General features: G+C 40.5%; 1 protein-coding gene across 7 annotated transcripts; it reads left to right on the top strand.

The window, feature by feature from the left end:
• The first annotated feature begins 22,056 nt into the window (after positions 1-22,056).
• On the top strand, positions 22,057-59,173 carry rxrba (retinoid x receptor, beta a). 7 transcript variants are annotated; one of them, XM_036134372.1, is made up of 14 exons: positions 22,057-22,225; positions 24,259-24,343; positions 29,695-29,843; positions 36,979-37,211; positions 38,329-38,482; positions 38,578-38,757; positions 41,472-41,492; positions 43,316-43,476; positions 43,612-43,741; positions 48,906-49,038; positions 50,793-50,828; positions 53,503-53,594; positions 53,714-53,819; positions 53,908-59,173. In XM_036134372.1, exons 3-14 carry the CDS (start codon positions 29,828-29,830, stop codon positions 54,053-54,055), a joined length of 1,410 nt encoding a protein of 469 aa, XP_035990265.1. In that variant the 5' UTR covers positions 22,057-22,225; positions 24,259-24,343; positions 29,695-29,827; the 3' UTR covers positions 54,056-59,173. The 7 variants fall into 7 exon arrangements, with proteins under 7 accessions (XP_035990265.1, XP_035990266.1, XP_035990267.1 ...); XM_036134373.1 differs by lacking the exon at positions 24,259-24,343; XM_036134374.1 differs by lacking the exons at positions 22,057-22,225; positions 24,259-24,343 and adding an exon at positions 28,627-28,645.
• The last annotated feature ends 1,775 nt before the right edge of the window (positions 59,174-60,948 follow it).

Genomic DNA, 60,948 nt, shown 5'->3' on the forward strand with positions numbered 1-60,948 from the left:
TCAGCAGGTGTTACCAACTGTACTTCAAGCCTCTTCAGCTCCTCCAACCCATTCGTCCACTGATCAGCAGGGAGCACCACCTGGACCCAGTCACTCCCGTATACCACCAACCCAGAGGGTTCCTCTGTCGAGGAATGACCTCATTCCACAGGACGTTCAAAGAGTTGTGGTGGAGCATGTTGTAAAAAATAGTGACTTTTCCACATCTTCACTTAGACTCCGCTCATTTTCAGGAAAAATTCCTAAACCAAGCAATGAAGCGGACTATGACTCATGGCGATCTCAAATTGAATTGTTACTTGCTGATCCCAGCCTTTCCAGATCGCATGTTAATCGGCGAATTGTGGAAAGTTTGTTGTCACCAGCTGCAGATTTAATTAAATGGTTGAGCCCTGGTGCACCACCTTCCACTCTTCTTCAAGTCCTTGATTCAGCTTTTCAGACAGTACAGGATGGAGAGGAGCTTTTCGCTCAGTTTTTAAACATTTTCCAAAATCCTGGAGAGCGGCCATCTTCCTACCTCCAGCGATTGCAGCTTACCCTCAACACAGTAATAAAAAGAGGAGGAATATTATCAAGAGACAAAGACATACAATTACTTAAACAGTTCTGCCGGGGATGCTGGGACAACTCAGTCATCTCCAAGTTGCAACTAGAGGAGAAAAAAAGCAATCCTCCCCCATTTTCTGAACTTTTGTTGTCACTCCGGACAGAGGAGGACAGACAAATTGCTAAAGATTCTCTAATGAGAAAGCACATTCATTCATCTAAACAAAAAGTGACCATTCAGTCTCAGAGTACCTGCTCTTGTGGTCATGACACAGTTAATGAAGAATTGAAAGAATTAAAAAAGCAGATTCAACAACTCCAACGGCAGATGTCTTCCTTCATGTCCAGAAAGACACCTGTTGATGCAAAATCAGAACTGCAACAGACCAAGTTTAAGCCAAGGACCAGCAACACCTCACCTCAGACCGCTGGAAGACCAAAGCCAGGGTACTGTTTTAACTGTGGTGAGGATGGTCATATGTCTTCCCAATGTAGCAACAAAGCAAATCCAAGCCTTGTGGAACAAAAAAAGGAACAGCTTCGTCAGAAACAACAAGCGTGGGATGGACAAAAGTTAAGTCAGCAGTTAAACTAAATGCAGTTCCTGCTGAGGGACAACCAGGAGCTGCCACTATCAGCTGTCCCAAACCCCATTCTGAATCACATTTTGTATTACCTAAGGGTCTCATCGGTACAAAGAGCATGGGCCAAATCCAAATAAAGGGGACAAACTTCAGCTGCCTCCTTGACAGTGGGTCGCAAGTCACTACAGTACCACATTCATTTTATAATACCCACCTCTTTGACCATGAAATTATGTCTCTGAACAATCTGTTGGAAGTTGAGGGTGCCAATGGGCAAAATATACCATATCTTGGGTACATTGAATTAAATTTGACTTTTCCACCTGAATTTTTTGGCTCACCAATTGAAGTGGACACCCTAGCTTTGGTAGTCCCAGACACCAAAACCACACATCCACTTTTACTAGTAGGCACAAATGTACTTGATATTGCCTACAAGAAGCACCTGGAGAGCCAGTTTACTACTTTTAAACCCACTGCTTTTGGGTATCAAGCTGTCTTGAAGATCCTGCAGAACAGGTATGTTCAAAACTCACCTGAACATCCAGTTGTTTTGACTTTGCAGCCTGATCAGCCACAAACCATATTATCTGGCCAAACTGTTGTCCTTGAGGGATGTTTGACCACACGGGTGTTGAGGGAAGAGAAAGTGGTTGTTGTTGAACACCCAGTCTCTTCCTGTCTGCCTGGGGGACTTATGGTTAAAGCCTGTCTCATTAACATACCGCAACATCGGCCTTGTTACCTGCCAGTGGTAGTAACTAATGAGTCAGACCATTCAATTATCATCCCCGCGAGAGCAGCCATTGCAGAGATTACCGCTTTAGAGTCTGTTATCTCCAAAGAGCAAAGTGTCAAAGTCCATGACAAGCCTGCAGAGTCATTAACACCTCAGCTTCAATATAATTTTGGAGAATCGCCTTTAACACCAGAATGGAAAAGTCGGATCATTTCAAAGTTCAACAGCATACCAGAGGTCTTTGCCAAACATGACCTTGATTTTGGTTGTACAGACAAGGTGAAACATCAAATAAAATTGTCTGACCCTACACCGTTTAAACAAAGACCACGCCCTATACATCCACAGGATGTTGATGCTGTGAGAAAACATCTTCAAGAACTGCTTGAGTCTGGAATAATCCGTGAATCAGAATCTCCATTTGCTTCACCCATTGTGGTGGTGCGTAAGAAAAATGGCTCTGTACGCCTCTGTATTGATTATCGGAAACTTAACATACAAACCATTAGAGATGCTTATTCCCTTCCGAAACTAGAAGATGCATTTACTGCACTGGCAGGCTCTAAATGGTTCTCTGTGCTGGACCTAAAATCTGGGTATTACCAGATAGAAATGGAGGAAGCTGACAAGAACAAAACAGCCTTTGTTTGTCCTTTAGGCTTCTGGGAATTTAATCGTATGCCTCAAGGAGTGACCAATGCTCCAAGCACTTTTCAACGACTCATGGAAAAATGCATGGGTGAGCTCCATCTGAAAGAAGTTCTGGTTTTTATTGACGATTTGATCATCTTTGCACCAACTCTTGAAGAACACGAAGAAAGATTGATGAAAGTCCTAAACAAATTACAGGACTTTGGACTAAAACTGTCCATTGAAAAATGTGTGTTCTTTCAAACTTCAGTGAAGTATCTTGGTCATGTTGTGTCCAAGGATGGTGTGGAGACAGATCCCGATAAAATTTCCACCCTTGCATCTTGGCCAGTGCCAAAGAACCTGAAGGAACTGAGATCGTTCCTGGGATTTGCAGGATATTATCGGCGATTTGTGAAAGACTATTCTGCAATCGTCAAACCGTTGCATGACCTTACTGCTGGCTATCCACCTAGCCAAAAGAAACTAAAACCTATGTTGAAACCCCAGAACTACTTTAACCCAAAAGAGCCTTTTGCTGAACGTTGGACTGAATCTTGTCAGCATGCATTTAACACCATTATTGAAAAACTCACTACTTCTCCTGTACTTATATTTGCAGATCCTCGCAAGCCATACACTCTCCATACTGATGCCAGTTCTTCAGGCCTTGGAGCAGTGCTATATCAAGAAAATGATGGCAAAAATCGAGTTGTAGCTTATGCAAGTAGAGGTCTGTCCAGAAGTGAATCAAACTACCCAGCACATAAATTAGAATTTCTGGCACTTAAATGGGCAGTTACTGAGAAGTTTAATGACTACCTATACGGCGCACAATTCACTGTGGTCACAGACAGCAATCCGCTGACCTACCTTCTGACATCAGCTAAGCTTGATGCTACAAGTTATAGATGGCTCTCTGCTCTGTCCACATTTACCTTTAAGATCGTTTACAGAGCAGGAAAACAGAATGCAGATGCTGATGGGCTGTCCCGACGACCACATCCTGAGATGCCGGATGACCTTAAATCCTACAAAGAAAGGGAGAGAGTGTTAAAGTTCGTTCAACATCATCTCGAGGAACCAGGTTGCACCACCATTGACCAGCACATTGTTGAAGCCATCTGTGACCGCCACCTAGTGCTCAGCTCAAGCAACGACCATGCCCTGGTTCTCTCTTTGTCTGGCCATGTGGAAAGCCTACCTGACAGTTACACAGACGATGCCCAATTTGCCACTGCTGTCCTGCCCCGGTTCTCTACTGCTGATCTTGCTGCCAAACAGCGAGCTGATCCCATCATCCAACATGTGATTGCTCAGCTTGAGAGGGGGGAATCTCCACCGCCATTGCTAAGGGATGAACTTCCAGATCTGCCACTCCTGCTGAGAGAAATAAATAAACTGGAGCTCCGTAACAACCTTCTTCTCAGGAGACGGCAAGTGGGAAACAGTGCTGCCTATCAGCTAGTGTTACCAGAGGAGTGTCGGCATATGGTGATGGTTCAGCTTCATGATCGTATGGGCCACCATGGGATCGAGAGGACATTAGACTTGATTCGTTCCCGGTTCTTTTGGCCACGAATGTCCACTGACGTTTACAACAAAATCAAGACCTGTGAACGATGTGTGAAAAGGAAAACTTTACCAGAACGGGCTGCACCTCTCGTTAACATAAAAACTTCAAGACCTCTAGAACTAGTGTGCATGGACTTCCTGTCTCTGGAGCCAGACCGCAGAGTGAAAGATATTCTCGTGATTACAGATCACTTCACAAAATATGCTGTTGCTGTTCCAACACCAAATCAGAAAGCTCGAACTGTTGCTAAATGCTTGTGGGAAAAATTTTTTGTCCACTATGGCATTCCAGAGAGGCTACACAGTGACCAAGGACCGGATTTTGAATCCCGTACCATCAAAGAACTGTGTGATATTGCTGGCATCCATAAAGGAAGGACAACTCCTTATCACCCCAGAGGTAACCCTGTGGAAAGATTCAATCGTACATTGCTTAACATGCTAGGGACATTAAGTGAGCAGAATAAATCTCGATGGAAAGATTTTGTAAAACCCCTTGTTCACGCATACAATTGCACTAAAAATGATGTCACTGGGTTTTCTCCATACGAACTAATGTTTGGTCGCCAACCTCGTCTTCCCATAGATGTGGCTTTTGGGTTACCACTGGAAGAGGACACCTCCACCTCTCACCTGCAGTATGTCCAAAGGCTGAAAATGCATCTGCAAGACAGCCATCAGTTGGCTGCGGAAAACTCAGAAAAGGTGATGTCCCGCAATAAGACCTTTTTTGATCGGCATATTACCACTTCCGAACTTGCCGTAGGCGACAGGGTCCTTGTTAGAAACGTCCGACTGAGAGGAAAGCATAAATTGGCTGACAAATGGGAACCTGACATATATGTAGTGGTAAAGAGGGCTGGCACCCTCCCTGTTTACACTGTAAAACCAGAGAACCAGGATAAACCTCTCAGAACACTCCATCGTGATCTTTTATTGCCTTGTAATTACATAGCTGAACAGAGCCCTGTAAAAAACTTACCTGTGAAGAGGAAAAAGTACCTGCCTGTGAACTTACCTGACCCTGACAATGAAGATTTATCAGAAGAGATCATCTCACCTTTGTGTGATCCGTCTTCCTTCGAACCTGTGAAATTCATCACTGTTGTTGATTCACCAGTACCTCCTGTCCAGCAACCTGTTCCACCTGCAGACCTACCTGAAGTTCCTGATCAACCCCCGTCCTCTGCTGCAGAAGAGGAACAGGAGCTCCCAGTCGTCACAGAGGAACCAAAGGAATTTCAACCTGTGGACAGAGAGGCGGTAAACATCAGTTCAAAAACTAATGATTCTCCAGGAGATGCTGCTGGAGATCCTGCTGCTGAGGGAGGTCCTGTTCCTGAACCTGTCACTCCAGAGCCCTCCACCAATGATATGGAACCAGAAGTGGACTTAATTGTTCAAACAGAATCATCAAGTCCCGAAACAGAATCATCAAGTCCCGAAACAGAACCATCGAGTCCTGAGGGAGAACCATCTTTGCGGAGGTCAACCCGAGCAAGAAGACCACCAGAACGTTTACAGTACTCCCAACTCGGTCACCCGCTGTTGAAGAGTATCCAGTTGTTGTTTCATGGATTGACCACTGCATTTACACATGCTCTTGAAGGGATTGAGGATGATGAACACATGACTGTTCCTGGTATTATCCAGCCAGCCATCCAGACTCAACCTGGTCCATGTACGGGGACGTGCATGGGATCAGGGGGGGAACATGTAACCCACGTGACCGCCACGCCCCAACCACCTTCCCTTTAAGCCGTCCCTTTAACAGCTGGGAACCTCATGTGTATTTCCGGGTTTTCCACTGTGCTGCTGCTCACTGTTGGTTGTGGCGTCGGTTGTTAACAAAACAATCTCAAATCTCCAAATCGACTCATCGCTGAACAAATTCATCCCTAAAATTCGAGGATCTGCGGTTGGGCTTTGTTGATGCCTGATTTACCTTCTGATGAGAACAAGTAACATCCACTTCCTCAGACAATCCGTTACTCGACGGTCAGGGTTTTTTTTCCTCCCCCTTCAACGGAGGATGGCGAGCTACCCACACACCACCTGGTGGTAGGAAAAGAGACACTTTCCACACATGAAACAAAATAAACTCTAAGGGAGTATCTAAAGGGAAAGAACAATTCTCCTGTTGCTCTTGGACTTTTGAACTACATTTAGTTTTGAAGTATTATTATTTTTTCGATTGGGTTGGGTTTTTCCCCCGTCTTTGTTTCTTTTGAACGATTTACTTTTTGTTTAGTTTTTGTTAGTATTATTATTATTATTATTATTATTATTGTCATTATTATTATCATTATTATTTCTACTGCAATAAATAGCAATACAAACAAAGCTCTTTGCATCAGTTGCATCAATTATCCACCCAATCACGACTCCATGCCGTACCTATTTCTGATTTTATAAAGTGGTTAACACTAAGCCCTGCAGTCAGACCTGCGCACTTAATAAGAGCGTTACATATATATATATATGTATATGTGTGTGTGACACATATATATATATATATGTGTGTGTGTGTGTGTGTGTGTGTGTGTGTGTGTGTGTGTGTGTGTGTGTGTGTGTGTGTGTGTGTGTGTGTGTGTGTGTGTGAACTTGGATCTTCTTGCATGGATTTGTTGTGATCTCTACATGATGCAAACAGGACCTCCCAGGACTTTATTTTAATGATGACTTTTTCTTGCTGCTCCTAAAAAGGCCACATTTATCATCAATCATCACAACGAGTTCTGTCCTCAGATTCTTTGACATGAGCGATGGATCTCTGCAGCTCCTCTAGAGTTAACAGAGTGCTTGCTTCTGTGACGCCAAACAGCCATGTCTTGGTAGGCCAGCAGTTGTCCTATACTATTTCCATTTCCATAAGTCAGCCCTGCATTAAACTTCTCAACAGCTTTATTTCTCACCTGTCCGCTGTGTTTCTTGGTCTTAATTTTTCACTAATTATCTTTAAAAAAAAATAACTCTTAGGCCTTAACAGAAAGACTGAATATATACTGAAGTTTAGGGGTATAACAGTAAAAGGGACTGAAGACAAATGAACCTTAAACACGCAGTTTCCAGATTTTTATTTGTAATAAATATTGAAAACCTTGTGTTCTTTCCTCCTTACTTCAAAACTATTCATCACTGTATGTAATTTGAGCAAAAAACCTACATCTTAATAAAATAGGTTTACATTTCTGCTTTATCTAGGTAAAAGAATTGTTAAACTTCATAGACAATGTACTTCGAGCCTTACGTTTATCTATTTTAACAAAAGTGGATTATTTTGCTGTTTTTCTATGATTGCTTTTTACATAAATGTCCTGTTTGATAAAACAGTTTAGCTTAGGCAGAACTTAGTCTGAACTGAAAAGCAATAAATGTTTTATTTTCTGTTATCCACTCAGAAACAACAAGCTCACAGGAAAGACAGATGTCAGACGCACTCCCAGACAGACAGACATTTGAATCAATCAATATCCTTGTCATTAAGTAAAGTCTCTTCAAGTTCACACGTTCTCGGGGGCGTCTGCAGCCGGCTGCTCATTTTGTCCAGGGGAACTCCGCTGACCCCTGAGCCACAGCTCGGGATTGTCCCGATGCAAATCAGGAGGGGGAACCAATTCATCGTCTCACAATTCGATTAGACATCTGCATATTGAGCATCTGCACACAACGAAAATCTGCCAATATCCATCCCTCCATCCCCCCACTGGCCCCCAGTGGGGTAAGCACCCCGTGACCCCGAGGGCAGCCCCCTGTCCCTGCTCCAAACCCACCGCCCCCTGTCTCCCCCTCTCATCTCCTCCTGACCCTGTCAGGTCCGGCTACAATGCCTGACCCCGCCCCAGAGACGAGACGAGTGGAGTTCAAGGTAAATGTCCCTCTGGCTGCAGCCGTCTGCCCGGGACCTGTCCAGCCCACGTCCAGTAATCACATGCACCGCTCTTTTTCCACACTTTTTCACCCAAACAGACAGATGCTCAAAATGTTTTGGGGTTTTTTCCACAACAACCTCTTCTAAAAAGGGCACATCTTAATGGCCTGCCTTGAAAATGAAGGTTTTCCTTTCTTTTAAGAGTCTCCATTGTAAGTAGCTCCCATTCAGAAAGCTTAGCCACTCAGACCATTTCCCTCCTTTTTTCTATCACTCTTATTGATTCATCTGGTTTCTTTTCAGCGTTCGGAAGGGATGCAAACAAGTCAAGAAGTTTAAAAACTATGCAACATAAATATATGCTGAAGGTAACATAAAACAGGCAAATATGGAATAACGAATAATTACACCAAATATCATCCAATTGCAACAGTTAACACATCTGAAGCAGAGCTTATTTATAATAAAAGGCTTGAAGAGGCTTAAAATCACTGGTTTTAGTATGTGTTCTTTGTTTGAATCATAAAAGATTCCTCTTTTGATTCTCTGTTACATGGTTTTCTGAAACATTTTGAGGGATGCATCAGAGTTGTCACATGCAGAAATGGCTGTGCAGCAGAAAACTGAAAACCCTATGCGAAAACCTGTGTGTGACTTCTGATGGAGGAAGTTAACACAGCCAGTGGTGCTTCTCCTAAAAGCTACCTGAGATGATTAAAGTTTTGCAGGTGCTTCAGGAATCTCCCAGCAACCTAAATCCGTCTGTGCTGGTTTCAAAGAAAACTTCTTCATTGCTTCAAATTAGCAGCCAACATGGAGAGAGGGAACTGATGCATTGAGGTCAATGAGCCTTTTGTGTCTGTGAGATAACATCCAGTTGGGTTATTTTGAGCTCGTGTTTTTTTTTTAACCATCACGTTTCAATGTGTGTTCAATCTCTGTTTAAGCAGCATTGAGCCTAAACCAGAGAAAATCAGCATGTTTCCAGCACATCTGCTAGAAAATACATTTAGAAAATATTTTAAACAAAAGTTGCAATATGTTTTAATAACCATGTTATCTTCTGTAGGAGTGAGAAAAACATACTGAAACAGACAAGAATGGATAACAGGGCAAGTTAGATTCCTGATTTTACAGAAGTCAAACTGTGTCAGTTAAGTTTTTCTGCAAACGTCAAGACCAAACATCCATTCAAACATCCATCTGTCCTTCTTTCCATACATCTGTCCATCCATCCATCCATCCATCCATCCATCCATCCAACCAGCCATCCATCCATCCATCCAACCTAGCTGAGAACGGCTTGTGGATGAAAGTCTACCTTTGTCAAAGGCCGAGCTCAGCCGCCCTATAGAGGAAGCTTTAATATTGTATTCATTCCATTTTGATCCCTGTCTCATTGCTAAGGACTATAGATTGGTAAATTGAGAGCTAGTTATAATTTGTGCTTGTTTCCACCAGTGTTGTAGTACTCGAGTCCGAGACTCGAACTCGAGTCCGAGTCATTAGCTAAATTTAGAGACTCGTGACTTGACTTGGACTTGAGCACTGATGACTCAAACTTGGACTCGGACTCCTACATTCAGATCATTCTGACTCGGAAATTGAGAAAAAGATTTTAATATGTCATTAGAATATTATTTGGTGTATGATTTTAATATCTAAATTATTAGTGCAATGGAATGTTACTGCTTCATGTCATACATCACATAGCGGGCGCCATTAGGATGCGCCTATGAGCTGCGACACCACAGCTATGTGGATTTTTTTTTTAGTTGCTTACTTTAGTCCGGAACTTGGACTCGACTTGATCAATAGAGACTCGACTCGGATGAGTAGGGGACTTGACTCGGACTCGACTGAGATTTTTTTTAATGACTTGGACTTGACTCGGACTTGAACATTGGAGACTCGAACCTGGACTCGGACTCGAGGCATAGTGACTTGACTACAACACTGGTTTCCACTCAATCAAACAAATCAATACAACATCGTATTGTGATAAAGCTGGTGATTTATACCCCTATTCCTGATTGCAGATCTTTTCCATGTCTGCTCTTCTCTTTCTGACCTTATTTCTGCCTCTTGGTATTTTCTGCCTCGCGTTGGTCTTGTCTGTCTTCTAGCAAGCTTCTGATTTCTGGACAAACACCTAAATTTTCTGTGCCCTGACCTTCAAAGCTTGCCTAACGTCTGGATTTCTTTTTGCTGACTTCTATCTCAAGGTATATAATCTCAAGTGTCCTTGCATGTCCCTCAGATTCTGAATTGTTCTCCCCCTAACCACTTTACAGCGCTGATTTAAACTAAATAAATAAATAAAACCAAACTTGGCTGGAATTTTGGGTCCTGGCAAAGCTTTGTCATTTTGCTCAGTTCTTGCGTCAATAGGGAGTCTGTGCACCCAGTCCTATAAGCACTCATCAGAAAGACTAAAAGACAGTTTATTCTCCTGTTTGAACCAGAGACTGATCTGAAACAGCTCGAAGACGGTAACAAAACCATAAGCAAAGATGTGACACTGAAGTGCTTTACTCGGTATATAAAATGTGAGACTGAACTGTTACGTTTATGGTTGTATTCAGTGCCTTTTTAAAGGTTCTTGAAACTTTACCTTCTGATCGTAGTCACTGGTTGTTGAGGTGCCGTCTGCACCATCGGTTGTTTTTCACTATTTGCTATAAAATATAATTGATTTGATGAAGAATTTAAGTAAATACCGGATCTGTAAAAATAATACATTAGTTTTGGAGTAAACAAAAGTCCAGCTGCACAGCTAAGTTATGAACATGATACTGAGTTCCTCTGTGGAGGTGGGAGAACTTTAAGGAATAACGACGCAGCACTAAACTGGACCAAACAGAAACCTTTCCTCACCAGAAAAAGTGTGATTTAACATAAATGTTATAAAATATGTGTGGATGACTTTCACACAATGCAAATCTTCCACTCCATCCATCCTTCGTCCTCCACGGGTTGAGGGGGCGATAGATCGAGAAGAGAATCCTAGACATCCCTCTCCCCAACATCATCCAGCTCATTCTGGTGGATCCCAGCAGAGGCAGGACATCTATAGTCCCTCCAAGAGAGTTCTGGGTATTCCTCATGCTCTTCCAGTGACAAATACATTTTCAGCTATTTGACTAACATTCCAAGAGACACAAGGAGAAGACCAGGAACCGAGCATCACCTCTTCACTACCGTCCTGACAGTCAAATCTAGACACATAAAACATATTGAAGCTAGAGTGAGAGATGGATGCCAAAACTTTGGAGTAGCCTTCAAAAAAGACCTTCACACAATCTCTGAACCTGAAGCCAGCTGAACATCTCTGGTCTAAAGTGGAAATGGCAGCACAGTGGTAAAACGCGCTTGCATGGGTGAACTTGACTGATTCTGCCAAGAACATAGTCAGAAACATTCAGTTGAAATGTGCCGTAAGCTTGCAGCATCACCACATCTTATAAATGGGCTTTTTCTTTTTTTGCAAAAGCTAAACAAATACTATGGGAATTTAGGAAAAAAAACTTATCACTTAAGACTGTTTTCATGATAAAGAAACAAAGGATCTCATCAGACTGTTGATCTCATTGTAGGGAATTCTGTGAGGATTGATACTTAAAAGTAGAAACCCAGAGGTGGTGGAAAATATAAAAATGCTCAGCTTGAAAGTAGCAGAACTCTCACTCAATGCCTGACTGTCAGCTTCTGTTGCAGTAATTGGGTGCAGGTCATTTCAACCCCTCACCATTTCTTACTTTTATAGTTTTGTGTTATAGTCATTTTGTGCACACATTTTTTGGGGGGTGTTTCGTTCACGCTGTACATCAATTTGTAGCTGCTGGAGAGTGGATTTATACCTGCTTTGACAGGTATAAGGTAACTTTAAGGTTTAAGGTAACTTTCAATATGCTACTTATAACTTATTGTCAGGAAATATTATTAAATTGACTCAAATGGTTGAAATCATCCTGGAGATCAGCAATAATTATTATGATTTCATCAAATGTTCCTAATCTGTCATAAGATATATAAGAGTCCTCTGTTAAAGGAGGAATGGACATATGTCCAACTATATCCATGTTACACAAAAAGACTTTAAAGAAAAATGAACTGATACTCTGGTTTAAGTACATGGTTCATTCTTTTCTATCCACCATCATCTAACAATCACCTCCACCTACCTATCTGTCGTCCACCAAAGCCCCTTCAAACACCTCAGTTCCTTCTCTGGCATCAGCAACCACCTCAACACAAGTAAAACCACATATCCAAACATAAATACTCACCGTTTATCCACTTTCCTCTGAGCCACACTACCTTTATTTCCCCCTCCTCATATCTGCTCCAGTTCAGCTTTTCAAAGCACCGACAATTACACATTTACCTGCTTTAAGAGGAAAACTTACCTTGACCTTAACTCTCTGTCCTCAGTGTTTTCTGCATTTGGGACAAATTATGATGTCAAATATTAGTTTAAAAATCCTTCAAGGTCATATTGGTATCACCGAGCATCTGTAGAAAAAGAGTATTCAAAAAGAAAAGCTGTAAATAAGAAAAACCTTAAAGGACTTAATGCATACATTCAGATTTCCAGTTCACATTACAGGTTTTAGAAATGTTAGCTCAATTCAGTTCATTTCAGTTCTATTTATATAGTGCCAATTTACAACACAATTTACAACACACTTCATCTCAAAAAATTCTATCAAATCCTCCAGACAGACTGGTCAAAAAGGTTCCTATCTAAGGAAACCCTGCATATTGCATAAAGTCATGACAAGCAGCATTCAGGCATTGTCCATGGCTTTGCAGCAATCCCTCATACTGAGCATGCATGAAGCGACAGTGGAGATTACAAAATCCAATCATCCATCAATGATGGATTTTTAAGAGACATATATGTGATATCAAAACTGTAGATTTGGCAGGAGAAACGTGTTCAGCATCTTTCATAAATCATCATTTCTAACATATTTTCTAAAATCTTCTCTAACGCTCTTCTGTTAATGTGAGCTTTTGATGACTTTGTACCTAGTCTTTCTTATTCCAAGCAGGACATGAGTGTCAGCAGCTCTTGGTCGTAAAACTGGTTTTGGTCGCGCTCCCAGAGTGCCGCTGTCGGGAAGAGGACAGAGAATCTCTGTGTCACTTGGTGATGGCACGGGATGTGAGGCCATCGCTGAGAATGTCAATAATTGCTCAAACTGAGCACGATCTGCCGCCAGTGCAATAGAACATCCTGAATATCAGCACCAGAAACAGAAAATAGAGAACATTTTGATCTTTTTAAAATACTTTTTAAAATACTTTTTTTTAAATAAAGATAATATCTTTACTGGTTTTCCACTTCTAATAGTAGTTGAATTAAATGGCACAGAGGCAGGTCACACAGAATCAAGAACCACCGCTGATTATGGTTATTTTATTTTTTTGGAGTTGAGATATGCAGAGAAGGTAAAAAAAAAAGCACACTGCAAATTTCTACAGCTTTATCATGCTTTTTTCAGGTTCTAAGTTTCTTTAAATGTGGCCTCAAGTACACAAAACATCACAAATTCCACCGTGAATACATCAAAGATGAAGCCAAATGCAAAAAAAGTCTCAGTGACGTACAAAATATGAAAAATGCAAAAGTTTAAAGGGGTGTACTTTCATTTTTATCATGACTGTACTGAAACCAACATTGTACAATTATAGCAATGCATTGAATGTTATTTATTGCTTAATTGATATGTACTCTGTTGCAGTCAGCCCTCAGGAAGATGCAAACTCATCTTGAATTGCATTGAAGTTGTGGTTCTGTGAATTGGGTTTAGAAGAAATGAGAACAAGTCAAGGAAAAAAGAAGAACTATGTCATTCAAAAGTTTACGTTTTTAGAAGCATGAGATATCTATTTTTGAACTGCAAGTTTAAAACGCTGGTGCAAACACTGAATGTTGCTGTTTAACTGAGTACATACAGTAGGAAAGCAACAGGTTACACAACACTCATTGCTCATCATATAATGTGACTGATGCAGCAAAGCAGCCTCATCAATGTTTCATCCTGTCAGGTAAAACTGTAAAAGCTGCTTTGAGCAGGTTTATGATGTGTTTCAGAGTCTACGTGAGCACAAAAGGTGAAATATTGATATTGCTGTATGTGTAGGTATTATAGTGTGATGTAGTAATGGACAGTGGACTGATTTTTGACTAGTGAATAAGAAAGTTCAGATGCATCCTGGAACAGATCCAGAGACAACAATACAATTTCCATCCACCTCCCTGTGTTTCTGTCTAATTAATGTCTGGTAGTGAAACTGGCTTTGCGCTCATAAAGCACAACCAGTTCAGAGAAGTTCTCGGTAAATATTGATCAAACACCTTCTTACCGTTTCCTCTGCTGTAACTCAGAACCTCTATAATCTCTGTTCTGTAAAATTGGATGGGAAATTTTAACAACTTAGTTGCGAGACATTTTACTCCAAGGAGTTTCTCTGGGTTTAGGAGTTTTATACAAGAAATGTAACCAATGTTTTAACCTCATGATGTCTTTATGACTCTCTCTTCAAGTTTAGTCTAGATTTAACCTCATTCATCTGCAGTAAAGGCTTTGAGATCGCATGCGTAAAAATAAAAATCATGTGATACACAGTTTTTTATTTTGTTCAAAGCTGGGATTGCTAACTCGATAATGCCTAAGAAAACAGTGTATTATTAACTAGAGCAGATGATAAGCAACTGATTTATATTACTAGTGAAAATCACATCAATCTCGTTAATTAAATGTATAATAATTAAATATTTAAAATAATATATTAATATAATTACTCGCCCAGTGAACGCTGGAGATAGGCACCAGCAACCCCCGCTGGTGCCTATATTAATTTCCTATCAGTCTCAAACAACAATTTGAAGAAGTATATTTCGTTTTTCAGGGAGCCTAAATTGCATACTTCATGTAAAGAATGAGAAGAATGTATTATGAAAACATTTTCAAACTAATTAAATGACATAAATTATTGACCAAGAAATGTAATTTAAATCTCATATTAAACAGGTTTCCAGAGTTTCCTTTCTTCACCTCCGGAATATTGACAAAATTAGAAACATTCTGTCCAGGAGTGATGTTGAAAAACTAGTCCATGCATTTGTTACTTCAAGGCTGGACTATTGTAATTCTTTACTATCAGGAAGTCCACAAAATGCAGTTCGAAGTCTTCAGCTGATCCAAAATGCTGCAGCAAGAGTTCTGATGAAAATCAACAAGAGGGATCATATTTCTCCTATTTTAGCTTCCCTTCACTGGCTTCCTGTTAAATCAAGAATAGAATTTAAAATTCTTCTTCTAACGTATAAAGCCCTTAATAACCAAGCTCCATCATATATCAGAGCTCTGATTACCCCGTATGTTCCTAACAGAGCACTTCGCTCTGTTCTGCTGAGTTCACCTTCTGCTGAGTTCTCCTACTGCTCTCCAATTTGCATTGTTTGTTGTTATTTAAACTTTTAACTTTTTCGCTCTCTGTCACTTTTTCTCTTCATAGTTCACCTGGTCTGGCGTTCTGTTAGCTGTGACATCATCAGGGGAGACAGATCATCCTCTATTACCATCTAGCATAGAAAGTACTCCTGGGTCAATGTGAGCTTCTGTGCTTTCTGTGTCTCTGCTCTGTCTTCTCTAAGCCCCAGTGGGTCGAGGCAGATGAGCGTTCACACTGAGCCTGGTTCTGATTCTGCTGGAGGTTCTCCTCCCTGTTAAAGAGGAGTTTTCCTCTCCACTGTCACTTCATGCATGCTTAGTATGAGGGATTGCTGCAAAGCCATTAACAATGCAGACGGCTGTCCACTGTGGCTCTACGCTCTTTCTTTCTTTCTTTCCTATGTAAGGAAACCCTGCTGGATTTCCTTACATAACAGTCCTAACAGTCCTAAACATTGCATTTGTGGTAATCTGACTAACAGTCCGGGGAGTAAAAGGTCCTTTTAGTGCAGCGTGATGTCATTATGAAGGCCCTTCCAACAGTCTTGTTCACACTGCATGCATGTGCATCAAGCTCAGATTTTGGAGCATCTTTAATCCGACATATTTCTTCGCTGGTACATGTCAGATGTTTCTTTGCTGATGTGAAAGTTGATTGCAGAGACTTCAACTCTTTTTGTTGAAGAATTTTTCATTCATCCATCTATCTGTTGCCGATCAACTTGCTCCTACTCAGTGCCTTGGTGGGCTGCTGTCTATCTCCAGATTCGTTTTGATTAAAAGCCTTTGTGAAGTTCAGGAAGAAACTCAAACCTAGAAGTTAAAAACTTACTGAAACAGACCCTTGATTTTAAAAGGTTAGATCTACGACATTCTTCTGAGTACCAATTTTTCATATCATGAAAAAAGTGAGGACTTTATCACAGTTAATTTAGTTCTGAAAGTTAAATTGTATGTATTAAGAAGTCAAAAGGCATGTTTGATCTGATTTATCTCGAAAACTGATTGAGTTGTTAAAATAGCTGTCTGTTCGTTTTATCTGCTGGAACTTGAGGTTCGACGTTGCGTTCCCCCATTGGGATATATTTGTAGCTACAACACAATGTTCAAAAGCCTTTGTCCCTCACCCTATTGCTGGGAGCTGCGTCTCAGGGCTCGTTGACAAAAGGTGTCAAACGGAGCGTTGGACTTGGCCGGCCATCCCCTCCTGAGGCCGCTGCTAATCCTATTAATATGGGCTACGGAGGGGTATGGATCCTGCACTCCCTTCATCCCTGAAACTATTAAGGTTTAAGGGGGACCAGCGTGTTTACTCTGTGCAATGTGTGTTCATCTGTGTGTGTGTGTGTGTGTGCGTTTGTAATTGCATTGTAAGCGCCTTCTTATCCACGTTGTCATAATGTGTTATCCACTGATGCGGCCCAAGGTTCGCCGTCTCTTCGTTTCGCCATGGGGCAGGTGGACATTTCAATCGTTCCGCCATTCCCTGCTGCCTGATACGCTATTGCTACGTCCTCTGATAAGTTCTTTCAAAGAGGCTTTTCTCTCAGATCTGTCGGCTCTGAAAATATGGGGCAAAAGTTTTGTTTAAGGCTGTAATTTGTACAGAAACAGATCCCTTATTATCTGTTGAGACTTGTATTGCGGATGAAAGCCGTACTTCCAGTGGTATTCTAACCCATAATGCATTGTGACCTAATTGATGCACATCTAAAACATCTTTGTGAAAACATTTTCCACTATTCTTTTCACAACAACATCTATGAAGTTAACATTTCATCCACTCCCTCATTTTTTATCCTGTATTAACCTGCAGGGCCACAGAGGAGCTAAATCTTGGTCACGAGTCCATCAGAGCCTCTCCTTACAGCCTTTTACTATTTTACTTTGCACATTTTTCATTTGTTTTTATATTATGTCACTTTTTCATCTCTTTTTTCCATAAATTCCAAGATTATTACGTGAAACAAATACTTTGGTTTTGACCGTTTTTCTTTCTAATTTTGAAAAATGTATTAAACGGTAACACCACCTCTATGGCATTGTAACCTGGTCCATAAATAAAACAAAAATTACACAAGAAGTTCCATCACGTGGGACACGTTTGAGAAGATGGAAACAAAACTAAATCATAGAGGTCTGCAGACATCAGACAATCAAATAAGCATTCAGTTTGATATTTTCATGATTATTCTGTCCACACAAATTCAATTCAACTTTGCAAACAGAAGTAGAAAAGTTAAACACAAAAATGAAAACACTGTGAAAACTGACAAAATTGATTCTCCTGGAAAAATACAGATGCAATAAAATAAACTTTTTTCAAAAGTCAATACTTGTTGTTCTTCAGTACTGCACCAAACAATGAGGTTAACAAAGCAGGGTTTATACTGCAGGTATAACAGTTGTCCTAATTGCAGTCAGAGCATAGTTTAGTTAATGCAGATAGTCACTTTAATGTAATATTGATCAATGATTATTAATTTCTTTATATGTGGAATTTGCTCACAGTGACTTTTAAGGTTTGAATCAATGAATTAGCATAAATCATGGTCCGGTTCCAAATTACAATTAAATCCATAACAAAAAAGCAAGAAATTAAAAACATTCAATATTTAGGGATTTTAAAAAAAAAACAATCCTGCCGATGATGAACTTCAGCCTAATTGCACTAGAGAACCAGCTTGGCTTTACTCACCTTTTTCTGCTGAAGGTTTCATACCTGCAACATGTTTTGCAGCCAAATCAGAAAAAAAACATCAACAGTTAAACAAAGTTAATGAAGTTTAAAATGGAAGTTCTGATGTTCTGAAGGACCACATTTAAAAAATAAGAACTAATGACTTTCATGTTGTAGAGGAGGGCATTAGAATAAGCATGTAAAGTATAGATCAGAGGTTTATTTAGACTCATCATCAGCACCAAAGTCATATTAATTAGGGGGCTTTTAACTATACATTCAAGGTCTCATTTGGTGGTGGAATATTCATACAAAATACAACTTCAATTTATTTAAAAAACGTTTGAATTTAATTTGTTTTTTCTCTAATCCAAAACAATGTCAAAATAATACGTAAGCAGGTTCATGTATATACACATACCCCATTGATACTTGATTAATTGTACCTCTTTTATGTGATTTTATGCATTTTTTATACTACTAAGGTCCGGACTTTTGTAACCATCTAACAGTTTATTTGAGGTAAACTTGTAGAATATGACAGTAGTCCTCCTTCTTAGTTATTCCATTCGCTTTGCTCAGTGCACCAATGAAAGAGCGATCAGGAGTTAACACACAGCTTCAGTCGTTTCTGCTATAGGAACCACCGATCAGACCCAAAATCTTGGTTCAGTGATGGACTCAGACCTGAACCTCCAAAAGCATCTAAAGACAATTACAAGTGGGCCTTTTATCACCTGAAAAACATTTACAGGATTAAAGGAATAATGTCTCAGTAGGATCTGGAAAAACTAATCCATGCGTTTATATTTAGTAGAATTCATTACTGCAACGGTGTTTTCACAGGTCTGCCTAAAAAGTGGATCAGGCAGCTGCAGCTGATCCAGAACGCTGCTGCCTGCATCCTCACTAAGACTAAGAAAGCAGAGAACATCACCCCAGTTCTAAAGTCCTTACACTGGCTCCCTGTATCTCAGAGAATAGACTTTAAAATCCTTCTGTTAGTCTGTAAATCCCTGAATGGCTTAGCACCTAAATACATCACAGACTTGTTATCAGTGTATCAACCCTCCAGACCACTCAGGTCTTCTGGCTCCAGCCTGCTCTGCAGAACCAGAACCAGAACCAGAACCAGACATGGAGAAGCAGCATTTAGTTCCTATGCTCCACTGATCTGGAACAAACTTCCAGAAAACTATAAAAATAGTATAACACTGAGTTCCTTCAAATCAAAATTAAAAACCTATTGGTTTAGAGTTGCCTCTTTTTTACATTTACATTTAATGTTGAAGTTCGTAGTCCAACTTGTATCTGACCTGCTGCTACTGTTCCAATGCAATGTTCTCAGTCTCTGTAATACTTTATTTCCTCTGTTTGTTTTTTGCTTTGTTAATGTACAGCACTTTGAATCGTCATATTACTGAAAAGTGCTTTAAAAATAAAATTGCCTTGCCTTACAAATATTGTTTTGTTTTCCTTGCAACTTTCCCAAGTAAAACATGGCGTGTATGGAGTTGGTCCTGTATGTGGAAATTTGAACCTATGTGGATTAGAAAAAAATATTATTATTATTTGTGCACCTCACTCTTGTTTTTTCTTGCTGCATAATTTTTCCAAGCTGAAAAAACCCGATTCAAATAAATGGTTAAAAGCTCAATGAAACATTACCAACACTGTTTCTCCAGCGCCAAACCCATTTTAATGAACATAATAGTGATAATAAACATTACTGCTGGTCTTTATGCAGTTACTTTTGTGTCTACAGCCATAAAATAGGTCCATGTTTGACAATTTTATGAAAATAAGTTGTTTTTTTTTCAATATAGAGAGATTTTGGTAAAGTATAGCTTTGATTCATCACCCGCCTCATATTTTCCCATTGTATATATAAAAAAAGGTTTTGAAAACAAAATGACCGAACTGAAATGCTGTCAAAAAGGCTTTGTTTGGTCTGAGTGTCGAACTCTGTGACCACACAGACAGACATGCACAGCCTTCCTCAGTAGACACATTTGCACGTACATTGACCAGAGTCAATTGCCTGCCTGTCAAATGCTTTGCGCGATTAGACATCAGTAAGGTAGAAGGCCTAATGGAGGGGACCCCCCCCCCCCCTCCAAAGCCTGGACATTGTGGGGGCCCTGCTCTGTGAAACCCATGGACCTTCTTCCACAATTCACCCCCTCTTGTTTTTCATCTCACCGCACCAGTTCAATGTTACTGTCCAGTGGTGTCCACTCTTCGGACGTCTCCCTCCAGAGCAGAAAAACCAGGAGAAGAAAAGGCCCCAAAAAAAAAAAAAAGAGAAAGAGAATAAAACTTTCCCTCCTTCTTTTCTCACCCCGGTCTCCTCTTGTGTGCTGTCCAGCTGGCTGTGACCCCACGACCCCCTGACCCTCACTCCTGACCCCTGGACCCGTTCCCACGCCACGCCTTTTTGTGTCCACCTCGCCATGGCAACACCTTGGTCACCGCTGCTGCCACGGTAACAGATGGACAGGGGCCTGGAAATAACTTCATTCAGCAGAAGGGAGAAAACCACGGACAATCTGCCCTCGCCATCCCCCCCACCTCGGTCCCCAGTTTTAAACACACACACACACACTCACACTCAGAGACCCAACTTTGACACCTCCTGCGCCACACTCGAACACCCCGATCCCCTCGGATCTCCTTCCACAGCAGGAGCCTCTGGGTATCAGGCCCTGATAGAGTCATTAACACATAGATCCCGGATTCATCCTAGCATTTACACGGGAAATTCATGGAAATAAGGATAAGTTTCATTTCATCTGAAAAGCGCATTAAAGGAGCCCCAACGTTGCCCCCCATATCCAGATTTACATCGCTCCTTTTATAGGGTTTAGGGCGTAGGCCAACTCCTTAGCCGTGCCGTAATTATCTCTCTGCTTCTTTTATTAGCCCGATTGTTTTCTCACATCCTCGGGTGTGATGAGGGGCTTGTGGAGGGGGGATGAGTTGTAAAGAGACAAAACTGAGCAGCAGGGGATCTGTTTGCCAACTCAGAGACAAATGACAAAGTTAATAGAATAGCCGAGGAGCTCAATAAGGTGCAACAAGAAAATGAACTGCAACACTTTTGTGCCAATCAGTAACTAACTTCCAAACAAGACTGTGCATGTCTGGCCTCCATTTATTTATTTATTTTTATGAGGGAGAACATCTTCCAAGCCAAGACAGGGAAACGATTAAAGGGGTATTGTGTAATTACTTGTCCTGAACGGAGAAGGTTCATGCAGTTAAATCACTTTTTTGTCTTTGTAAAAAGAACTTTCCTCCTTTGGGTGCCATCTTGAACTTCCAGCCAAGAGCAAACAAACACTGAACAAACAAAACAGCACCCAACTGACACTGACGTCATCCATCATATGCACGCAAAATTACGTCACACTGGGACAATATTGCACAAAATTGATCAAAATCGGGCTTTAGTTTCATAATAATCATGATTTCTTTAAGGTTTTGCAGAAATGCTTAAATGAGCTCATTCTTAATTAGTGGGACCAACTGGTCCGAGTGGTGAGCAGGTTGGGGGAGGGGGGGCACTATAAGTAACCATCAAAAGACTGACCACTGAGGCGAAATCACACAAGCGAAGCCACTTATTCAATTTTTCGTATCCCCCTTCCATCCCTGCATGCATCTGCATCCCACTATCCTTTCCCTTCACTTTCCCTCCACCCTTCCTGTGTCCAGCACCCCCTGATTTTACCCTGCCCCCCCATCTCTCTCCCTCCCCTCTGCCTCTCGCCAAATTCATTGTACCAAAGGAGATTTTCTCCATTGAGGCCCAGTCTCTTAGGTAACCCCAGCGCTGCATGAAATGAGGGTAGGGAGAGAGCGAGAGACAAGGAACGAGTGAAAGAAGAGGGAGAGAGAGGAGAAAGAGGGCGGGGAGACCAAGAGGAAATGTAAAGGCGGAGGGTGGGCCCGGCAGAAAGGGTTGAAGAAGGAGAGGGAGAAGGATGCAGGATCAGAGGAGGCGAAAAGCAGAGCAAGTGAAAGATGGAGAAGTAGGACAAGTGCGGCCATACGTCGAGAGCGATGCAGCTAATATCCGAGCCAGAACGGAGGGAGGATGGAGCGGAGGAGAGGATGTCGGTCGCACATGTAAGGATGAATGATCGGTGGTTGAGAGGGACTTTATGGCGGGCTTTTTTCCAGAAATTCTTGATCCAGATTTTAGGTCCCAAAGGGTCTTAATACCTGGCACTACAAACCTCCTTTTCTTTAGGTAATGCATCTTTTTTGTCACTTTTAAACAGGGCAACGGGCCGTATTGGTACATGTAGACAAGTGTGAGGCAGAAAAGTTTAGGATTTCAGGCCTTTTTAATTCCAACATTTTCAGGTCTAGTTTGGGGGGGTGGGGTTGTCAGGAAAATTGAGCAAAGTGATCTTTTATGTAAAATGTTCAAAATATAAAACTAATCCTTTCTGTTAATGCATGTGTTGAGAATGAGCTTTGCTGGAAAGCATTTAAGGCATGTAAAAAACTTTTCACCATTAGGCCTTATGGACTTATTCATTGGGAAAAGTAAACTCAAATGATTACAACTTACCATGACTATGCAAAAACATGCCATATCCATAAACTGCAGGGCTTAAGAAAACTTTTACCACATTTCAATTGTATTTTATTTCTAACTAGTTGGAAGATTTTCTGTCTCCACTGTTTAACTGCAAACTTTATTCTGAACACAGGCTTAAAAAGTTTTAGGGAACAAGCTCCCTGAATTGCTGCCATCCTTTGTGACCATGCTACTCTGCACCTCAATGGTGGGCACACAGCACATGGGGTTCGGATGAATAGGCCAGGCCTCACCAAAGACCGCATCGTTTGGATAAAGACGGAGTCCCACAGAAAGAGAGAACGCCTAACAGAGCGAATCAGATCAAGAGAAAATGTTTCGTTCGGCAAATCAGATTAGAGCGAGTCCGGGCTTTACTTTTTAATGCTCAAGCACCCCGTTACTCCACCCTAAGTGGCTCTAACTTGGGGAAATTTACTACCCCTGTTGATTATATGCTTGATAATCAGGTGCACAACTGCTGAGCTGAGTTATCATCTCGGGCTTTTGTCCCCTTTGATCCGTGTGACCGTTGGGGGACCCACTCCTTCTTTTGTACAAGGTCACAGCGCTGGCTCCTTTAGGATGGGCCTGCCCCCGGGTGGTGACCCCTCCGTTTATCATGGTGTCACCGGCACAGAATGCAAGCATGAGTTAGCGCTTTTTCCCTTTCTTGTTCTTAGGCTTATTCTTTTTTTTTTAGCTCTTTCTCTTTTTTTTCATCCACATGCACTGACCTGAAGGCTGCAGACAAACGCTGCTTTGAACCTTTTTTTTTTCCCAGCAACAGGGGTAACTGATATTTTGGATCCTCTCAGAGGCTTTGGTGGCTCGAAAACTTTAATCAGTAAATAAAGCTCCGCATCGACTGCCACACAACCAGGCGATGCACCTGCCTCTTCAAGAATGCGAGTCCACTAATGACCAAAAGGAGACATGGAGGTCTGGAGTTGATTGTCCAAACGCAATTCTTGCGTCTGCCTTTGTGAAACCAGGAGTTGTGGATGGACATCACGCCCCTGACCTCTGAACATCAGCGAGGGACGGACCACCATGGATGGGATCAAGCTCAGTGGCTCTGTGGGTGGAAGAGCGAGACACAGAAAGGCAAACAGTGAGAGAGCTATTGAACGAGGCAGAGTGTGAGTTTATGTAAATCTAAAGCCTTCAAGACACATCTGCAGGACAGCTTAACGGTTTTATCAATAAGACTGAAGCAATTTTAGGATTTGGTCTGTGTCTAAAACCTTTTCATTAAGTTTTTTATTATTATTATTATTCAGTTTTGACAGAATGCAGCACATTGGGGTCAAGACAAAGATGTTAAGAAAAGTACTTTTTTTCTCCTGGCAACAACTACAGGAAGTGAGGAGGAAGTCGCCTGATTTGCCTAAACACAAGGCAACATAAATAACACTTTTTGATATATGCCAAACTTATAAACTTCCTAAATAAAAAGTTTCTTGAATGCTTTCCATTCATCATGCCGGAACATGTGCTGAAGCTTGCATCATTTGGGAGTAGAAATGAACTCATTAATTGTCTACTAACTTTAATTGTTTCCTTCATACAGGTGCAAGGTCTGATTGGTTCTACAAGCTTCCCTCTGCAGATCAGGAGCGTCCCCATTTTGGAAACAAGGTTAAAGCCTATCTAAGGTGCAGATGAAAAGCTAAATAGTCGAGTTTGTCCTGTTCACACTTCAACTCCAAAGTCTAAAGCAGGCCCTGCTAAATTTGCTCTGGAAAGGGTAAAGTGACAGAAAAGGAGCATGAATGAGGATTGGGGGTCTGTGGGTGTGGGTGTGTGCTCGGCCTCTCTGTGTTTGCCCCTGTGAATTTGCTCCTGTGTGTGTTTTCCTGTGTTTGACAAAGTTGGGGCGAGGGGGGAGGCGGGGGGGGGACCTGGAGAAAGAAAAAGGGAAAATAAGAGCAAGCGAAGGATTTGAATGTGGTGCAGAAAGAATGGGGGGAGAGGCAGGTTTTTGGAGGGAAAAAAGAGGACCAGGAACCTTGAAGTTTGTGTGGCCAGATTGTGCGCTGCTTCACAGCACGGGGAGCGTAAATTGGTGAGATTTATAGATTGAAGCTGCAGGAAGCATCATTGCAGTCTGGGAAATATGTATAGAGAAAGAGAAAGCGCGAGAGAGGGACAGAGCGGGAGAGTTAGAGGGCGCGAGGGAGATCAAGAGCGAGGCTGCATTAATATGCTAATGTCCTGAGTGAATGCACAACAGGCCCACTGACCAGGCTAATCACTAGTGGACACACACTGGGGCTAATCCCCAACGCAGCACTGACACACACATGCGCGAGGAGAACATGCACATGTTTAGATAGTGACATCTTTAGCATTAATTAGTGTCCAGCACAGCTTGAAATGTGTGAAATGATCAGGTTTGGATTTCAGTTTCTGAAATGATTAGAGACTTGATGAGAGCGGGAGGATTTCAAGATGATTTAAAAAAGGTACAACCGATCGCTTCCATCGGTCTATTGACAAATGACAATATTTTAAGGTTTCACGTGATGCAGATTAAGTGCAAATTAAAACACAAAACAGAGAAAAAGATCAAAAAGGTTGCAAAGTTCAGACATTGAAAGACTGTTTTAGTATTGGCCATTTAACAAAGTAACGTTTTAATCTGGCATACATGCAAACACATCAACATCACCTGTTCAAATCTAGAAAACAAGAGTGTACAACTGATATGATTACCAAAAATGTCTGTGTATAAAGTGCTATGACACATTAAGATAAAATTATCTTTAGTCCTTGAATTTGAACTCTTGTTGCTTTTATTTGCCTTACCATCTTATTTCATGTGATGTGTTTAAATCTGATACGTTGGTACATTTGTTTACATGTTTTCTGAATAAAAGGAATAAAAAAAATATGTCAGGATCTGTTCTGGGTTTTTGCTGTCTATGTGAACTAAAAAAAATCACAAACTGCTCAAGTCTTTAATGACATTATGGGCAAAGCAATCCAAAAATGGCAAATCATTACAATCATATTGTTTTTTATTCACATTTTTTTTGTCTGAGGTTAAAGTTGGTGAGATGAATATTTAAGGTAAATTTAACTTAACATTCCACAAAGACTAATCATTGAGTTTACTTATGTGATATAAACATATAGTAAAATATTCTGGGGAAGAGAGTAAATTATTTTTAGTATTTTCATAGAATTTTACCCACAATTCTTTTTGTTCCCAGAGTAAGGTTTTTGTGTTAAACTTCCCAGTGGTTTCCTACATTTTTTGTTTAAGAAATTGGAGGATACAGGTAATTCTGTTTTAAAGCCAGAATGACTGTAATTTGACTGAATAAAATAAAACTCTGTTTCATAATCTGTCTTTAAGGTTTTAACAACCCCAAAAGCAATGTCTAATTTATGTAATTGTAATACCGCATTTGTCCGCTTGGGGGTGATGAAGTATTTTCGTCAACAAAAAGTGGAGCTTCAGCCAAAAACAAATGTTTTGTTTAAGAACAAAACATAGAAAAAAAATGAGTTGTATTATTAGACACTTCTCAAATCTGTAATGCATATTTGGGTCATGTTTTAGAACAATTTTAGAAATGTTTAGTTTCCCATGATATAACTCAGAAGTTCACTCTTTTGTTGGATGCTATTCTCTATACAATGAAATTACAATGAACTAATGTAAGTATTTGTATGTAAAACATTTCATTATTACATCATTATCACAGGCAAGTTCTGCAGGAAAATAAGACATTTTAGGGTATAATTTGTCTCCATTGAGATTTAAAAACATCCAGTGCAAAATTTGTTCCAAAGAGAACTGCTATGCTTGTAAAAACAAAAAATACGATTTAAAATCAGAAAGCGAAAACATCAAACATATAGAAAAAATGCTGATGCTTTAATCTGGACCAAACATGTAATATTAATGATAATAATCATCATCATCTTTATATCTCACTGCAAAATACATTCCAATGAAATCTGCTCGGTTTTGTTATGGTTTCCTAATGCTGACAAAGACTCCCTTATAGAGAACAGTGGGCTGCTACTATGCAGTGCCCGGGGCAGCAGTCTGGAGCTTGCTCAGGGACCTAAAGTGGCAGTCTGTGGGAATTGAACCCAGTAACATCCGACCACTCCCCCTAAATATATAAGCTAACATAGAAGTGTACCTGACAGGTGTTTTATTTGGTCCCAAATAATCTCAACTAATAACACAATTACCTGAAAAGTTGTTTGTATTAAATGCTATTATAGTGTTGTTGTCGCAGCTGCTTATCAGAGGTAGGTAGTAACTAGTTACATTTACTCAGTTACATTTACTTGGGTAACTCTTTAAGGAAAATGTACTTTTAGGAGTAGTATTACTATACTGTATTTTTTCCTTTTACTTGAGTAATATTACTCAAATGTCGAAACTCTTACTTGAGTAAAATGTCTGGCTACTCTACCTACTGTGAGTAACTTCATGAATAAAGAACATACTCATTTTAACCAGAAATGCACCAGAGACAAAAATCTAGAGTTTATGATAAAGTGAGACTTCTTGTTTGTACATGAGCTTTGTTGGTTTAATGTTATTTTCCATCTGCTGAGCTCATTGAGCCATTTGGTGGTCAAATGAACATTCAGTAATCAGTAGAATTGTCGTTGAAAGTTCTTAGCAATGTTCTAATATAATGTACATTCATTAACTGCTGTAAGTATTGTAAGTTTAATGTTGAAAAGAAGTTTTAGAAAAGTGTTTCTTTTGTCTTTAGTGTATCTATTGTCTTTAGAATACTAGAATTTGCACATAACTTTACATTACAGTATTTTTTTAATATTAAATCATCAGCTGATTTAGTTACTCTGTACTTGAGTAGCTTTCTAACTGAATACTTTTTTACTCTTACTTGAGTAATTTCTTGGCTGACAACTTTTTTACTTGAGTAAAACCATGCTGAAGTAGTGCTATTCTTACTTGAGTACAGTTTTTGGCTACTCAACCCACCTCTGCTGCTTAACCAGAAAAGTTAAAAACAATAAACTTTCTTAACTGGTCGCGTATGAAAAATATTCTGCAAAACAGTGTTTGTGTCATTTATGAGCTTTTCTTGTTTCAACTCTTTGATATATAATTTAATTAGATGTTCAATTCAATTCAATTTTATTTACATAGCGCCAAATCATGAAACATGTCATCTCAAGGCACTTTACAAAGTCAAGTTCAATCATATTATACAGATTGGTCAGATTATACAGATTGGTCAAAAATGTCCTATATAAGGAAACCAGTTGATTGCATCAAAGTCCCGACAAGCAGCATTCACTCCTGGGGAACCGTAGAGCTACAGGGAGAGTCGTCTGCATTGTCCATGGCTTTGCAGCAATCCCTCATACTGAGCAAGCATGAAGCGACAGTGGGAAGAAAAACTCCCCATTAACGGGAAAGAAAACCTCCGGCAGAACCGGGCTCAGTATGAATGGTCATCTGCCTCGACCGACTGGGCAGAGACAGACCAGGTGTACCTACTATGAAGATAAGAGAGAACAGAAAGTTAAAGCAGAAATGACAACACATAATGCATAATTGAAGAACAGTAGAACTCTATAGAGTGAGAAAGTTAGATCCTGATATCCTCCAGTAGCCTAAGCCTATAGCAGTAAAACTATAAAGGTAGCTCAGAGTAAATAACATGAGCCACTCTAGTTATAAGTTTTGTCAAAATGTTGTTTTGGATCAGTTTAGTTTTTCTATTGGATTCTGAAAAACTAAAATCCACAGGATGAAGTAAATCAGGTCCAATGTGTGTTTGTTTCAGCAGTGATTGAACAAACACAGTGTGTTAATGCATCCACTGGCTTAAGCAGCATGCAGAACCCACCGATGTCCGACAATAACCTTTGGAGCTCCTGAAATGCAAAGCTGAACTTGTCTTGACCTCCTAACCCCCTTGACTGGATGTGTCTCCCTCTGTCAGAGACATGTGAGCCGGATCATGACCGCACAGCCCCTCGCAGAAACCACGCCGCTCTGCTGCACGGATTTGTTCGGGGCCGATGTGCAACTGTACAGGAGCTCTATGCCAAATCCTCCGCCATCATCATGTTTTCATCCGCGCAGGGGGAGGAAGGGAGGGAGGGCTGACTGCGAGGCAAAGTGGTGGTGGTGGGGGGGAGACAGACACACACACACGGGGCCTAGTCGCCACATCTTTTCATGCGAGGAAGCTGCGTCGTTAAACCGTCAGTAATCCGTTTTTATTTGTTGTAAAATGTCGGTTTTGTTAATCCAGATATCGTATATGTGACAGAATGAGACTAAGAGCGGTCAGCCCGGAATAATCTGGTTTGTTCTCGCCTGTCCAGTTCTCTGATCCACTTTAGCTAGCTGGCTAGCTTGCTGGGGGGTAGGTGGCTAAACATAGCTAGCTTACCTTGCCAACTTAAACCAGACACTTAATTTATGTTTTTTAAACGTGACAAGAAATGGCAACTTTGTTTAAACCGTGTACCGAGTGCTGCGCGTACGGGTTTGACATTAAAACCCGACTGAAACAACTTTTGCTTCTGGGAGAGTCAGGCGTTTGAAGTTTTCTTGCTAGCGTTAGCATTAGCTCCGCTAGTTTACGAGCTGCAGCGGCTAGCGTTAGCCGTCTGAGAGCAGCGGCGGTTTGTTGCCATCTGTCAGGGCTCGTAACTCTGCTGTCGTGGGAGGTTTTAATCACTGCGATAAACGCGCTGTGATTTATGTGAATAACATATTGTTAGTTTGATTTTTAAACGGTCATAACCCTGTTTTTAAATCCGGACGAGACGTTCTTGGCATCAGCTGAGCAGCTGGCTGCTTTTCAAATCTAACTAACGTTACTAAAAAATATAATACATCTACTCGCGTCTATTTCTTCTGGTAGCAGTAGATAAAGTCATCGCAGTCTTTTAAACAACTGTCTTGATTATCTGTCACTGAAGTGTCACCCTCAGCCACACGCATTAATTTTTTTCCCCCTTCTCTTCCCTGTGTTTGGAATTTCAGACCCGTTTTTGGTTTCCCGAACCAGCTCCGGCCCGGGCCTCAGTCCGCGGTCTCGAGTTTGATAGCTGGCTGTTAAAGACGACAGCACACCGGCTTAACGCTGCCAGGCGGCCCCTGTGCCCCAGCCACCAAGATGGGAGACAGCAGAGGTGAGCAAAACGGCAAAGATCTGTTTATTTCGACTGTTTTTTATCTACAATATACCATATTTGTATTGAGATGTTAAACAATGTTTATACTTACATTTGTGATTCAAGAAACTGTGTTTCTCCTAAAGGGAGATTACTGTGCAACAGTTGCAATGCAAAGTGGGAAAGTAAAACACAGATAACATCAAATAAAATAAGTAACTAAAATCAACTAATTGCAGTTAATAGATAAGTATGTACAACATACAACCATCTACATGTGCCATTTAGCAGCTTGAATTAAGATACAGTCAAATAAATCAGAAGGTAAAAATAGTGAAATTGGATAAAGTGACATTTCGGCATCAGGACGCAGCATCTCCACTAACCACCTGAAGGCCTGAGGTTGATTCATTAAACTAAGTCATCATCTTAAAAATAGCAAAGTGAGTTGTTTGCTATTTTTGTTTCATGTTTCAATTTCAATAATAAAAAAACAGCAAATTATCTGATTCATCAGATTATTGTATTCCCTAATTTCATGGAAGGTAATGATGAACATATACACTTTTTTGTGTGCCATGGTGCAAGGATACTTTATTAATACTCGTAGCTAGATTTGTTTTGCAGTGGTTGAATCATTCACACATTTATACAAAAAGCTTAATGAAACCAAAACCATCCAATTAAATGTAACAGAGCCCAAAGTGCTCTTCACCAATCAAATCAAAGCAGGGCACAGAAATATATTTTTGCGAACACAATGGGTAAAAACCATAAAACCAACTAATCTAGACTTAATTTAATGTACAAAAATGAATTATTCACATTATAATAGTTGTGTTGGGAACAAAATAAGAGCATGTTCTTTGCGCGATCGCTGACTTGGTAATTTTTTTTATGTAGCATCCAGACACATCTTAAATATTTAAAGTACTAGACAAAATGTGCATGTGGACAGACTTTCTCATCCCAAATATGGGAGGCATATTCACTACATTACAGCGATTTGAAGTATATTAGAATAATCAGCATTGAGCTATAATCGAGCTCAATGCAGCAGCCAGACGGCTCCGATTGAATATCATAAACATTGTAGAAAGAAACAGTATATTTTCAGCCAGTTTCTTTTAATAAGTTGCTGATGTCACTTAAGAAGCTGTTGGTTTGCTGTAATTCACTACAAACATCACTGGAGGTGTTTCTGTGACTTTCTGACGGTGCCATTGTCACGGTTATTTGGACACGTGGTGGTTACGGCGTACTTGCCAGTGTAGGGGGATGGTTAGGGCTCTCCTATCAGTCTGATAGTTTCACAACCGGCTGGGGGGAACTCTTCTCTCTCAGAGCTGTGTTACCAAACCATGACACCAAAAAAAAAAGTGCGGTCCACCAGAATTGACAAAGACTCCTGGATAGGTGTCGAAACGTTTTCAGAAAGGACTGAGCGAAAGTCCGCTCGCCTCCGATTTAAGCCTGTTTGCTGTTGCGATGACCCGGATAACTTAGAAGTTGCACAACGATGAAATTGATTCACTAAAAAAACGTAAATAAAAGGTCGTTATGGTTCGGTCAATATCGAAATGGCAGAGTTTCCTCAAGCATTTATTATTCTTATTTCTTTTTAGGGCAGATTTTTAAGCAAAGTTGTGGATTTAAATCTAACTCTAGTGTTTATTAGTGTTAATGCATCTAAACACTGAATCTTTGTTGGTAAACTAGGAGTAAAAATCATAAAATATTCCAGTATAACAGCAAGTTTACAAGATTAATTTCCCTTTGTGAGAAACAACTTTTGACGTAGCAATAATAGTCAGTGTTTGATCTGTTTTATAACGACTGGTGTTGTCAGCTGATCTTTCAATTCAATTCAATTCAATTTTATTTATATAGCGCCAAATCATGAAACATGTCATCTCAAGGCACTTTACAAAGTCAAGTTCAATCATATTATACAGATTGGGTCAGATTATACAGATTGGTCAAAAATTTCCTATATAAGGAAACCAGTTGATTGCATCAAAGTCCCGACAAGCAGCATTCACTCCTGGGGAACCGTAGAGCCACAGGAAGAGTCATCTGCATTGTACATGGCTTTGCTGCAATCCCTCATACTGAGCAAGCATGAAGCGACAGTGGGAAGAAAAACCACCCATTAACGGGAAAAAAAACCTCCGGCAGAACCGGGCTCAGTATGAACGGTCATCTGCCTCGACCGACTGGGGTTACAGAAGACAGAACAGAGACACAACAAGAGAAACAAAAAAGCACAGAAGCACACATTGATCTAGTAATCTGTTCTACATTAGATGGTAGTAGCGGGTGAGCCGTCTTCTCTGGATGATGTCACAGTTAACAGAACGCCAGACCAGGTGTACCTACTATGAAGAGAAAAGAGAGAGAACAGAAAGTTAAAGCAGAAATGACAACACATAATGCATAATTGAAGAACAGTAGAACTCAATATGGTGAGAAAATTAGATCCTGATATACTCCAGTAACCTAAGCCTATAGCAGTAAAACTATAAAGGTAGCTGAGAGTAACATGAGTCACTAGTTATAATTTTTGTCAAAAAGAAAAGTTTTAAGCCTAGTCTTAAAAGTAGACAGGGTGTCTGCCTCACGGACCAAAACTGGGAGTTGGTTCCACAGGAGAGGAGCCTGATAGCTAAAGGATCTGCCTCCCATTCTACTTTTAGAGACTCTAGGAACCACCAGCAGACCTGCAGTCTGAGAGCGAAGTGCTCTGTTAGGAACATACGGGGTAATCAGAGCTCTGATATATGATGGAGCTTGATTATTAAGGGCTTTATACGTTAGAAGAAGAATTTTAAATTCTATTCTTGATTTAACAGGAAGCCAATGAAGGGAAGCTAAAATTGGAGAAATATGATCCCTCTTGTTGATTTTCATCAGAACTCTTGCTGCAGCATTTTGGATCAGCTGAAGGCTTTGAACTGCATTTTGTGGACTTCCTGATAGTAAAGAATTACAATAGTCCAGCCTTGAAGTAACAAATGCATGGACCAGTTTTTCAGCATCACTCCTGGACAGAATGTTTCTAATTTTGGCGATATTCCGGAGGTGAAAAAAGGAAACTCTGGAAACCTGTTTAATATGGGATTTAAATGACATGTCTTGGTCAAAAATAACACCAAGATTTTTTACTTTATTACCAGAGGCCAGGTTAATGCCACCCAGATTAAATGATTGGTTAAGAAGTTTATTTGTTGAGGACTCTGGCCCAAAGATTAAAACTTCGGTCTTGTCAGAATTTAGATGCAGGAAATTTAAAGTCATCCAGCTTTTGATGTCATCAAGACATGACTGCAGTCGAAGTAATTGATTGGATTCATCAGGATTTATGGATAAATATAGCTGAGTATCATCAGCATAACAGTGGAAATTAATCCTATGCTGTCTGATAATTTTGCCTATCGGAAGCATATATATAGTAAAGAGAATTGGTCCAAGGACTGAACCCTGTGGTACTCCACAGGTGACCCTAGAGTTTGAGGAAGATTTATTATTAACATGAACAAATTGGAATCTGTCTGACAGATAAGATTTAAACCAGCCTAATGCTTTCCCCTTAATCCCTACAGTATGTTCAAGTCTTTGTAGGAGAATATTGTGATCAACTGTATCAAACGCAGCACTGAGATCTAACAGGACAAGTATAGACACAAGTCCATTATCTGAGGCCATGAGAATATCATTAGTGACCTTCACCAGAGCTGTTTCAGTGCTATGATGAGCTCTGAAGCCTGACTGAAACTCCTCAAGTAGGTCATTACTTTGTAAATGTTCACAAAGTTGATTAGCAACTACTTTCTCAAGAATTTTAGATAAGAAAAGAAGATTAGATATAGGTCTGTAATTTACTAACTCATCTTGATCAAGAGAAGATTTCTTAAGTAAAGGTTTAATAACAGCTACTTTCAAAACCTGTGGTACATATCCATTTACTAAGGATAGATTAATCATGTCTAAAATAGTGCCACTGATCAAAGGGAATATGTCCTTAAACAACTTGGTTGGGATTGGGTCTAACATACAGGTAGAAGGTTTAGATGAAGCTAAAATTTTAGATAGCTCAGAAAGCTCTACTGCTTCTAAACAGTTCAAACACTGCACAGATTCTAAAGATTCCTCCAATGCTGCCTCACTTACTGAGGACGAGGTAATCATGTTTGGGAGGATGCCAATTATTTTATTTTTAATGGCATCAATTTTATTTATGAAGAATCCCATAAAATCATTACTACTAAGAGCTAAGGGAATGGATGGATCAACAGAGCTGTGGCTCTGGGTAAGTTTGGCAACTGTACTAAAGAGAAATCTAGGATTATTTTTATTCTCTTCAATTAATGATGAAAAATATGCTACTCTAACTCTGCGGAGGGTCTTGTTATACAACAATAGTCTGTCCCTCCAGATTAAGTAGGATTCCTCTTGGTGTGTAGAGCGCCATTTTCTCTCCAATTTCCTAACATTGTGCTTCAAGGAACGCAGCTCTGAATTAAACCAAGGAGCCAGCTTCCTGTGAATAATCACCTTCTTTTTCAAGGGAGCTACATTGTCTAATGCAGAACGCAATGAGGAAGTCACATTGTTAGCAAAGGTATCGATTTGTGAATGGGAAGAAACAGCAATGCTGCCATCTACAGGGCATTTCTGCAATACTGAGGATATTAAGAAGGGGACAGACTCTTTAAGTTTTGATACAGCATTATCCGATAAAAATCTACTATAATGGAACCCTCTTTTGGGGGTGGAGAATTCAGTTAGATTAAACTCAAATGTTATTAAAAAATGATCAGACAGGACAGGGTTGTGAGAGAATACTGTTAATTCTTCACAATCAATGCCATATGTCAGAACAAGGTCTAAAGTATGGAGCCGAGAGTGCGTCGGTTTATGCACATTTTGAACAAAACCAATTGAATCTAGGATAGTTTTAAAGGCTACACTAAGGTTATCACATTCAGTGTCAACATGGATGTTAAAATCTCCCACTATAATAACCTTATCAGTATTTAACACCAAATCAGATAAGAAATCTGACAACTCATCCAAAAACTGAGTGTAAGGGCCTGGTGGACGATACAAAACAACAAACAGAAGAGGTTTTATTGCTTTGCAGTTTGGATGAGGGAAACTGAGGGTTAAATGTTCAAAAGAACTGTAATTATTAGTTGGCCTGGGACTAATTAATAAGTCAGACTGAAAGATAGTTGCCACTCCTCCTCCTCTTCCCACAGATCTGGGAATGTGGAAATTTGAATAACTGGAGGGGGTTGACTCATTTATACTAACGTAGTCCTCTTGTAGCCAGGTTTCTGTGAGACAAAACAAATCAATCTGATTATCAGAAATCAATTCATTAACTAACAAAGTCTTTGGAGGGAGAGACCTTATATTTAATAGACCACATTTTATTATTTTATTTTTAGGTTCAAGGTGAACCATATTGATTTTTATTAGGTTTTTATGATTTGTTCCTTTTAGATCAGTTTTTGATCTGTTAAGTTTTGGCCGTGGGAAAGACACCGTCTCAATAGGATAATGGGTGGGTAACAGTACAGAAGCTGCAGAGAGGTGTGTTAAACTACGGCTCTGCTTCCTGGTCTGGACCCTGGGTTGTCAGCATTTAGGAGAACTAATAAATCCGGCCAGATTCCTAGAAAGAAGAGCTGCACCATCCAAAGTAGGATGGATGCCGTCTCTCCGGATCAGACCAGGTTTTCCCCAGAAAGTTCTCCAGTTATCAATGTAGCCCACGTCGTTTTCTGGACACCACCTAGACAACCAGCGGTTGAATGATGACATGCGGCTAAACATGTCATCACTGGTCAGATCAGGCAGGGGACCAGAGAAAATTACAGAGTCCGACATAGTTTTAGCAAACTCACAAACTGAAGCAACACCAACTTTGGTGACCTCTGATCGGCGTGACCGGGTGTCACGCCGATCAGAAGAAAAATAAACAGATCAGGTGAAAAATAGCATTTAGCCTAAAGCAGCGGCGGTGCAGTCCAGACCGCGACCGGTGATGGTGTCGGGTTTTTGAAGCTATCAAAGCAAACACGATTGCTAATTTATTACAGGCAAGTCTGTCACAGTATTTGTTTCAGTAAAACTGACCTAAAACATTAAAAAAAATAATAATAATTAAAAAAATCTCCCGTAGACATATTACAGACTTCCAAAATGGTTGCGTAAATTAGGAAAGGCAAATTCATCTGTGTAGCACATTTCAGTACAAGGACAGCACAAAGTGCTTTACATGATTAAAACAAAGGAAAGTAAAAACAGATGGAATCAAATGTAGAAAAATAAAACAAATGGAAACTAAAAGCAAATATTAATGATTTGAAAAACAGTTATAGACATAAACTTATTATTTTTCAGTTAACAGTTTATCTAGAACAGTCGAAGGCGATCCTAAACAAATGTGTTTTTAATCTTGATTTAAAGGAACTCAGGCTTTCAGCACTTTTACAGTTTTCTGGAAGTTTGCTCCATATAAGCGGAGCATAGGAACTAAATGCTGCTTCTCATTTTACTTTAACAACACAAAAGATCACGACATCCAAATTCAACCTGGTCTGTGGTTCTTTAACATAAAATACATTTAAGCATCATTAGTGGCATTAAAATATAACGTTAAACATTAATTTTTGTTTTCCAGTCTAAACCCACTGGTCACCAAGTGATAATAGTTTTCCATCTGCTGTTATCTGTTTTGTTTGATGTTTAATAAAAGTATATTTATTTAATAACTACTTAAAAACCTGGTTTTGCCCTGTCTGCATGGTCCTAAATGCTGCTTTGCAGTTTTTATCTAAAACAGGACAACTTGGAAATGTCAGTGAATCCTCTGTAAGATGACTTCTTTAATCCAAATTAACTGAAATAAATGTTTCACATTTCCGAGCTTCAGTTTAAGATGTTTTGGGGATCATTTTTTTCACATAAAACTGTTAAAACTTTTCCACAAAGAATATATTTGCCAACAATGTGTTTCTACACTCAGGATGTTTTGCCTAACAGATTACTCAAACCTGCAGCTGCAAACATGTTATCGTCGGCTTTTTACGTCACTCAGAGAATTAAACCTCCTCTGACGTCCTCTCTGGTCGTCTCTCGTCAGATTCTCGCAGTCCAGACAGTTCGTCTATGTCTTCCCCTCCATCGGGCCAACGCTCGCCCCCGCTGGTTCCCTCAGCGGCGTCCATGACTTCGCTGGCACCCATCACCACCAGCGGGGTCAACAGCCCCATCAGCAGCATCGGCTCGCCCTTCTCTGTTATTAGCTCGTCACTGGACTCCCCCTGCCTGCCCGGCACACCGTCGGTGGGCTACGGCCCAATCAGCAGCCCCCAGGTAAGCAAGGCTGGCGTGGCAGGATGCCTGGAAGTTATCCTGGAAGGATTACAAATGATAATAGAGTTTAATTTTTTAATTTAAGACTAAAATCCAAAATATGTTAAAGTAAGTGTTTTGATTATTCTGACAGTCATATTTCTGTCTTTAGTATTTGCTTTTTTCAGTATTGATTTCACATCCACTATTAAAGTCTATTAAAGACGGGAGCCGGACATTTCAGCCTTTTGCTGATTTTTGTTGTTTTAGTTCGATCAAGTGTAGGGCTGAACGATTTTGGAAAATAATCTAATTGCGATTTTTTTTCTTAATATTGCGATTTAATGCGATTTTTTTTTTTTTTTTTTTTTTTTTTTTTTTTTTTTTTTCCCCAGTTTAATTTATCATGTCTTTTTAAACATATACAAACAACAAATCGATTTGTTTCCTCGCCATGTGGATTTGTTGCTAAAACACCCACAGCATCTAAACTTAGAGCAGAAATGATTGCGTTCTGCCTACAATATATTTCAACCAAAATTTCTCTACATTAACCACAAGCAACAAAAATGGCGTCTAGATAAAGATGTTTGTAAACAAGGACTATTTAAAACAAGAACTTTTAATGTTTTTATTAATCAGAATATTGTTCAAGAGAACAGCTTTTAATTTAATTGGACATCAATCCTTGTTGAACATAAAGGGCAACCAACAAACAAGTCTATGTATTAAACTGATTGACCAGTACTTAATGCTATGTATGATTATATAAACTCTAAAACAAGTAATATAGTTAGATTATCTCACTGCTGCAACTGTCTTTCCTTCCATGTGGAGGCAAACCCACTTTAAACATTTTACCAACACCTAATGGACGTGTCTAATTCCCTAATTGTTACATAGCCAAAAATTGCAGACCTCTGCAATTTGGAAATTGCGTTTTTTTAAATCGCGATTATATTGAAAATGCGATTAATTGTTCAGCCCTAATCAAGTGTCACAATCGGCATTCGCTTACGGTTATGAAACAGAAACAAGTTGGTACAAAATATCAAAGTCGGGGTTTGAAATGGGGGGGTGCAGGTTGATAAAGGGTTGATCCTGCTCAGCAAACCCCATCTTTGTGTTGTTCTCTCAGATCAACTCGACAGTGACCATGTCAGGGCTCCATGCGGTGAGCAGCTCCGACGATGTGAAACCTCCTCTTGGCTTGAAGCAGCTGTCGTCCCACAGCCCGGGGCCCATGCTTTCCCAGAAACGCCTCTGCTCCATCTGTGGAGACAGATCCTCTGGTCCGCAAACCTCTTTGATTCGGCATTTTCGACCAAGCTTGCATCAAAGCAGTCCTCTGACTTTTGCTGTCTTTTCACCCTTTTTTGCTTGTCAGGTAAGCACTACGGCGTCTACAGCTGCGAGGGCTGCAAAGGCTTCTTCAAGAGAACCGTGCGGAAAGACCTGACCTACACCTGTCGGGACAATAAAGACTGCACGGTGGATAAGAGACAGAGGAACCGCTGCCAGTACTGCCGCTATCAGAAATGCCTGGCCATGGGCATGAAGAGGGAAGGTGAGAGAGCTTCAAAAAGACACACTCTTTCATTTATTTCAAAGATAAATGTTCTGTTTTAAAGGTAAAAAAAACAAAAACAGAACAGGTTTCAAAGAGATAAAAATGTCCCTTTTAAACCCAGTGGGGTCGGGAGGTTCTGTCAGATCCTCTTCAAGTGTTTTGGTTTATTTTTCTATAGCTTACAGTAAAAAAGGAGAGAACGTTATGTCAGAAACCTTTTAAGGTCTTCAGCTTTTATGATAGGCAGCAATTTATTTATTTTTTTGTCCTTGAATCATTTTACTGTGAATCAAAACCAAAAGTGTTTTGCGTCTAATGTAGACAAAGATTTTTAAATAAAGAACAAAGTAAGTATCCTTTGGGGAAGAGAGAATCAGGAAGCTGTTGTCTGGTTCGTTTTTGGAGTATCAACCGTTATTCCTCATTTTATTGAAACGTCCGATAATTTGTACAAAAGAAAAGAGCAAAACGTGGCCCAGACGGGCTTTTTAAAGAAGTATAGCACATCCCCATTCTGCTTAGATTGTTCTATATAAAACTCACACTGCTAACTGTTGGGTTACCTGAGTTAACCAGGTGTGCATTCCGGTAAATATAGATGATTTGAGAATATTAAAATGTCCAGATGTGGAGCAGACTAAGTGATTTTCTCCACATGAACTGGAGTCTCATCGCAGCAGATCAACCTGGGTCCCTTTTTTTTTTTTTTTAAACCTGGTTTAAAAAAAAAAAAGGGAGTTCAAGAACTTATCGGGTTGTTTTTGTGTTTCTTATATTCTGGTTTTATTTTAGGGAGAATTTCACAGCAGGCTTAGTTTCAAAATGAAGTATAGTTTTATTAAAGCTACATGAATGTTAAACAGGAGCGGTCTCTTTTAGTTAGGCACATATAAAGCAGCTGGTCTTCTGTGCATTTCTCATTAGATATGTGACCTTGTCTGATGCATATCTAATTTTGCATATCTAATGTCTAAAAACATACTTTTTGCAATAGTATTGGTTAATGTTGCAGCAACAACATGACAGCATAGTTTAAAAAAATGCTGTTTCTGGTTGCTGTTTTGTTTTAGCACTGAAACAGCATAGTGGTATTCTCTACCACCTTACTGCCTCTATACCATCTCAAACATTTTACGCTGCATTATTTAATTATTGCTGCGTTATTAAACAACAGGTGTCACCAGATTTATCACTAGTCCAAAGAACCTTAGCTAACACTTATTACCGTCCAGCCTGTTTTACGCTGGATGCGTATTATGATAACAATACATTAGTGATGCGTTGTGCAGCCATAAACACTAGTATTGCATCAATATTTAAAGTGTATATTATTTTTTTTATTTTCATCAGAGCAGGTAAATCTGTAGTAAAGCTATTTCCAGGAATAATATTTCAGGCAGTAATTGTTTATCATTCAGACATATTTTATCTGCATATGTGTTAAAACCAGACTAATTTGATCTGAAATACAACAGAAGTGTTTCGTAACAGTTATCATCAAATAAAAGTTGTCATTAGAGATCGACCGATAAAGATGTTTTAAGGCCGATACCGATATGTGCTGCTGATTTATTTGGGGGGCCGATTCTTGGGGCAGATATTTTATTTTAATTTTTTTTCAAGAGTTACTTGATAAAAAGGACAATTTTAACAAATGTTACACGTCTCAAAACTTTCGTAAAAACCAGCTAATATTAACTATCGGTTACGCTGAAAAAACATGCGTCACAACTCTTATGGCAGCGATTTTCTCGCACTAAATGAACGCATCCTAGCGAGAAAAGAGCTTAATTTAGTTCATAGGAGGAGAAAAAAAACCTGACATGACCGCTGCAGTGTGAGGACATTATTTTATGTAAAGTTAGATGCTGTACGCGTAGCGATTGCTACGGAAGAAACACGCCCAGCAGTGGCAGCTCACCAGCTGGAGATCAGACGTGTGTTTTTTAGAGCAGCAGACAGACGCCACTGTTTCCTCCTGCTCACAGTGAGACAGAGACACTTTCAAAGGCAAGATCAGCTAAATTAGACAGTTAAAACTTCATCAAAAGTTAAAAACGTACCTTTGTTGTTGTTAGCATCCGGTCTTACAACATCACCATCCGCTCTCTGCCAGGGACGGAGTGGCAACTTATGCGCTTTACGTGATCTCAAGGCACGGCTGCTGAATACGCCGACGAATCAGCCGGTCGATATATCGGTCGACCTCTAGTTGTCATTTTTAGATTATAACTCTCTCAATGTTTTAACATGTCACGTTTGGATTTATTGAACGACTATAGCCTGTTGCAGCATGTTTTCTTGCTTTAATTGTCCCTAAAGTCCAACATCTGAGTCGTTATTGAACAGCCGGGTGTAATCTGGGGTCACTGTGTGGAAAAAAAAAAAACATGAGCTGGTCTGTCGCTGCAGAGCCGCTGGGAATTCTCCCAGATTACATCTGTTGCATAATCTCTTAATTTGAAGTACTTTGCATAGTCATTGCTAAACTGGATTTATGCGCTGACCTGCCGTACAGAAGTGGTTGATATTGTGTGTCTGAAAGTGGGAGGGTGACGTGTTTACAGTAGGGGATGGAAAGAACGAGGAAAGAGTTGTAGAGAGGGATGTGGGGGTGGATAAGTCTTGTAAACACTAACCCCTTGCCCTCTCTCTTCCTCTTTTTTTTGTTTCCTCTCGTTCTCTCTCTCTCCCCCTCCCTCCTTCTGTAGTGGCCAAGATGAACAACAGATGTAAGGAGAAGAGGGAGGGAGGGAGGGGGGGGGTGTGGCTGTCTGTATGAGCGATCTCACCATAGAAACAGATTTGCTGCCACTTAAGGAGCTCGTTTTAAATAGTTTTATTTTCCATATTTTAACGCCAGGCCTGAGAGGCAGACCAGAGCGAGCCTTCAATGACTTCCACAGGTGTTTTCAACCTTTGTGGATTTGCACTTAGACTAATATCCACACTTCCTGACTCGTCCACATTCTTTAAAAAAAAAAGTTATTTTACGCCCATCTGATTGCTGCACAGTTAGGACATAGCTGCATTTGTTAAGAGGCTTAATGAGACTTTGATGCTTGTGGGGCTGGAAGTATAGATGCTTCATTTCCTGCACATGTTTTTATTTGACTCTCATTTATGGCACGGCATTTAATTTTCCTTCTCCGTCTCACAAGCCGATCAGTGTAGATGGTTGATAAAGCGGAGTAAAGGGAGTCTAATTACACTGTTGCCAACAGCAACCTAAATCATATTGTGTTTTTTTTTCTCCTAACGGTGTTTAAACCTGTGATTTTACAGTAAATGATTATCAAAAATCCAGATGCAGCTTTAATTTGCTACTTTTACACATATAACATTTAAACAGGACTAATAGTTATATAAGATAATAAATAAAACCCTGTTTTAAAAACTGTTTCAGGCACATTTATGTTTTTTATGAAGACATAAATCAGTTTTTGCTCTGAGACCAACATGCAGATGCAACGTCTAAAATTAAACGTATAGGTAGCAGCAGGATGTAACAAAGCCTGGGGTGGTGGTGTGTCTGCAGGGCAAGAAGATTAATTTTCATGCGTGTCTTTCCCTCTTTAGCGGTAAAATAAGTTTGAGTCAGGAAACTCCCTCAAAATGTTGCCGGTCAGATTTACATCAGGATCTGGGAAATAAGCCTTGATCAGAGATTTCAGCTGAATAGCTAAATTAAAAACAAAGCCTAAAAAAATTCTCCACATCCTGACTTCTGATCCTGACACAGATGTTTGTTTTTCAGAAGAATTAAATATCTGGATTATTTTAATGGTCAAAAGTCCTTGAAAAAAAGCTGGGATCCGCCGGTGTAAACAGTTCTGACTGGTTTCTATGAACATGTTTATAGAATAACAATAATTAACAAATAATCTAATTACATTCCAGACTCATGTGAGGTAGACTGATAATGCTTAAGTTGTTTAGCTGTAACGTATTGTGCTGAGCGGCTTAATTGGATGGAGGGGGGGGGTAGTTTAGTTTGTGGAGAAATTTCTTGATTGCAAATAGAAACTCGTGTTCAGGAATTACATTTCCTCAGGCTGTTTTAATAATTTCCTATTTTGCAACCATATAATTTATGAATTCTGTGTTTTAGTTGTCTCAGCGGCATCTGCACTTGTTATTAAGGGCGGTGTGAATTAAAACCTAAAGTACATAAAAGTATAAACATTTTATTTTAACTACAAACTGAACAGAAATATGTTGATTTTATGTTTTTCTTTTACATATTTTCATGCCGTTTTACATTTCTCTGCTTCTCCTTCTGTTCACAAACCTTTTCTGACGCTGATCTTCCTTTGCTGGCCTCGCTGTCACACATTTTTACCTTTTTTGATCTCACTTTTCTCTTTATCTTTCATCTTTGCCCTTTTCTTTTACTCCTTTCATAAATTTTTTTTCAACCTCCATGTTTGCTGTCTTTCGCTTCCGTTTACCTGATCTACTCGACCATCATTACACCTTCTCCTCTTCCTGCTCCGCTCTCCAACGTCGTTTATCCTGCGCTCGTCCTTTCCCGCTCTGATCCCTGGTTCTGCAGCTGTCCAAGAGGAGCGGCAGAGGAACAAGGAGCGCGAAGGCGAGGTGGAGTCCACCAGCGCGGTGAACGAGGAGATGCCGGTGGAGAAGATCCTGGAGGCTGAGATGGCTGTAGAGCAGAAGACGGAGCTTCATGCGGATGGAAGTTCAGGCGGCAGCTCTGTGAGTAACGACCATGTTCCAAACCCAAATCTGATGTTGGAATATTACAAACGTGTTCTGGTGCTGCAGGTTGAATGAAATCTTTTTAATCGACTGTCCCTATGAGTAATAAACCTCCGTTTCTGTGCCTTTCAGCCCAATGATCCTGTCACCAACATCTGTCAGGCAGCAGACAAGCAGCTCTTCACTCTGGTGGAGTGGGCCAAGAGGATCCCTCACTTCTCAGAGCTCCCTCTGGATGATCAGGTCATCTTGCTCCGCGCAGGTTAGTCTCCACAACTACCGCTAGGCAAGTTTATTTATATAGCACGTTTCATTAACAAGCGCTGTACATGAGCAAAAAAACAGTAGAGGGAAATATTAAAAGAAAACATTACATTAACAAAAGAATAATCTAAGTAGATCCTTGACTAGACTTCTTTCACTGGAACAAGAATTTCACTGGAAATTCTTACTATAAATAGAAGCAATTAATGACAAGCATCATTAATCGTTTCTATTCATAATAAGATATTAAATAAGTAGCAGGGCCGTGTAAAAAAATAAAAAATAAAATCTATTTTCCAATTATGAATCAATTCTCATTAATTTCTAAAGATCGAGTCACATAACCAAAGATCGATTTAAAAAAAAATTCCATTCTGACCTTAAATGTGAGCCGGCACACGCAAAACTCAGTTTTTACGACTGCGTACGCGGTGTGTCTCGCTATAAACTGCTCAGCATCAAGAAGTCTTCACATCGAACCTTTTCATATTTGACACTGACCTTGATGCACTGAGCTGCTCCAGGCAGCCGGTCGGCCTCACAGTCCTTCTCTCTGTGTGAGCACTGGCAGATGTGCTGTGATAGCCTGCTGGAAAAGAAACTGCTCTACATGCTAAACCAGCTAGCTAATCAAACATTTATCCATCCCTTCTCCCGCTTCATCCCGTTGGCAAAAATCATGGGAATTGTAGAAATTTGTCACGAGAAATGTAGGAAACAGGTACGCTTGGCTGTGAAGGTAAAAGTTCAGCAGAGAGTCCGTGCGGCTCACATAATGTGGGAGCTGTGATATTGTGTTTTTTATCAGTAAAGCACACCTAGAGCCGACTTTAGTTTGATAACCGCGTTAGTCTATTAGTTCTTCTTCTGCTTTGAGATCTCAGCACGGCAAAAACAGAACAAAGCGTCAAGCTCCACCTAGTGGTCGGAGGCATGGCTGCAACATGCATCACAGGAGCCTTCACTCTCCAGTCTGGGAGGAGAATTTTTAATGTGATATGTTTATTGTTGCACCACATTAGTGTCCAAATTTATTTTGCCTTTTGGTTTAATAGTGTTTTTGAATTGAATAGAAATAGCAGCTGTTCATATTCATGGTGTCTCTGTTTTCTACCCTGGATCTGTTTGGGTTTTATTTATGAAACTAATTCTCAACATTCAGGGAGAGGCTTTGGTCCTTAGAGCCGCCATTAGCTACCATTACTTTATTCATTTGCTGTTGAATGCTAATATGATACTAATATCAATATGTTGTATAAATACACAGTTATGAAATTCAGTTAACAGCCAAAACATTTTAATACCAGCAATCCAACTTGAGATTGGATATAAAAAAATCGATTCTAAATCTTGAGAATTGGAATTGAGTCCATTCTTAAAATCTGAATCAATACTTAGCCCTACTAAGGAAATTCATGGGGGTTTCTGATCTAAAGTAGTTTTGTCCAACTACAGCCGCATAACTTGACATTACCTGCATTTTATCTTCTGTATTCTGCATATTTTTAAAATGTAACAAATGGGTCAGATGATGTTTTTAATGTTCCTTCCTGACGATCATTGTTCGTCATATAAGAGCGTAAATCCTGCAAATCCACTTCAAATCCACTCTTATAAACTAAATAATCATTTTTCAAACCAGTTTTAACTTAATTGTATGAAAATGGTTTTACTTTAAAACTTTTAAAACTGATGCCATTATTTCGCGCTCTGAAGTACGGATAGCATCTCCTCCTGGGTGTTCAGATGATCTCCCTGCTGGGAGGCAGCCTGCTGTCACAGTTCTTGTGTGTAAAACCCGTTTCTAACAATCAGCTGTCTGTGTTTACAACAAACTGTTGCAAAAGGTAAATAGCAGCCTGCATTCCTGAAGGCCAGAGCAAACGGTATCAAAGCTCAGTTCTGAGTCTGTGATTGGGAGGCCGGACTATTCACTGTTTGAAACGATGCTCAGAAACACGAAGAACTGGTTTGTGCATCAGCGTTTTGTCTAAGCCAGAACGGCTTCGTTGGAAAAGAGGTTTTCAGGGTTTCTTTTGGTTTTATATAATCTGTTGTGACACATTTGGTTCCAGTTAAATTTAAAGTGTTGCATAACTGCAAAAAATGGTGCTGCTTCTAACCTTAAACCGGTTATGAAGCGTTAATCGTTGAAGTGGCAGATCAGCGAGATTTTTCTCACAGATGATGTCCACATAGTTATTTATTACTTCTGATAATTTTTTTTCGGTCTCCTACCCGCATCTCTCGTTTTTTGCGTTCCTAAAATCCATGGAATCAAAACGATCTCGCTCGGCGGACTTTCCCAGTGACGTCATAGCATGAGTTGCTAACCTGGAAGCCGGCCTCCGCTATACTGTCTGAGTACTAAATGGATAGGGTTGTTTTGCTTTCACGGCTTTTTTACAAGATGTCTCGTCGTTGTGTCGCTGTGTACTGTTCCCATGAAGATGGAAGATTGCATGAGTGGCCAAAAAACACACTTAGAGCCCGTTTGTGGCTCGTCGTTTTAAAGACGACTGCCTCTGTGCTCCGGGGGAGGGGGTCTTTGGCTCTTCACAACCGCTGTTCTTCTTTAGATTTTATCGGCAGCTTGCATCCATTATTGTTGCATTACTGCCATCTATTGGATCCTAATATCTATTCCTCAAATTCTCTGATCCCAGTATTTTTTTTAAACCGAAGAATCTTCTTTTTCCCCTAAATACTATTTAGCTTATAAACCACATTCTCAATTTTAAATTCCTATAAAACCTAATTCCGTTTTTAATAATCTTTGATTTACATATCTTCTACAATTAATACAAACATGTTCCATTGTTTCTACATTATGACACCAACTACAAAAACCAGTAAGATGTTTCCCCATTTTACAAAGAGTTCCATTTAAAACAAACTGTGACCGGTTCTTATTCTATTTATAATTATCTCCTCCCTCCTGTTTATTCCTCTAATCCTTACTACATAAACTGTATTTTGTATCCTATATAAGTGCCTTCCATTTATTTCATTATCCCACCTACTTTTCCATCTTATTGCTTTCTCTCCAAACTATACTTTTGCCTTCAGATTTTAATAACTTTACTGGCATATCAATATATTATTTTTTATAAGCCTCCTTAGCCAACCTATCTGCTCTTTCATTACCCAAAATACCTGAGCAGGAGTCCAAAATAATATTACATTTTTATTTTGTTCACATATTCTATGATGAACAGCCGTAACCTCATATATATTTTGATGATTATTTGTACATCCCTTTTGAATACTCCATGCAGATAATCACTACAAATGATTTTATTTATATTAGTATCCTCATTCAGTCGATTTTCAAAAAGACCATGAAATCATTTTATTAGTAATTGCTTATATTACATAATAACACAACAATTTTCTTTACATGCATGTTTTAGATTTTATTCTTTCAGCTTGGGTATTTTTTTTAACTGCCAACAGGTGAGCTCTAAAGGCAAAATCATCTTCATGTCCTGGGGGTGGGAAGTGGGCCCTTATACAGCTGACAGCACACGAGGGGATCACAGCCCTGGTATCTTTGCCTAAATAGTCCCAACACCATCTCACAAATTGTCTATAGGCTATATGCCTATGCTGTTGCTTGTATTGGGACCAAGCAACCTGCAATGTCCAGCATTTAGACACACCGCTTCCATGCCAGGATGGTCTGTGTCAGGGATTTCTCCATCCATCTCCTCTGGCTTCTTCCATCTTAGCAACAACCAAGTCGATTTTCTGGCAACAGATGCACTCTCTCACAGAATCCATTATTGGCAGTGAGAACAGGAACACCTAAAAAATAAGATAGATTAATTGTATATTTGTATATGAATTACACACCATAACTGATTTGCTAAGTTCACTATTAATGCATTTATGGGAAGTTGGAAATGGATTTACAATATGGAAATCTTTAGGCCTCAATATTTCTCAGTGTATATTTTTGATATATTATTATTTTTGACTTTTGTTATGCTAGTATGTAGGTAGGCTAAATATTAATGTACAGATACTGTTTTTAAAATGTTGTCAAGTGATTCTTTATCATAAGTAGCACGTCATCATTGGGCCTAACTAGGCCATGGCATAAATTAATTTATAACTGTGAATACATGCTCATTCATTGTAGTGATACATTTTGTCCTCATCTCTTTATTTAAGATAAGATAAGATGGACGGCTCAGTAAAAGTGACAAAAGTTGGAAAAAGACCGATTATCTTGGCGTTTAAAATAACACAAAACAGCACAAGAAGACCTCGTTTATTTTTATTTTATAATTTTGTAAACAGCTGCCGATTAAACTGAAGGTTACAACCTTGACACGATTATATGCGTTGTTTTACCTAAAAATCAATTATACGAGCCGTGAAAACGGCAGCAATGCGCGCTCCCGACAAAGGGAGGGGGGAAAACAGATTTTCTCAGGGGAACTGAATTTCGCACAACACCGGCATTTTATCCATTAAATATCTATGGTGCCTAAAATAAAATGATGTCAACATACGAATAAATATTTGAACTGCGTAGTTAAAAGAAAAAACGAGTCCTACCATTCATCTAATCTCCCGACGTCCTATCTCCACTCCTTGTCCGACTCGGAAGGCTGTTTTTCGTCCGCTGCCTTCTCTTCATCTGAAACGTCTGGGTCGAACATGTGAGGCTCGAGAAACAAATATTCTTCCTCCGACACATCAGAATCGTCACCTGGTAGGAATCGCTCGGTTGAAGTCGAAATTTCACTTTCAGACTTCTTGTCGTCGAAGTGCAGTAATCCGCCATGTTGAGATGAACGTTCACGACATGACGTCACCACTTCCGGGTTGGAGGGCGCATGAAAAGTGATCAGAATCTTTAACGATTTTCTCTTAAATGTGAATTTTTTTTTAAAAAAATTCGGTGGTATATTTATTTTTTCATATTTTGTTATATATATACGGAAGGTTAAGTCAAACTGACGGACCCTTCATAACCGGTTTAAATAGGTCAGAGGTTCTGATCCATAGATTTGTGTCTTTATAATATGGCTTTAACATCAGCCTCTAATGTTAGACGTTTTTAATAATTATCTTAATTATTCTAGTAACAGAATTGAACAGACTCTTGGAGTATTTAAGATTGAGATGCTGAGACACCAACTGTCCTACAGGCTGGAACGAGCTCCTGATCGCCTCCTTCTCCCATCGCTCCATCTCTGTGAAGGACGGCATCCTGCTGGCCACCGGCCTCCATGTCCACAGGAACAGCGCCCACAGCGCCGGCGTTGGAGCCATCTTTGACAGGTAATTGACGTGAGCATGCGCAGAAGAAAAGGTTTTCCTCGGGATTCGGCAGAGTCATTCACGAAAGATGCTGTTAATCGGAGGGATCTGACATGTTAAGGATATTTTCAGAAGCTTTTCTACTTTATCAGAGATCAGAGCTTAAAATGATCTGCTTCTGCAGACTATGATCTCATACTAAGAGAAACTTTACAATCCCTGCTTAATTTTACCTTTTTAATTTAACGATCATTTGTCTCAATGGTTTTTTATGCTTTTATTTAGTATTGGATGCTTATTAAGGTTATTAATTATTGACTGGGCTACGTATTTAGGATAGTATCTTCTCATCTTTGGTTGGCTGCAACTGCTGTGTTCTGCATTGGCTGAAAGATTCTGCTTTTTTTTTTTTTTTTTTTGTTCTGGCTGTCAGACTTTAGTGCATGCGAGGCAAGGGGGGGGGGGGTGATTAATGCTTACCCATGAACATGCATGCACACCCACCCTGAGTTAGCGGCATAGCACCCACTGTCGTATTTAATAATGCAACAATAATGGCTGGAGAAGGGAAAAATACTAACAAAGGAATTTTCTTAAGATGATTTAATTTCCATGTTAAGCGTGCATCCCATTATTGTGAATATTCTAGAGCATGTTTGTTTTTAATTTTCTTTTTTAGTTTTTGGTATTTTATCTTTATTTTGAAGATATTTCTATTGTGACAAAACCTATATATAGTAGCTAGTTTAATGACCTCACGCAAGGTTTGGACGATTACCCCTAATAAAATAAAGTTTAGGTTAAGTGAAGCTGTCCCATATAAGGCATTAGGAAGTAATTATATATATATTATCTGCTGCTTTATATATTATTTAATTTTTGTATTTGATTGCTATCTTCTTTGATCAAAATGTGTTGCTGCAGATCTCAGAACGTCCTAAAAAAATCAAGTCTCGTCACAACGTGTTAATTCACTGTCAATTACACTAACTATTTTTGTTATAAATGCTTAATTTTGCTCACTGCAAATCGCTCATTTTCTGCTGATAATTGCCTCAAAACTCTGATCTTTTGCTGCAGCAGGATTATTTTCAGCTTCAACCTCATTAGAAATTACATAAACACACGATTTGCTTTGTTTTTATGACGTTACTTGGTGTGGGTCTTAAAGCGCTCCCTGCTGTTCGACATAATTTCTTTAAGTTTAATGCATCAGTCCTAAACTGAGGCTGATTTTTGTCAAAAAGAGCCTGTCGCCCTTTTCATGTTTAAGAATCCAGAGGAACGGTGTCGTCCACAGAAGGACAAAGTCGTTTTTTAATGTCCTGCTTTGTGTTTCACTGGGTTCCCCGCCTCCAGTCCTCAGCAGCATCTGTAGTCGAACCTTTAGATGCATCCCTGCTCCACCGCAGCTGGTGGTCAGGGTCTGCAGCGAGTCCTGCAGAAAAGTAGGCCTGGAGTGGGAGATCCCTGGTGTAGTGGCATTTTATAGTTCAGCTGTAACCGTCTTGAGGCTTTTTGCACGCCGAGGTGACGCTCAGTAAAGCAAACCGATCATCAGTCGGGTCTCTTGGTTCTCTCAGGTCTGCCTCAGACTAAACTCTGCTCTAAAGGTGAAAACGCTGCGCGAACAAAACGCCACGTTGTGTCATTGGACGTTCTGGCGTCCTCTCTCTGGATTCTTTGAGCAGACGTTCATAACGGCTTATTTCTCTGCACACTAATGAGCATCTGTGTAATGACATTGTAATAACACATTGTGATTGAATACACAGGGCGAACAATGCTGAGGTTGGGGCCCTATTTGACAGGTAACTACGCCACAACACAAACACTTCTCTTGAACCCCCCCTCCTCTTTGACTCGATGTGAAAATAAGCAGAACAGCTGAGTCTTCGTAGCTTTTTTTCCCCCGATTTCTTGGTGCAAAATAAAAATCTGAACAGAAACCACGGCATACGGCTCAGCCTTGGCATGGTTTGTCTGACGCCATCTTTTTATTTATTTATTTTGTGCCTTTGATTCGGTTTAATCTCCCAGAGGAATCTTCTGCTCATCGCTTTTAACTATAAAGGTTTTTGAGACAAAAAGCAGAAAGAAAATCGGTTCTTTACGCTGTTTCTTCCAAAGCATTAGTGCTGTCAGAAGATCTGTGCTCGTTTGGACAGATATTACACCCGTCTTCAGGTCTTCTGCTTACATTACTTTACCGTAGAGGTTTATATAAATTGTTCTGGCCAGCATCAGTAAACACCAGCTGTGATCGGAAACACATGTTTCAGCTCTTTTCTTCTTTTATATCTACTAACCTTCAAACCAAATAAGTCTACACAGAAAAAAAACTAATTTGGCATTTTACTGGTTATTGCAGTTAGGTGTTGCCTGGGAAAAAACATTAAAATCAGATCCATCAGTAGATAAGCACACTTTAATTTGCATGTTTTGCTGAATCCTTCCTGGTGGTTTTATCTTTAATGCAGGAGATAATTTTCTGTGAGACACTGTTAATGAATTCCTACACATTTCCCACAAAGCATGCTAACCTCTTTATTTTAAAATGCTGATTAATGAGGCAGAGGAGGATCACACTGAAATATTTCAGTTGGGTTTTTTTTTCTTTTGCTTTCTGGTCTTTTCTAAACAGATTTGTTAATTCAGGTATCAGAATAAACAGATGGCAGCTTAAAGTGGACAAATTCCTAAATTAGCTTTTAGCTTCCTAAATGAAATATACACATGAGAAAAACAGATTAAATCAGATTAGACATGGAGAGGCCAGAGATGCTGAACGTTTGTTTCAACCTTTCAAATTTTGCCATACTTTTAACAACATTTTATTCAACTGTAGCAAAATAAGAACAGCAATCCTAATAAGTACATATTTAAAAATATATTTAACTCATAACAAGTTTTCTTTCTAGGAACCAGTAACTAATTTTTAACCACACAGGCTCCAACAAACACGTTAAGTTCAAGTCAGACTGTAAGAAAATCACTTTTCTGCCTTTTGTTGTTGAATTAAATCATTTGGAGTTAAAGCAGTTAGTAAAGCTGTAGATTAATCTAAATTAATCTTTGTTTTGGCTGTAATAGTTTAGAAATATGAGCTGTTAAAACATTGCTGACCATGTCTGGCTTCATAAAGATGTCTAAATTACAAAATAATCCTATCATAATAAAAAAATGGAAGCTAGTCTTCTCTTTCAGTACTACAACATACCACAGTGTTTCTATATGCGGGACATTTTAAAGCATTTGAATTAAATCCTCTGTTAACAGATTTATGTTCTGTGTAGTTGCAGTAAAGCACAGAGGAACCTAGTTAACTGTTGGTGAAAATGATGAGATGCTTAAAAATAAAACTGCAGTTAGGTGAATTGTTTTGGATCAACTGTAGCTGTCAGCGGAAATACAAAGTCCATAATACTGCAGACTTTAAACTACCGCTGCACCTATTCAGCTGTGATAAAGGTATAAAAACAACTCTATTTCAAATCTGTAACCACTTTAAGATTGGCCCTGTTAAAAATACTGATCTGTGTGAAATTAGAACTGCAGTTGAACTTTTTATTGAGAAATCAATCCAAGGAAAAACAGCCAGTAATGCACATCCATCCTTATTTCTTTTCTTTTTTTTTAATTTTTGCATTATAGACGAGACAGGAAAAAGAGCCCGCCATAAAAACCTGCATATAACCTCTCATATTCCCCTCCTCCTTCCCTGGTCTTGCGTCTTGTTACACCGCGGGTCAGATTGTGCAACTATTCAAATTCTGTTGTCAATATATTATGGAAGAGGTTTCCAGGTCTTATTGAACCGGGTCAGTTTGTTTGTTTACCAGAACCGTATTCGCTCCAGGTGGGACGGCCTTATCATTTCCTCCAGCAACAATTTAACAGACAGGGGGGTTCTTCAAAACATCAAAACTAGCTTTTTTACTGTAATAAAAGCATAAAATCAAAGTTGTTCTTGATGTTTCTGAAGTGGTGATCAACTGATCAGAGGTTCCAAGCACAATCAAAGGTTGATCCCTGAAATAAAAATGTGACTTTAAGACTTGAAAAATCTAAATATTACTGTATTTAAATGTATTTTTTCTTATTGTTTCCTCACTGGTTGCGTTGAGTTTTAACATTCAGCATCTTTTAACACCAACCTTTCCACATTTCCATGTACATCCGTGTTGAACCAAAACAGGTCTCAGTCAGCCAACAGGTCTGCCGCCCTGGTTATAAACGTCCCGGTTTCCTTATGCAGAACCAGCAGTTCAGCCATGCCATAGCAGCACTGAGAAGCAATTATGAATGAGCCATGTGAGCCCACGTAGTCTGTTTTTCTTTCTTTAAGTCATTTCCTCTGTCCCGCTTTTTTTTTTTTTTTAATGCGCCACTCTTTTTCTTTCACTCTCTCTGTTGCTGCTGCTTTACTCTTAATGAATGCCACCATTGTCGTACCGTCCTACTGCATTTCTCTTCTCTCTTCAGGGTTCTAACTGAGCTTGTAAGCAAAATGAGAGACATGCAAATGGACAAGACAGAGCTGGGCTGCCTTCGGGCTATCATTCTCTTTAACCCAGGTACAGACTGCCGCTCCTTTAACCGCATTCGGCACATTCACAGAGAAGTTCTGGCTGTTTTCATGTAAAATGGGTTCGTTCCCTCCGCTGATGGCTTGTTTTTCCTTTCCTGCTGAAAGATGCCAAGGGTTTGTCCAACCCCAGTGAGGTGGAGCTCCTCAGAGAGCGGGTTTATGCGTCTCTTGAAGCGTACTGCAAACAGAAATACCCCGATCAGCAGGGCAGGTAAAGCTTCTACACAAGCAGAACGTTCGTTTTGCTTCGTCACGCTTCTGCCGCCGCCCGTCGTAACCCACCTCTCCTTTCCCTGCAGGTTCGCCAAGCTCCTCCTGCGACTCCCAGCACTGCGCTCCATCGGTCTGAAGTGCCTGGAGCATCTGTTCTTCTTCAAGCTGATCGGCGACACGCCCATCGACACCTTTCTGATGGAGATGCTGGAGGCGCCTCACCAGCTGACCTAAGGGAGCCGCGCTCAGACCCGGTCCGGATCCGACGCACAGCAGGGTTATGGCCGCGGCCCCCAGTGTCTGGTCACTGGCTCCTCCTGTTGGGCCTCGCTTAACTGCAGCACCTGCTGGTTTTAATGTGCCAGCGTTCACACACACACACACATACACACACATTTCCTGTCACCACGCTCACTATATCCACCCATGCACATGCAGATCACTGAAACTGGATACAGGAACTGAAAAGATATAACAAATCCACAGAAAAAGGCTTGAAGCTAATAGTTGCTAACGCTCACCCACGCATGGATTTTCACTATTGTTTCCCGTGATCACTTTTCCTCTGCTGGGGTGTCGACTCTAGGAACCGTGACACCCAGACAGCAAAACGTCTTAATTTAAGTCAGACGCCAGTTTTCACATCTTCATGTTCTCAGTGGGACTTTTGCTTCTGCACAACCGGTGTTTTTCCCCTCTTTTCTTTTCACTTTGGTTACTTACAGCTACTGCCAGCTGCACCTCTGTTCTGTTCTACTCAGAACGAGCTGCTTAGTTTGTTTGTTTTTCACCATTTGAGCTGAAAAAAATCAGGTGCTTAGCATTTGAATCAACTGTCCAGCGTCGAAACGAAATCATGCAAAGACATCATCAGAGCAAATTTATTCAATCGGGTAAACATAGAAATATTATTTTTTTTTCTTTGTATTCACGCAGAAACTTGTTAAGAGTTTCTATTTTTGAAGTACTGTACTCATGAAATGAGCGCTTTTTTAAGGCATTGAAATCCAGGAAAAGGGGGCCGGGAGTGCTTTGTTTAAAAAAAAAAAAAAGAAAAGAAAACGAAGCCCCCCCACCCGCCCCCACCCTGATGCGCACAGCGGGCTTTGTAAGAAAGGAAGAATGACTTGAATAATTTTTTTTTTCTTTTGATTTTTAAGTTTAGATTTTTTTTTCTCCAGTTCGGCATTTTAAAGACGCTTGAAGCTTACAGGAAGTAAAGCTTCTTGCAATGAAAAAAAAAGTATTTGTTTCTCTTTTTATCTTCCGCCCCCCTCCCCTCCCCCTCTTCTCTCGTGGTCATTAATGCACTTTTGTGAGTTGTAACTGTGTAAATGTTCCTGTTCCCTAAAAATGACCACCCCCCCTTCCCAGACACCTAAGAGGAACTTGAAGGTACTAAGTGTAGGTTTTTTTTCTCATTATTGCAAACCTAACTTGTTGAACTTGGCGAGCGATTGTGGAGTTTCGGTGCAGATTTGGGCCGGGTCGGGTCTTAAACCGGGCTGGAAACCGTGACGAGGGTCTGCCCCCTAACGAGCAGCACGGCTTTTATCCAAGAGGCCATGAAAGAGGAAATCGTTTTCAGTAATCGTGTGTATAATCGGGACGGCTTGTTTCTGAGCGTCGCTGAGGAAACAAACGTGTCGGACTTTTGAAGCGTCCTGGGACCGTACGCTGAGGGTGTCGGAGCTAAAAGACGTGGCTCGGCTTCGCTTTGTTCTGTTTTAGAAACAAGGTGCTGAGCGCTCGTTAGCTGCGCTTCGTAAAGACGCAGCAGAGGAGTCGGAGGCTGGAAACAGAAACGATGCCACGGAGGGAAAAGTGTAGACGGTATCGACTGGTGTTAACATTTAGCAGAACCTCGGACCGCTGGCTGTGAACGTGGATCGATAGGCGGTGCGTCCCTGTTGGTATTAGGACAGGATGTCTTGACTAGTGTTAAAATAAGGCCATTTATTTCTGCCCGACAGTATAAAGGAAATCCTACACCTACTACCTGTGGATCTGGACGTTTTGTTGTGTGTTTGCTTGAATCTTTTGTACAATAGCTGTAAATAATACCAAAAAAAAAAAAAAAAAACAGAGAACTCCTGCAGAAACAATGGTCTCCCCACACTTCGGAGAGTGAAACTCGTGGCTTCAAAGAATTAAAATTCCTGTATTTTTTTTCTTTGTCTGTTAATCAAACATGACGTTTTTTTTTTTTTTTATCTCTGGAGAACATGAAACTGGCCGGGGCCAGAGCCACACCTCATTGCTGCTTTTTGCACCAGCTTCTGCCAATGTTTCCTGTCGTTCCCAGTAACCCATTGGCTGGACGTCTCTGTTGACATTAGCACTTGACATTTTACTGTGATTTCAATTTGTGAAGAACCGAATCGGTGAAACGGTCAAAAGCAGCTACGACGCGTTCAGAAGAAAACCCTCCACGCACCCTCTAATGTGAGCAACACTGGGGCACAGATTTACTTCCCTTTGCAGGCAGCGGTGTATTTAAAGAGTTGGTAAACTAAAGTATATTTAGCCGCCTCCTTAGTCAGCAGATTTAATAGGAATTAGTCTTTTCTAGCGAGGAGGTACAGCTGTCTTCTTCCAGGTGCTAAATCATCCATGTGGTCTTTTAAAGGCCTGCACATTCATTCACATCAATGCAAACACAGTATGCAAGAACAGGCGAGTCGCACGACGTTCCCCCTCTCAGCTGCACAGAGATTTGTTCTCTTCTCCATCATCAGCTCGGCCGCAGTCTGGAACGACTGACGGCGGCGTTCCTGTAGAGTTCGGGTTCTAGAGAGAACCTGAAGCGGTGAGACGTAGGAAGCTGCAGGGTTTGAGGAAGCGTTGAGCGTCCAGCTCAGCAGATGATCCCTAGTTTGTTTCAGAGAGTTTTGCCTCCCTGTTGTTGCGGCATAGAGGTTTGACCTGTTAAACGGGTGATTTATTTTAATTATGTTTGCCTAAACCGTAGACTTCTGCCTTCCTCCCGTCTTTATATGTTTGGTCAAGCTAGTGGCGTTTTCTCCGCTGCCATTATTTGCAGAGAGGTCAGCTTCTTGTGCAGCATTGCTGACTCAAGATTGTTGGCGAAGGAAAGCAAGAGATGGAGGCGTCCTGGTGATTTAGGTGACCCTCCAACATCTGCCAGCCGTCTCTGCCGTGTAGGAAAGTCTCAGCGCTCCACTGGTGTGGCTTTAGGATGCCGCTTTGACACCTGAGTGAGAGTGATTCTGTAGCTGCTGAGCATTTAGCTCTGTGGTCCGGATCAGAGTTCAGTCGGACCCCAGGAACCCATAACAAGCATTTTTTTTTTCCTCCTCGTATCTCGGCGGTGAAGCCGACTGCAGGATCTCTGCTTTCTCTCCTCTGACTGTTTGAAACGTTTCTTTTCGGAGCTTCCTGTCTTGAATGTTTGAGCCTACCGCTACTGCACGGTGTCCATGACCAGGGAGGAGGACAAAAACGCTTTGAATATTTAACGGCGATCACTCAGATGATTAAACAGCTATTCTGCTACATATGCACCATGTTTCTGTCTGTTTCATTGATTTGTCTGTTACATGATATTAATTAGCAGCACAGTGATTTTCCCCCCCCATCCCTCCTTACTTGTTCTGCTTTAGGTTGTTCTGTATTTGTGTCATTATTTAGCTGAGAGCTTAGCTTTGAATGATTTAGAAACATGCAGTGATGAAAGCTATAGACTCAGCGCAGGCTCTTAAGCTAAGCCACTTCTAGCTCTGCTGAGCTGGCAGTCGAGTGTTTTATTTTTTTTTAAACCGCGTTTTTATGCATTTATGTTCATTAATCTGCAGCTACACCTTTTTAACTGGCAGAAACTGTAACTTTGGCTGTGACGTGCTGAGCGTTGTGGAGTGAAGAAACTAAGCTGGTATGTTGAGCTTTATTAAAACAGCCGGGCCTCCCGGCGGCGGTTTGGCCCCTCTCAGCTGCCGTAGCTACAGCGGCTTGCCTCGCCCGCTCGGGCTTCGCGCTGGAATAGACTTGCAGCTAAAAACCTCTGGTTCTCGGACTGTTTGAGGACGTGAAGCTTTTTTTTCTCGCCGGGAGGCTGTAGAGACGAGGATTCGGAGCCGCGTGTCCCTCTTTGCTTACCTTTACTTGACGGCAGAGCTGCGAGGATCTGCGTGAATCGCGAAGCCCCGCCCACAAATGCTTGTCATTGCAAGTGTGCACTCAAGGCCGACGCATGCTGCCACCTTCTGACTGCGTGGCGGTACTGCTGTCGCCGTCTTTGTTACGTTGTTGAAACTTCTTGTGTTTTATGAGTTCAGATTTTTTTTTTTTAAACGGATGGCAGGATCTGACCTGAGGGCGTCGTCGCACGTTCCCCCGGAGCCCCCGCTGTTTCAATCAGAGGGCCAGCGTGTGCTATGCAGCCCTCAAACCACCACCCTCACACTTTTCAATCACTGCCAAGCTGTTTGCAGCCATCTTTAATGTGGGGCCTCTCAGTCCTCGTCACTTCTGTAAATGGTGATTCTGGAGCAGCACAGTGAAGACGGTGCGCTCACCTCAGCCTGAGTAGTGCTTTCTGAACAGGGGCCCTGATAGGAATGGGAGTGGCAGCTTGTGTGGAGAGGGCAGGCCTGGTCACAGGACGGAGAGGCGGACCAGAGCGCGGACCCCTCTGGGTGCTCAAGCTGATCATTTGGTGCTTTTATAGGGTCCCACAACCTGACGACATGCATAGGAGCGAGGCTGAACCTGCTAGGCTGTGGTTGTGACTACAGCTGGGAACTATAAGAGTTGCAGTTCAGAGATAAAAACCCCGACCAGGACGGTGAAACATCCTGACAGGAAGGACTGGTCCAGTATGGCAGGTCTGCTGCAGGATGAGGGGGTTATTCTTAAAGGTCGGGTCAGAAGCGGGGAAAGTATTTAAATGACTGATCAGGCGTTCAGTTATTGATCGAGAGGATAAATAGAAGAAAAAAACGATTTCCCAGTAGATCTAGGATCTTCCTTAATCTTTTACTCTTCATCTTAAAAACCTTCACACGATGTTTCTTTGTCTTGTTTCTCGTCTCCATCGACTCCAACTATGCTATCCTCCTTTTATTACCAAGTATTAAACACATGCAAGAACTGAAAAAAAAAATGATCAGAACTGAATCTGTCACTCTTCTGTTTCTCTCTCCCTCTTTTGTGTCTCGTTTTTGTCCTGTTTGTATTCTTCTCCATTTTCCTCGTGGAGCTGATTGACTTATTGTGTGCTTTGGGGATTGAAAGAAGAAAAAAAAAATATGAATAATATTTTTTTTCAGTCATTAATTCTGAATCTTGTTTCTGTTTGTTGTATCATGTCCGAGTAAAAGTTTTAATACTGTATGTGAAGTGTTTTTTGTTTATTATTAAGAGAAAGCACACACTCTGCACCCTCATGACTGACCAGTTGTTCCAAATTGTTCGAATATTAAGAAAAAATCATAAACAACCTAGAAAGAATCCAGAGCTCGCACATAAAACCCATCCTGTTGTGGTACTTGAACGTCTCACCTGGGCTCCTACAGTTTCCTGGTAAAATTATGCGCTCCTCAGTCCAGCAGGACCCCAGGGCCCCTGCTGACCACCAGCCTTGCACTACCTCCTGTCAACCTCTAGAGGGAGCACTGACCTTTTATCCTGACAAACTTCCAACATCAATGGTCTGCTAACTTTTCCCCACCTCCTCTTGTCTCCCCCCTTAGTTGTTTTTCCTTAGCAGCAACCTTGGTGCATCTTCCTACCCCACCCGTTTGACTCAACTTCACCTATAAGGATGCAGCACAGCTAAGATTAAAGGAGCAGAGACATTTCACCCAGCAGTGATTTTTTTTTTTTACCCTCTACCAGTCACAAAAGCACTGATGAAATTAACACAGACACGAGGTTAAACATTTTCAAAAGATGTTGTGATTATTCATCTACTTTTATTCATCTACTTTCCCACATTTCTCCACCCCGTCATAACTACACGTTATTTTTGCACAGTCAAGTTGATGTGCAGTTACTTTTGTTATAAATCCCTCAAATTACCTTTAAACCCAATTGTATTTCATTAAAAAGAAGTATACTATAAATCATGAACTAAGCATTGTTTTCCTGGCTTAAAGTCAGCAGACTAGGGAACATAGGAGTGTTTATTTTTTAGGAGCATTTGTTTCCATGTTGCAGGTTTCTGGGCTAACCAACCTGTGTGGAAGGTTTTTACTGTAGTACCAACCGCCAACAGCAGAGGGCGCAAGCACAATGACTTCTCTGTTGAGGAGCGAAAGACTTTTTCAGCCAAGTCAGCAGCAGCAGATTTAAAAAAGACAGAATCAGCTCATAACTTGGTCAAATACATGTTCACAAAAATGAAGTTTTCAGTTTCTAAAGGTGGAATATTTAAAAATAATTTCCACCTAATACAAGTAATCATTCCAAAGTGAGTATGATATAATATTAAGCACATATTTGGTATGTTTTCGGCTTCAGAATAAGGGGTCTAAAGTCAAGAGTTATTTAAAGTTCTCTGCTCTGTTTTAAATTGTTACTGGTCTCTCTGGCTGTTTCCAGCTGTATCTTCTCTTCCTCCTTGTTTCTTCTTCAGGTCAGGTTATCTTCATCTTCTCTCCATCCACCTCTGTCTAATTAACCCCCCTTGTCTCCTCTGCCTTGCCAACCTTACAGTATCTTCTCTGCCCTCCTGGCTCGGTCTCCCTCTCCTGTTTCTCCCTCTCCTCCCTCCCGTCCGCTCTGGTATGTGAGGCTGAGCTCTATAGAAAGACACCTTTATGCCCGGGGTCAAATTCCTCTTAATTTCTGCTACAGAAATGTCACTTTTCAGCAGCTGAATGTTATTGCTGTGCCCTGGATAAACGAGCGGTGTTTGAAGTCACTTGGCACCAGCCATTTGCTGGATCCTGTGTGGTAGAGGTACCCCACACTCTGCCATTAAAACACACACCTGTGTGGAAAACAGAGCTTATTTGATGCTGCGCATTCTTGAGACGAGGCAGTTTGTCAGCTGGGTTTGCTGCTCACTGTTATTTTGTGTTCAGTCAAGCAGTGAAATAAACAGAATAATCGCTGTTTGAACTCAGAAGGTGAGATTTTAACACATTTGCTGATCTGTACCAGTT

This window comes from Fundulus heteroclitus, unplaced genomic scaffold (genome assembly GCF_011125445.2).
Source record: "Fundulus heteroclitus isolate FHET01 unplaced genomic scaffold, MU-UCD_Fhet_4.1 scaffold_80, whole genome shotgun sequence".
NCBI lineage: Eukaryota > Metazoa > Chordata > Actinopteri > Cyprinodontiformes > Fundulidae > Fundulus > Fundulus heteroclitus.

Excerpts from the sequence above, each read along its gene's own strand:
- rxrba (XM_036134372.1), top strand. Across the intron at positions 38,758-41,471 it reads CATGGGCATGAAGAGGGAAG|TGGCCAAGATGAACAACAGA; the intron begins GTGAGAGAGCTT and ends CTCCTTCTGTAG. Across the intron at positions 43,742-48,905 it reads GGTCATCTTGCTCCGCGCAG|GCTGGAACGAGCTCCTGATC; the intron begins GTTAGTCTCCAC and ends ACTGTCCTACAG.